Consider the following 72,089-nt stretch of genomic DNA (forward strand, 5'->3'; position numbering starts at 1 on the left):
AAGATGCATGCCTTCATTTAAAATTATAAATTATAAAGCTAAGTGGTATATATGAATACATAACAATGTACAATACCATGACCCATAAAGTTAAGGGCTTACGCATGAAAATAAGTACATTTTTCCAGTACATTACATACTAAGATTTTCACTTGTACAATTTGATGCCTTATAAATCAACTATAACACTCGAAAATACCAAAGTATAACGAGTGTGTTGATAAGCAACATATGTACATAGAAATAAATGTTTAAAGCTGGAAAATAAGTTGTTACTCACCTTACAACCACTAAGAGTTTAAAAGAGGATTGTTCTAAGGTCCATAGAAAAATTACAAGTGCTAATCCCAACGTTAAGGTTCTTCAAGGGAAAATCTCACTGCATAATTATGCCATTAGACTAGGCATAAGCAACGAGACTATCCATTATTCTAAAGAACAGTTGGATAAATTAATTAGATAGTCACTTACTAATGATATTTAAGTCTGATAACTCTTTAATATTCCTATTAACACATGATTAGTTGACTCTAGTTTTAAACGTTTCCTTACCAGAAGTCAACAAATAACTAACGTGAGAGTTAGTGACAAAATTAAATGTTAAGACTATAAGAACCATAATAAGCAGTCTTCTAACAACGCCTTTTGATACTTTCCATATTCTGAAGATTAATCAGAATACAGTATCATTACTTAGGCTATGTTATGAAGATTGTGAGGTTTGCATAGTCAACATAAAGTCACACTTATCTTAAACTCTCATCTTATTTGTTCTAAATATCCGGATAGAAACATTCCTAAAATAAAACTAGATGATACCTTACATTTTCACAACTTTTGTTATCATGCAAATGAGAATTTGACAAAAGGAAAATGAGACTGATAAATTTCATCCATTATAACCAAAATTCATGAGAAATCATGACATGGTTAATGAGGATGATTATTCATCTAATCTCATTCTAAGTGATTTTAAATCATGACGTTACAACCCTAAATATTACTTGACTTAAGGAATAAGTATGGGTCCATCATAAGTCATTCATTGACATTCATGGAACTTATTCCAAATGGAATATTCAGACATAATTCATTTATCATTTAACAGACTATCAACTTGTATCTAAATTTTGTCACATATGGCTCACGGTCTTAGAAGAAATCTATTCATATATATACTTAATAAGATTTCTATTAAATATGTCCCTAAAGTTTCTTATGATATCTGGACATTAAAGAAATCAAATAAAGTCTAACGTATATATATGATAGGTTCCCACGTCACATAACTTATTGAAATTTCTCTTGTAGCATTCTAGAGATATTAAAGATCAGTGGGAGCATTAAGTGTCTTAATAATAACTTGAAATAGTTGCAAGAGGTGGGGGAGTGAAAAATTTTACATTACCTAAATTTACACCTCTTGTATAAGACATCGCTCCATCACGACACTGTTCTATCAAAACTTGTCTCATTAAAATCTAATGCTACTCTTACAAAAGTTTCATTGTTGCTTAATTGTGGGCACACTTAGATTTCTTACCTAAACTAACATAATCCTCAACAAGAGAAATCACAACGACTAACGTCATTAACTTGTTTCTCTATTAGAATTTGTTGGTCGTTAAATATTGACCCTAAGCATGCTGAGTTCCTAAAGATTTCTAAGGTCAGTGGGAGCAGTCAAAGTCCTTATCATGACTTGCAAGGAATACAAGAGGCGGGGGGAAGAGTGTCATTAAATTTCACTCCAAATTTAACTCCAATTACACCTCTTGTACACCATACTGCACCAACTCTTACAAACTTAGAATCCTGAAAGTGATAGCAACCTAACCAAGAGCTAATCCATAAAACTGAAACTTCTAATGAACCCAATAATCAACTCAGGAGGTCATCTAGGTTTAAAAGCCTACTAACTTTGATGATTACATAACCTCCTTAATGAAGTTGAAATGGATTTTGGAAATGTTTAATGATCCCATCTCTTAAAATCAAGCCATTAGCGTAAATCAATCATCTGAATGGAATAAAACAGTTTTCTAGTAAAACTGATTTTATGTGTTCGTATAACGTTTGGGATTTGATTGAATTACCTAAGAGTGTTCATAACTAAACCAAATCCTGATACAAACGTTAAGACACTAAGAAGCATGATTGATTGTCAAAGGTTATACTTAGGAAGAGATAAATTATCAAAGTTTTCTTTGAGGATCATCACTGTTCTAGTAGCTTATAATAGTTTAAAGCTACATTAGATGAACATTAAAAACAATTTTCCTTAACAAATGGCTGACACATTTACATGTTCATAAAACAACCTGAAAGTTCTAAACTAAAGGTTAAAGAACACTTTATTTGTAAGCCAATAATATCCATGTATGGGTTAATGCAAACATCATAATGTGATGAAAAGCTAACGTAATTATTTTCATCAAGAATCAAGTGGATTAATGAACCTACCTCAAAATGAGTGGGAGCAACTAAGATAAACTTGCCTATATAGATGATATTCTTTTGACAAGTATATGTTACATAAGTCAAAGCATTGTTAACACAAACTTTGATATAATAGATCTCAGAGATGTCTCTTATGTAATAGATATCATAATGTACCGAGATAGACCCAATGGAACGTTAGTTTCGTTCTATAAGTTTAACATTAAATGGGTCCTTACATATGTAACAAACAATACTGCTATCCTTCAGAGGATAATATGGTAAATGAGATTATTTATTTATGCTTCATTAATTAGAAGCCTTATGTAAGTTTAAGTCTATACTCGTTTAGATATTACTCACATTGCAACACACTAGATTTGTCTAGATTAATGTGAAGCATCTAATGGAGTATTACAATATCTTTAAAAGAAACGAGAGGCTATAATTTGAAGAAGAAGTGAGAACTCAAACCGGTTTATTACTCTAAACTTTGAAATATTTAAAGATGATAGAATGTAATTTTGGGTATATCCTTATGTCAGCAGACAAACCTATCTCATGGAGGAGTCATAATGCACTGATATTAACAACCTAAGTTATAACGACATAATATAGTCACTAAATGTTGTTGGAAATTTATCAGTGGACTCATAAGTTTATTAACTCCATATAATTAATGTTTTGAAGAATTAGTGTGATAAAGTCAGCTACCATGACTCCTTGAACAGTAACAGTTCAAGAGGTGCTGCATTAAATTTCGATACGCAATTAATTATTCGTTTATGAACGAATTGAGGAAACTAAGTTTTGTATCGAATACATTCATGATATGCTTAAGGATCCTATAACTGAAGGGCTATTACCCATAAGTCTTATTAAGAGAGCTCATAGACGGGTATTAATTAATGGTCGTGCACAACCGCATATCGCACTATGAATGACTAAGTATTAGTTAATTTTCCTCATCAGTTTGATTTTGTATGTCTCTAAGAATATGTCAAGTCGACATAATGGCATATAGACAAATAAAGTTACAAATCAAACAAAGGGCTTATGCGTATTTTGATCATGACGATTAGGTTTTAAATTAAGGCTATAGTATGATTAATGGGGGTCCTGAGTCGCATAATGATTCAACGGTTGTATTTCTCTGCTATAGTACTTGTTTAAGGCTAAAATGAGTGTTAACTCCTGATCAGGCTTATCTAACACTCATAGTAAATGATTACTCGGCTAAGTGGGAGAATGTAAGATTAAATATTTTTATATTATATTTAATCTAGTAGCCATTATAATCATTTACATTATATGGATCAAAATATATAACAATCCTATTAAATAATTAGTTGGTAATTGTTGATGGGCCTAATTACCCTTATTAACTAATTAGGGTTTCCTCCTGAGTGCATATATAAGGAGAATAATGTGGAGGTTAAAGGGTTAGACAATTTCACAAACCCTAATAGCACATAACATCAATCGACCTCCTCTCCTAACCGATACCCTTTTCGGTTTCTTATCATCATCATCATTAGTTTGCACCCTAAGGAGGAACCAGACCAAAATGACAATCATGTCAAAACTTATTGCTGTGTCTCCATCTGGATTCTCTATTGGCCTGTACTGATGCAATCAAAGGTATGTTTTCATGTTTTTCATTATGCCTAAAACAGAACTGGCCAACAGTTGGTTCTTCATTGTAGTAAATCTTGGGGAGACGACCCAGTGTATCCCAGGGTCTTGTGGTTTGCTCGACAAATATACGCCTTATCGGGGGATTAGTTTTTGTATAGAGAATAACCATCATGATCAACAATTAACCAGAAAAGCCAATCATTAGGCCAAAGGAATTCAATACCAAGTCACCAAGATAATAAATAGTTACCATCACTTGATATATATTACTTGTTATCTTTAGTTATTTCCATATTCGGCTATTCAAGCAAATTAAATCAATAAAAACAATTGACCAAATAATGACAAAGATTTAATATTGGAAGCTGCAACATCGTGTTAGTTGACGAAACTTGGTTCTTATCCTCATATATTACCAATACAATTGGTAAATACATGTGTGACATAATTTGGTGATAATCACACCTGACTGTGTGAAATTTGAGTTTTCTAAACCAACCTAAGCACACACCAACTTTCTTTATGATAAATACATACTATTGTTGGTTTCACAACTGTGTGAATCTTGGGTTTTCCAAACCAACCTATGCACACACCAATTTTCTTTATGATAAATTAAATACTATTGTTGGTTCCACAACTTTTTGTTGAAAAAATATCTTAGTTGCCCCAAATCTTTAATCATAGTTTTGGACCCTTAGCATTTTAAGCTTTGTCCAAAACTATATGATCCACATAGCTAATGGAGTCACAATCACATAGATTTAGTAATCATTTTTACTTTGATCAAAGCGACTTTCTAATAAATCAGAAGTTATGTTTTCGTTCTACTTTATAGAGCTTTATTTTCTCCATAAAGGACTTTGAAAACTTACAAATTCTTCTAGCCTAAAGCCGGCAAGACATATACACATATTCTAGTAATTCTTCATATAAAAAGATACTATAATTAAATTGAAATTTGTCCAACCTTCTATGTACTCTAAAACTAATTGAACACAATAGTCACAATCTTAACTAGTGGAGCAACCTTTGTTGAGTAGTGTATGTTGATTTGTTGTCAAGATGGTTTGACACAACCCCCGAACTTTTCGCTCAGTAGTGTTATTTATCGTTTCGTATAGAATTTTTTAGGTATATACGTTTTCGGCCCCCGGTTTTATAAGAAAAAAAATTACTTATATAGAATTTTTAGGTTCGGTGACTTCCGACCCCCTGGGAAAAATTTTCAAGCTTTGCCACTGACAACAATGATGGTAGTTTGCAACACCCCAGTTGGGGTCACACACCTAAAATCGTGAGTGTGTGTCACGGGAGAGTTGTCCCCCATTTGGTTCCTCAAAGGCGACACCCGAGTCTTAAGGCTTGGTTAACAAGTTGATTAGCAGCCGTGGGGAACACACCTTACGTTATGAGTTAAGTTCTGTATTTTTTAAAAGGTTCATGTTCAGCGTTTGTTCCAAACAAGGGGTCTTACAAGTATATTCTCAACTTTAAATTTATGATTTTTTTTATTATGAATTAATGATAATAACAGTGAATTACTAAAAAAAGCTGGATTCATTAAATTATTTGTGTTATAGTACTTAAATTTCCTTGTTTTTTAGTTTACTTACAGATGAATAAATGATAATAACAGTGAATTACTAAAAATAATTGGATTCATTAAATTATTTGTGTTATAGTACTTAAATTTCCTAGTTTTTTTAAGTCTACTTACAGATTTAATTAATGTACGGAATTAGGTACCACTTGGTTAGTTGGTTGTCCTTGGAGAGTAATTACCAAGTAACGGTGCTTCTTTTTTTTCACGTGAAAGGTTTTTTATATATTAGGTGGCATTTTATTAAATTTTAAAAGGTATTAATGCCAAAATAATTCAGTTTAAATTATTACAACTAAATTAGTAGGATTTTCTCATGCTACGTAGCAATTTGGATCAATACTTGGTATTAGGGCTGCAAACGAACCGGACGAATATGAATAAGACCTTCTTTGTGTTCGTTTATTAAGAAAATATATGCGTTCGCGAACCCTTCACGAACACTTATCAAACGAGATTTTATGTTCATGTTCGTTTGTTAAGGAAAGGAACTTGTTCGTGTTCGTGTTCGTTTGTGTTTGTTTGTTAATTTTAGGCAACAAACAAAAACGAACGTTAACGAACACAAGTGGGTACAAACTAATGTTCATGAACACAAATGGAAACAAACGAACACAAACAATTGTTTATGAACTAATATATAATACACTCACACTATTAAACATATAATTTGTCGGAATTTTGAAGTATTTAAATAAATATAAAAACTAAAAACACTAATGAACTATCGAATACAAACGAACACGTTACCGAATGTTCACGAACATAAACGAACGAACACGACCACTGTTCGTGTTTGTTCATTTAACTAAACAAACGAAAATTCTTGTTTGTGTTCGTTTGTTTAATAAATGAACGAACATAAATGAACTTCCCGCCGAACGGTTCACGAACTGTTCACCGAACGTTTGGTTCGTTTACAGCCCTACTTGGTATAGCAGCCGAAAAAAATATGCCCAAGAGGACATAAACACGTGTTTTACATCGATCGAAAACCATGAAAACGAAATTGATTCGTCATGATAGCTACCGTACCTACACTTGTTATAGCCAACGATACCAAAAAAAGTACTCATTTGTGGATACAACTCTATTTTCAACAAATTTTATGTCGTCACATCGAGAAAACCATAAAAACGAATATGGTAACGAGACCGAAGTTATTCGAACGAAACCAGTTTAGTTCATTAAAGTAAAGAACGAAAAATCAACTATACTTCACCGGTTTGAAAAAAAAACGATCGTAGATAAAAATAATCACGTCCCAACGGTATATTCCAAATTTTATAAATGTTATATTATATTTCTAAAATAACGAAAAAAGTAAACGACGTCACTTTAGATAAAGAAAAAACTAAACCACGGACCATCTTTGATTACATGTATGTTTGTGCTTTGATAACTTTTATATAACTAACCACAACTCGGTTCTGGGTAATTTACATCGACACTTAGATAAAAATAGACACGTCACAACGTCATAGTTGAAAATTTATAGATAAATAAAGCATGTTGCAACGATATATCTAGAATTACAATAACGTAAAGGGAAAACGACGTCAATTTATATAAAAAAAACTAAATGTGAGTTTGTTTTGATAATGTACACGTTTGTGTTTCGTTCATTGGTACAATACTACTCACAACTCGGTTTGAAAGTGTATATATGTATATATATCAAGACGTATATAAAAATTAGGTACGTCGCAGTGGCATACTCTCAATTTTATGAGATGTAGCATATTAAAAGTTATACAAGAAAAAAGAATAAAATATGCTTAAAGGTTTTCTTTTTTGTTTTAATTTTGAACGACAAACTAAAAGAATTTAAAAGTTAAAAGTTAATTATAACAATAGTAACTATTCATTTCAATGAGTAATTGTTATATAAGTAATAATAAGTAATTTAAAAGTTAAAAGTTAATTATAACAATAGTAACTATTCATTTCAATGAGTAATTGAAAAGAATTTAAAAGTTAAAAGTTAATTATAACAATAGTAACTATTCATTTCAATGAGTAATTGTTATATAAGTAATAATTTAAAAGTTAAAAGTTATTATAACAATAGTAACTATTCATTTCAATGAGTAATTGTTATATAAGTAATAATGAACTTGTAAATTAAAAGGATAAACTACATCGTCATGTATAATAAAATTTGATGAAAGAATTTATAATAGGAAAAAGTTGGAATCTATCATCGAGAGAGACCATCATCTACTTGTCATCGACTTCAACGTTTGTCATCCCCGCCACCTATCTTTGCTATCAGATCATCCGTAGTGTGACAGTATTTGGACGTTTTTTGCCTCAAAAAACGCCCCACCATGCCCGCACACCACCCCCAGGTGCGTTTTTTTTTTGCCCAAAATGCTTTTGGCGTGTTTATTTCCACGCCCAGCTTCATTCCTTTGGTCCAATCACCTTCATCTTTCTTTTGTAAAACCAATAAGATTTTTTGATGTTTTTTATTTAATTTTATTACAAACATAATGCCTCACAATGCTCACATCTTCACTACACCCATCTTAGAAAACGCTCCATAATGCTTCATTACTGACTAGGCTGCCACATGACGCAAAACGCACAAAGGTATGGGCATTATCACTACACATGGTCTCACCGTGCTTCTTAACCCCACTTACTGAGTATCGTCGTCACTGCCATCATTGAGTCTCTCCCACTAAGACCATGTGTAGTGGTGAACAAAAATAATGCCCCCACCATGGAGCATTATCCGACACGTGTCATCCCAGTCAGCATTATTTCACGGACACGCATGTAGTGATTCTTATTCTATACCTTTTGACATTGTTTTCTAATGTATTAGTAGTTGGACTCATAATTATTCATAGTTTCATACGATTGTGTATATGTATATATATAGAGAGAGAGAGGGAGAAGCACATTGTTTTCTAATGTAAAGGACATTGTTTTCCATCCAAAAACGTTTTTTCGAAGACCGGAGGCAGGGCCGGCCCAACAATATAATTGGGTAAGGTTTGGGCCTAGGGCCTCCAGTTTAAAAAAAATAAATCTATAAAAAATTGCATATTATATATAGTGTGATAATTTCAAAAACCAAACTCGGAGTAGCATTGTGGCTATAAAGATTAAAGAAAGATGCTTTTCGTTGGGTGCTGGGTTCGAATTTTACCAGCAAACTTTTTAATCCAATTTTTTTGTTAATGATATTATAAAAACAAGGCCCTTGTGAATAAATTTTGAAAACAAGTTTCGTAGAGTGCTGAGTTCAAAAGCATAAATGTGCAGTTATGACTTTGTTTTAAACAATAGTTATTTCTTTCGGTTTTTTAGTTCACCCTCCTAAACTAGACATTAACATTTAGTTATATTATTTTAGTTCACCCTCCTAAACTAGACATTAACATTTAGTTATATTAAATAGCCTAATATTTTGTTTATTTAACTTTAAACAAGAATAAACGAAAAGGATTTTGTTAACATTGTCTTGTTAAATAAACATAAGTATGTATTAAATCGAATTCACCAGCATCCTCATACCTTGAGAAATAAACAATAATAAACGAAAAAGATTTTGTTAACATTTTCTTGTTAAATAAATATAAGTATGTATTAAACCGAATTCACCAGCATCCTCATACCTTGAGAAAAAAAAATTAGAAATCGTATCATGTTTTTTTGTTCTTTTGACATATATGGATGGAGTTATGGAGTTTTGATGTATATTTAACCCTTTATTCCATTTTTGTAACCAATTTTGAGTTGATTTGTGTTTAATATAATCAACTTTATTTGATTAATGACTATATAGGTTTTTTCTTATTAATTTTCATGTCAAATAGAAATCCAACTTACGGACGCAAAAAAGATAAAAAGGGCCTCGGATTTTCACTTTGCTTTGGGCCTACAAAATGCTTGGGCCGGCCCTGACCGGAGGCTAACAATCATTAGGGTTCTGTTAGCCGGGGTCGATTGAAAGCCAATATGTAAAAAGATGGGACCGTCGGTGGAAAATTTTTAAGTTGAGACCGTTGTCGGCTAACGGACAATAGTTGAGATTATTAAAATCCATTATTCCTTTAAAAAAAAAACTTACTTACAATAGTAAAAACTTTGAATATCGTTTGACCAACAGATAAAAATGGATAGCAATGTTTTATAAACATAAACAAAGATACATATAATCTTCAAAACAATCATTTTTCTCTTGGTCTTTGTGTTGAATCTTTTGTTTTAATTGACCATAGTATAGAAATAAATCAACAGCTGGCTGAAAAATTGTAAATTTATAATTGATTTGACTACATTCATCCATCGTGGTGTGTATTCTCAGTAAACTGACTTTTTTTAAAGTTTAAAATAGAACCGGGTTCTCGGCACCCCGAATCCCGGGTCTGCCTCATTATGCTTTAACCAACTCAACAAACTGTTTATTTTTATTATTATTATTATTTCTTATGAATATGAATTTTATAATCACAACTCTTTTTGTCATTTTATTCCACGTTTGTATAACTTAGTTCCTTATAAAAGATTTTTATCTGATTTTGTATTCTTTATCTTTAGATTCAACCACTCATGTATTTTCTTTTAAAATATAACTGAGTCAGCAAAAATATTAATAAACTTAGCATAAAAAAATACTAGTTTGTGTTTTTTTTATTTGAGACTTACATTGCAATATATTACGAGTTATGGACAATTCTTGAAGCTATAGCATTTTTTTCACCTTGTGTTTGCATATGATAACATGATCCTTTATTATGAGGGATATTGGATTATTATTATTATTATTTTTTTTTTTTTTGAACTACAACAATCACTTTATATATGTATATATATATAACCTAAACTTTTACTAATTGAATGATATCATTCCTAACTTTCGATTTATACCACACCACTCCCAACTTTCAATTTATTTTTTTTCCTCTGGCACTCTCAAACTAACTTAACCATAACCCAGATAGTTTTTTGCTTATGTGGCACTTTGTTTGGTGACATGGCAGCTGACGTGACATTTTTTGCTGATGTGTCAGTTTTGATGACGTTGTAGCTGATGTGGCAGCTGACATGACATTTTTGATGACGTGACATCTGACACCAGCTAATTGGGTTAGGGTTAAGTTAGTTTGACGGTGTTAGAGAAAAATAAGTTGAAAATTGGGAGTGATATGCTACAAATCGAAAGTTGGGAGTGATATCGACTAATTGATTAAAACTTGAGTTATTTAAATCTAATATCCATTATTTTTGACTTATGTAAGACAAGTCTAAAATGATCACGAATTTCTCATGATTCCAAGTCCAACACATGATCTTAAGGGGATACGGTGTGGCAAATGAAGGTGTCGGTAAACTTGGTTTACCGAAATGGCAAACCATTGCCAACCAAAGTTTACCGATCAGATTTGGTTTCATGCGGTGAAGCTTTACCGATGCGGGAAAGGAGAAAGGAAAGAGAAGGGGGTATGGGGTGGGGTCCATTCCAATCTCAACCAATCACATCTTTTTCCTTTTTTTTAAAAAAAATAGTTTACCACTTCACCAAGTGTTTAAACCATTGCCAACATTTTTCACCAAAGTTTAAACACTTTTGCCTAATTGACATGGCGCACTCTCATTGGTCGATTTTTTGGTTTGCCACTTTAAAGTGTTTAACCACTCCTTATACCCTAAAGTAGCATCTTTCTCTCTCAAGTCCATGTGATGAACACGTGAGAAGACCTTGATTGATTGATCTCATACATTCTCAATGTTTGGAACTTAAATAGGAGGCCCACAAACACAACAAAACTATCCACTAACAATGAAACAAGAATTCTTCTCCACCCAAAAGCTTGATCACTACATGTCGTGTGCAGCATCTCTTCTCTTTAGACATTATAATGAAATCTTTTTTTGACAGCTTAAGTTATACAAAAATATCGTTACGATACCTCCATATCATCCACCATGAAGTATTGAAGTTCCATAATGTTAACCAAAACTTTCTCAGGCGCTGAGATTGAAAGTGAAATCATCCATTCGCTTGGAACTTTTGATTTCGATAACTCCAAATCCAACCATCGAGCTATGTCATTCCCAATGTGAACTGCTATGTGACACTCCCCAGATAGAAGATCACATGTTTCTATATGGTTACCACAAATCGGACATAACAAAGAATGAATGTCAGTACTTTTGGTACTCAAATTCCAAAAGATAGGAAATCGATCACTATATACCCGCCAAACAAAAATATTCACTTTCCTAGGCGCGAACTATTTTCATCTTGTTTGAATTACCACCATCCGGGAGAGTAAGACTATCTATATGACACCTGACACTTTTTACGAGAAAAACATCTTCAACAACCACATTCCAAATCCATTAATCGATGGATCTCGAAAATGACATTTACCCAGTCTTTACCATTCTAGACCAATTCCCATAACGGTGGAACATTTGTTCACTGCTTGCTCGGTGGCTTTGCGGGTGTGGTCGGCTTTCAGCGTTTGGTGTAACATCTCGCCGCTTTTCTTCTTTGAATTCAAAGACATTCTTGACATCCACAAGGTCATTAGGTGTGGTAAGAAGACGGAAAAGATTATTTATGGGATGGTTGTGATTGCTTGCTGGTGCATTTGGAAAAAAAAGGAACGATGCGATTTTCAAACAGAAAAAGTGCAGCCCGCAAGATATCATAGGGGAGATAAAATCAAAAAGTTTCGCTTAGGTTAAAAATAGATTTGCTTGTAAGTATGTTAGATGGGCGGAATGGTGTAAATATCCTTTGTGTATGTTGTAATTTTCTTGTCCTTTGCCCGATGGGTCGGGGGCGTTGTTGTTTGTTTGGCCTTTTGCCCGTTTGGGTCGGAGGTAGGTTTTAATGAAGTTTAATTTTTCAAAAAAATAAAAAAGTTGTACAATCCATTACCCCCATCCTTTGAATGAATGAAGATTATTTAGTTTTATTTGGAGTTATTATTTTGCCCAACTCGAATAGAATAGTCGACCCGAACATAAAACCCGAAACATAGCGATGGAAAAAAAATTTGGCCCCATGACTTTTCGCCTCCGCGGAAGTTTTGGTCAAGCTCCGCCACTGATGACGATGCACTGATAAATGTATACAAATTAATTTTATAGTTTATGTATGAAGTACAAATGTATGAACATACACCTACACATATATTTACATATATAAACAAAATTGCTTGATAGCTAATGTATGAAGTACAAATAAAAAAGATATGAACTACTGACTAAAAAAATTTACAATTAATTTTCTTCTTCGCAATAACTCAGTGTCTTATATAGTTAAAGCTGTTATCCAGAAATTTCTGAAACTAGTTAATATTATTATAATAAGCCATAAACATTGAATCCACATTGTAATTTATAAATGATAACCTTCTGATTGATAGGTGTATCTGCGATGATTATGCACATGGGACGTACTTCATTAAACCAGTTTGTACATGTGTTTCAATCGTGTGTTCGGTTACGAGGAAGCTTCCTTCAGTGTAGATTTTTCCGCCACCGACCACAATCCTTAAAGTTTTGATCTTGTCGCCAGTTTGCTCTCTGGCTCTAACTTCATCCATATTGTATGTTAACTGGAAGGATATTTTGGTAACTTCAAGTATAATGTAAGGGTACTTAGATCTTGTATGTTAACTTGAAATTACAAAAATACCCTTTCAGTTAATATACAATATGGATGGAGTTAGAGCCGGGGAGCAAACTGGTGACAAGATCGAAACATTAAGGAGGAAAATGGATGTTATTAAATGATTGGGGCAAAACCGTTAAAGTAACCAAACCATAAGGAGCAAAACAGAAGTTAACTCTAAAATCTATGTGTTTCTGCATTTAGTTATTATTATTATTATTATTATTATTATTATTATTATTATTATTATTATTATTATTATTATTATTATTATTATTATTATTATTTTGTATTTCAATTTCGCAAAGGAATATTAATTAATGCAAGTAAAGTGGAATGCTCTCTCTATTCCTACGAGGTTGACGTAAGCCTGTCTACATCTTATCCTCCTTAAACCCTACCTTTGGTTTGCTGTTGGTGGGATTTACTGAGTATGATGATGACGTTGATTGCTTATTTTCACTCGGAATTTTGTATTGCATAATTATTATTTACAACACAGAGTGTGCAATATCATGCGATATAGTAGGACGTCTCAATCTTTATGGAAGCTTGAAATCATCATTATCATACTCAGTAAATCCCACTAATAGCAAAACTAAGGTAAGGTCTGAGAAAGTTAAGATGTAGACAACCCTACCTCTACCCCGTAGGAATAGAGAGACTGCTTCTAGTGAGACCCCCGACTCGGTAGTAGTTTTGCATTAAGCTTTGGACACAAGACACATAATACTCAACAATCGGGACAAAGGCCTATTATGTAAGAGTTAGGTTCACTTTTTTATAAAATATAATTACAAAATATATAATAATGAGACTCTCGTTCTTCGTAGGAAATATCATAGTACAATACCGGTTACTATAACTAAATAAAAAGAACATAAAATAAAATTTTATATATCAGTCTTGATTCAAGCCGCATCTCTGGTGAGTCCTTCACGCGCATTGGATAGCATCCTAGACTCGAGTATTCATCATCTTGAGTCTTGAAAAATACTCCTTGACTGCAACAAGAGCAAACTAAAACGTTGACGATTTTGGTTGAGGCACATGTTCAACACGCTTCCCTTAAAACTGTAACACCTCGAAAATTCATGTCCAATAATATATCAACACGTGTTATGGACTTTAAACGTGTAAAGAATTGATTTAGAGGGACTAAAGTTGACAAACAAGGAATCTATGTGAATAAAAGGGTTCAAAGTGTCAACAATGGATAAATATACTTTACAATAGCCCTACATGATGTTTATACCCTTAAACAAATAAATTATGGATCATACGAAGCTAATTGTGAAAGAAAGTGGGAGATTACAAACTACAGGGGTTAAATGTGTCAACATGTTTAAAGTATACCTCGGAGTGACCTTTTAGCAAACCTGAAGCCTTGTAAAGATAAATTATGCTCACTAGAATACGTGATAAAAATTTCACAAAGTTTCATTATCGTATGAGAAAGTTATGATGAAATTCGTATACGAGGGGTTAAAAGCATCAACGTTGAAATTCAAGGCTTTTCGGGTAATCACAAAGTTAACCAAGGACTTAACAAAGTTTGGTTGTGTCTTGAGGTCCTTAGAAATTATTCTTGAAGGTTAAAAGTGCAATATGGAAACTTAAAACCATGTTTGGAAGGACCAGGGGCTGAAATGTAATTAATCGAAACTTGTTTGGCTGGTAACTGAGGTGCTGGCGTAGCGCCACCAACAACCCCCTCTGCCATCGCACTACGCGACGGCCTGAACTGAACAGATTTCATGTACAGGTGCGAGTTCAGCAAGTTAAACCGACTTAGAAACCTTGTATTCGATTCTAGAGGCTTGTTTGATGGTTTTTCAAGCTTAGGGACACTTGTAAATGATCAAGGAACATCCATAGGCTATTGTGGAATGATCTTGTTGCATCTAAAGTCCTATATAAGAACCCATTGTTGCAACACTTTGGCATACACTTTGAAAACCATTCAAACTCAATTTCTGAAGATTTCTGGAGCTCTCTGGTCAACAAGCAAGTTTCCTTAGGATCCATAGTCATACTTAGGACCTTTGTAAGTGTCCTTAACCTTTCTTAATTCAATTTTGCTTAGTTTATTAGCTTAAGGTCAAACGGTCGTAATTAAGGTTTGACTTCGTCATTAATCTTAATTTGTCCAGTCAAATTTCAAATTGAAAGTACATATGAGTTGGTAATTATGTGGGCAATAAATCCTTAAAAGGGCACCCTCTGATTCCCACTCTAACTCGGTCAATTGTCGGGTCAAAGTTAATCTTAAAAAGTCAACAGAAAGCTAATCTTCAAATAAATGCATAATTAGCAATGTAGAAGCTATGCAACCTGTTTTGTCATTAATATAACTTGGTAATTAATGTAAGAACATGTCTAAACATGTTCAACTCGACAATTTCAATTTAAGCTCGGTTCGGAACCGAAGATCGCAAAAGTAGACTTTTGCTTTGACTTTCAGTTCTGACCCATTTGAGCATAGTTTAGGAATGCCTTAGAGCTTTATTAGGACCAAGTTGCCTATAAGTATAACCCTCTGAGATTATACAACTTGGTTCATTAGTTCTCCGATTCATATGCATGCTTCCGTTAAATGCTTAAATGTTGACTATTATGCCCTTTTCACCTTAAAACGTGATTTTTGAAAAAGTAAAAGAATAGAAACCTTCATTACTGATTTATAGACTTGTACCTAAAATTTGACATCAGTTTGAGGTCTAGATTAGGAGTTATGCTCATTAGCGTAAATGAGAAGCTTTTTATTAATTAAACGGCGTAATTGGCATATAGCCTATCTAAACCCAATTTTTAATATCAAACTTTTTACCTACTAATATAAAATAATATTTTGGGATTTTTGGAGATTTTTATTTATTTTTAGGCTGAGCATAACTTAGAGTTCTAAGCTTGATTCGGTAATTGCCGGTTTTGCCCTTTTGGGCTATAAAATGAGTTTTACAAATCCTTTTGACCCCAAACCTTTTGCTACTGATTTTATATGATAAGTAAATTATTTTAATCCTTCTGGAATAATAAAAATATCAACTTTTCTTATAAAACCCGGAAATCGCTTAAAAGCGCCTTTTTACTATAAGGTTTGATGCCTACTGATATTTTCAATAAATTTTTATATTTTAACAGTAAGCAAAAGTTTTAAACTCAGATTTCCAGTTTTGACCTTTTAGGCTTATGTGAAATTACCAAAATGCCCATACGGTGCATAATTTAGTTAAAGATGATATAAAAACTGGTAATCCACTTAAAGGAATCAACCTTGTGGGCATTATACCTGTGGCGTGTCAGTTAATCTTGTCCGGCCCTGATGGACGACAAATAAGTAAAACTATATACAAGATTATTTTTAAATAATTGTCCCAAGTTATAAAAGATATTTTTTGCCTAAGTGCATTCAAATTAATTTTTAAACATTTTCAAAATGAGTCAGTTAAGTTGTATTAACCAGTGTAAACTGACGTATTTTCCCAAAAAAAGCCCAAGTGCAGGTACTAATCGGAATAGGCTGGTCTCTCCTAGCATCAAATAGAAGTCTCGCAAGCTTAGATGTATAAAGTCTGTTGAACAAAGTTTCCTTTTTATTCGATCCACCTGTGGATCTGTTTCAACTATTTTGTGATACTTAATATTACAATTTATTCAGTTGAAATAAATCTATCTTTTGCTTCCTCTGTGCATTTAAATTTGTGTTGTTTGACTATGATGATATCAACTACGTCACGATACTCCCCACCGGGCCCATCGGTAATACGTGGAAATATCGGGGTGTGACAAAAACAGATTTCGCGTCTCTATTAAAGACGACGCGACTGTTTCCCAGGGTACAACAGCCGAAGCAGTATGTACTGTTGAAGATGGCTCACGCGCCCGAGGTTACACCGGGTAATTGTAGTGTTTGAACTTATGGAACAAATAAGGATGTGATGGTGGTGGAAAACAAGTAGAGAGTATTCCTCTCTCTAGTTGGTCTTCAAGTATTCATCCTCCTTCTAGTATTCTAATTTATCAAGCAATACAATATTCTTATATAACAAAAAGAAGCCCATAGCCTACTAATTGTATAAGAGTTAAGGATTAGTGAAATGTTTCACTTAATTAGTCACTTAATTAGAGACTGGAAAACTCTAATAAAACTAATTAAATGTCATCAAGAAGCTCGACTCAAGAGTTTCTCTTTTGTTCACCACGTAAAGGTTCTAATTAATATTTATAATTTTATTAAATTATAAATATATTAAATATTCATTCACCAAATTTCTAACATATTAGTGCATGTACCCTTTTGTCTTTCGGTTTTCAACGTCACCACATGATGTGTGATTAACCTTTCGCCGCTTTTAATGTTATTTTCACAAAATTAGTAAAACAACGTTAAAATTAGTGTAATTTCACTTTTGCCCCATAAGGGCCCACACATGTATACATTATATGTGCACACCGTAAATGAGATGGGCCTAGGGCCTGACTGACAATGTGTATCCTTTTTGTAGGTGTGTCAGGAGCGCAGGTCACGGAACCGTTGGACGCAACCGGAGGTGATGCCACCTCCTACTGGCGTTGTAAGTCTGTCTACCAGCTTTTCATGCGTGTGGGCTGGGCAGCTGCACGTTGTGCGGTCAGCTGACCGCTGCTGTCAGTGCCCGGTCAGACCACTTGCTGGTTTGGTCACTGAAGTCAAAGTGTCAGTTCCACTTGTTTCGACAATAGGATGCGGTTCTAGATCGCATCGCTATGTGCGGTAACGAAAATGATTACCGCATGCCTTGTGTTGATGAAAACAACCATTTTCATACATAAGGTGAGTCTTCTCATCTTTGCCCGTGTGGGAAAGCAAACCGGGTTCGCATGCCCGCACGAACGTAGGCGAATCCTTGTCGGTAGGGGTAATGAGTCGGGTGATAGTCATCACGCCCAAGCCTGGTGCGAGATTTAGGACCATACCCTTTCAAAACTATAATTATCATATGTTAGCATGGTCAAAACTAGGGATGAGCAAATGGTATCGGGTACCGGTTCCGAATTTACCGAATCGAAATATTTTCGGTACCGACTTTTGACGTTTTCAGTATCAGTTTTTACACTAAGTATTTTCGATACCAATAGCGATACACATTTTTAGAGATTTTCATCCCTAGTCAAAACCTCCAAAATTTTAGGACCCGTTTAATATAGGGGTCTAAGCAACAACTTGTGTTTTGTTTATTATTTTATTAGAGTTGTCTCTGTTACATTAATAAAAAAATATTATATAAACTGTTTCATGCATAAGTAACTTACAACTATGACACAAGTCATTAAAACTGTACGTATACAATAATCAAAACAATAAAAGTTGCTTATATTTCTCTTTTTTGAATGTTAAGTTAGAACACCCGTAGTGGTTGTTCTTTTGGGCGTTTTTGGGGCTCAATCACGCCCATATCGCCCACATCCCCACTACGCATGGGCGTGATTGGCGTTTTTGGGGCTCAGGCGTTTTATAAATCACGCTAAGGGGGGAGATCTTGTCCAATCAGATTTGAGCTTGCATTGTTTTGTCCAATAACATTTATTAAATTGTTTTTTTTTATTTTATTACAAACATAATGCCCCACAATCCCCACATCCCCACTACACCCCTTTTGTAAAAACGCCCAATAATACCTCATTGCTGACTGGGCTGCCACATGGCGCAAAACGCCCTAGGGTGGGGCATTATTCACCCCAACGACTACGCATGGTCTTAGGACATCATGTGTAGTGGTACACATGAATAATGCCCCTTATTCATGTGTGTTGTGCGCCATGTGGCAGTTCAGTCAGCAATGTGACATTATGGGGTGTTTTTCTAAAATGGGTATAGTAGAGATATGAGCATTGTGAGACATTATGTTAAAAAAGGGGTGTAAATAAAATTAAATAAAAAAATATCAAAAAACTTTATTGGACAAACCTTTAAACACACAATTGTGATTGGTCAAAAGAAATGAAGAGAGGCATGGACAAAAGAACGCTTTGGGCCAATTTTTTTTTGTAAAAAACGCTCAGAGGCGGTCATGGGGCGTGAGGGTAGGGGCGTTTTTTTGGGGAAAAAATGCACAAAACCCACTTCGGGTGATCTAACTATTAAAATATATTTCAAAACACCACCATCTAAATCTGCTAAGTTCTAACAATGTATATATGACATTCATGTCATTGTTAATAAAAAATGGTTTACTAGATCTTTAATTCTTTATAGATACTATAATATTAATCTGTAATGCTACCAACTTAGCATGAGAGTTTGTGCTTCAAAATATAAAAATTTATAAAAAGAAAACAAAAATAATAATTATCGAATAACGTGTGAAACTCTGTCTTCACCCCATTCCAAGGTACGAATTTCTGTTATTTAATGTATTTCCACCTATTGGTATTAAGTTATATTTTTGGAGGGTTTATATTATATTATTTTATTTTAATAAAATAGTTACATTATATTATATTTTATTTTAATAAAATAGTGTAAGTGGTATGTGGTAATAGATCGAGCACCCGTGAGCCGTGAAGAACCGTACCTGTCATCTCGTACTTGCACATTGGTGGTGTCGAATACAATCAGTTTTAAGTGGCAACTTTCTGTTTATTAATCATAGATTTGTATTATATTATATTTACCGGTTCACAAATGAAAATTTAAACAACTTAACCAAGCACGTAAGTAAACGATTGATAAATGAGATTCGTTCAAATTTTATTTATTTTGCTTTTAATATTTTTTTATGTCTTCATGTATACGACCCGTATAATGTTATACGACCTAATATTTTCTCCATTTATACGAGACGTATACCATTCTACGAGTCGTATAAATTATACGAGCCGTATAACATTATACGACCCACAACCGTCCCCGAGAACTCTCAAAAAACTTTAGGTCTCGGGCGACAAAAAAATTGGTCCCAAAATTGTGGTTAAGGGGGGAATGAACTAAAAAAATAAAACCTTGATGGTTAAGCCAAAACTAGAACTTGAGAACTTTAAATTATCTTGAGATGGTTTTTCCACTCCACTATCAACACTTTTTTTGCATAATAAATGGAGGCATGAGTTAAATTTATAATTTAGTATATATATATAAAGCTTATAAAAACCTTTCGGGCCCTTTGAAAATTTGGGCCTCGGGCGACGGCACGGGTTCGCCGGCCCAAGAGCCGGCCCTGATACGACCCAATATTTGTCATATCAGATTATTCTATACGGGTTGTATAATCATATACGACCTGTATAGAGGGTGTGAAAATAAGATTTTAGGGTGTGTTTTTGTTTTTCTATTCCATATTTTTTAAATGAATTGTTTTCCTATAATATAATATTTGAATTTGAACACAAACAATTAGCAAGTATCTAAGCTTTCTGTGGATTTTAAACAGGTTTTAAAAATGCAGCTCTAAATTGGCAAAAGTGGAAAGTCTTTAATGTGTATTTGTAGCTGTTTGTTTTCTGTTGTTGTCTTTTGCCTGTTTTGTTTTGCTAGTGGCTTGCTAGCTGTTCTTTAATAAAAGCTACTTTTAAAAAAATTGAAAACAATTACCAATAAATTTGAGACATTTTGCATTAAATGCAAAAATGATATAGGTGCAATTAGTTATGCAAATGGAGATTGTGTCAAGAGCATGTTTTCTTGATTCATATTCTTAAAACTATGAGACGAAATTAAACGATTATGTTTAATAAAATCTTGTCACATAAAATTACAACAATTTGTATTTTAGGAAAGAAGTTTGTATTGTTTAAAGTTCAATCTGAAATTGATTGTAAGCAAATCATTATCCATTAAAATAATCCAATATACGAGTATGAGAATTTTTTAAAAACCGTATATGCAAATTAATATGTTTGAGAACGTTTATACCATGTGCTAAAATACATGTGTCACGTCCTTTGTTGGAAATCAGGCCCTTGATCAAACACACAAACACCGGATGAATGAACTGGTTCGACTCTTTGTATTATTTATCAATAAAAGCACCCCCAATACAATAACCCTAACCCTCTATTTATACTAAACTACCTTGATGCCCAAGAAACATACCTAGACTAAAATTAGGAAACCTAAATAATAATAAAATAAAACTACCATAAATAATTAATCTTTCACAAAAAATAAACTAAACTACTTAGCACCCTCCAACTTTTGAGTTATGACAAGATTAGTCTCAACATCCTTTAGGTTGTGCGTCATAGTTGCACACGTGGCCTGCGGAGACGCAAGGATCACCGCACCGGTCCTCTTCCCTTCGCTGTGTATTGGTGAGCACGACACCCGTGTCCTGTGCATCATGCAACCAATTTCTCTCCAGAGCCGGCTCAACCATTTTGGTGGCCTAAAGCAAATTCAGAAACTCGAGGCCTTTTTCGAAAAAAAAAAAAACACTATTTGAGAAAAAACTCTCTTTTACCCGGGCTTGGGACCGACAAAATAAACTAAAAGGTTTATTGTTGGCGAAGTTAACTTAATTATTTTTTGTATTTTTATATATTTTTTGTATGTGTAAAGATAAGTTCAGCTCAACCCAAATATCATAAATATCTTTTTTTAAGTTGGAGGCCCTATTGATTTGGAGGCCCAAGCCTCAAAATACTTGGGCTTGGGTCGGCCCTGTTTCTCTCGCTCTCTCTCAGGATAATTGTATTTAAATCTATCTATACTATATAATAAAAGAAACCTGTTTTGAGACACTTGTCATTTTCTCATTTAATTGATTAAAAATAATAATATTTAATCTAAATTAATACAAATTCTTATTATTAATAATATTTAATCAAATCTAAAATCTAATTTAATACAAATTTTTATTATCAATAATATTTATTCAAATCTAATAAATAATCAGTTTTTGCGTTTATGTTGAGTTCATCATTTACACGGTTCAACTTATAGGATTTTATTGAATTGATCCAAGTAAAAAAAATATATAAAAAGTTAATCTCGAATTGTGCGTTGTCCTAAATTCTGTTGTAACAAAGCAAAACCAATGACCAATCAGAGTACAAGCGTATGATATATTTGTCTTCTAAGACTATGGGGTATGGGGCGAAGTTAAGGCGTGGGTTAAAGAGAAATGCTTAAGTCATTACCCTGGGTGGGCTTGGGTTTGGGCGTGGTCCCATTGGCGTGGGATTTAGACCGGGCGTAGGGCGGGGCTACCACATGACATGGTGAAAACTCATTGGCCAAGAGCACTAGCAACGCCACCCCAACCACGCCCCATCATACCCCTTTGAAATTGGCTTTTCGTCTTGGGTGCCCCATACTCCACGTGTCGCACCATGCCCCCAACCCACGCTCCACCATACCCCACGGTCTAACTATCCGCTTGAGTTGATACCAATGCAAGAAGACTAGAGTTTTAACGTTCTACCCCAAGGCCTCTTTGTTTTAAGCATCACCTCTCTTCCAATTCAAAAACAAGAATCTTTCTATACTAATAAATAAAAATTTCTTTAGACACGTGTCATTTTCTGGTGTTTTTCACCTTATTTTCCTATTTATCTCTCATATTAAATAATAATAATAATTTTAAACAAAATATTTTTTTATAAATAATTTTAAACAAAAATTTAGATTAATTTTAAACAAAATATTTTTCTATAAATAATTTTAAACAAAAATTTAGATAAGGATAAACGTTTGTTTTTATTATGATGATATTAAATAATAATATTAATAATAATAATTTTAAACAAAAAAATAGATAAGAATAAATATTTGTTTTTCTATACATATTTTTAAACAAAAATTTAGATAAGGATAAACGTTTATTTTTATTATGAGTAGATACATATACTTTGGAGTTCGGTGGTTGAAATTATTGTAAATTAGGAATCAAATGTTCCCCTTTTATATATATACTTAAACTTTGTATTATGTTTTTGTTTCACTAGAATTAAATAATTATTCTAGGTCGGGCATGTGCTTCTATCAAATTGTAAGTGTTTTTAGATGCATCACTATAATGGTTTGGACTCACCATTATAATCGCACAAATCTTTCAAATGTCAAATCTAAACAACTTAGTTTCACCTTTGTAATGTTAGGCGTACTGTTACAATTGGTTTAAATTCATCATTTATTGCGCACTGCATTAGCATGTAGAAAGAACACCATTTTTAAATATAAAAATTCTATTCTCCATTCAAAGAGAATTTAATTCTCGATTTTGCAGTATAATTCATAAAAATGATGAAATATATAACCACGTGGGGATCGATCTCCACCTTTTTGTACCGTAAACTCTCTTAAATACAAATTTGAGACGAGTGTTTTATGAATTAAATAAACAAATAAGCATAAAGATGCGTAAAACTAACTAAAATAATTGTATCTTATAATTTGATTGTATCATAAAAAGGAGATTCAGCCCTATGTAATACATGTGTTTTTAACCTAATAATAAATAAAAATATAAAGTAAAATCTTATAATAAGTAAATAGTACATCAAAGTAAATTTTTAAAAGATAAATCTTAACGATTGTATGTGTTAACATATGACATTATATTTTATTCAACATGAGCAATATATGAGTTTTTTTTAAAGATATATCGTTTTTATTATTTATTATATAAAATTACATTTATACAACCCGTGTAATACACGGGGTTCTAACCTAGTTTAAAATATATATTAAAGAAGGTGAAGGACGGAGGATGGATGTGACACTGAAGTGAAGGTAAAAGATGGAAGATGTTATTTTCAATAGCAAAAAGAATTCTCAAAAAGCTAATAGTCTTTTCTAAACTTTGTTTGATTTGAACAACAAACTAACCTACTTCTTATAGTCCTTCAATTTTGCCATAATGAAACTTGAACTATCATCATTTGAAAGGGATTATACATTAACAAACAAAAACATTTTGATACTTGCTATTAGCCATTTGGATCCATACATAATGTCACGACCCTCGACCCACCCTAGCCGGAATCGGGAGCCGTGAGCAGCCAAGTGGTACCGGTGATTATTTTGAAAACAACGGAAATTTCATCAGGACCGTGAGTTAGGAAAAATATCAGAGTTTAGAAACACCGGATTTTATTTAAATAGATGGAATAAATTCCAATTTTACAAAGGTAGCTTTTAATAAAAACAATATTTCTTAATTTGATTTAATTAATAATATAAGCCACTTCTTGAAGTCCTTCAGTGCCGGATCCAATTATTACTCCAATCTACTGTAATTACCTGAAACGCGTTTTAAAAAGGTTTTGTCAGCGGGAAATACTGAGTGAATCATTCATTTTACTTAAAACGACGCATTTGTTATAATTTACAGTATTAAGAGAGATTACAATGTTTCTGATATCAAACCAACTACCCACAGTATTTGTCACTCGACTCGTTTCGGTGACTGTGGTCATATCCCCCATTGGCTGCCCCAGTGGTGACGAATATCACTAATTAGGTTCGCCCACCTAAAGTGATAAAACAGTAGTAATGTGCACAATACCCCACATACCGGCTGTAATTTGGTGATTACATAAACTTAATCACTGTAATTATAACTCTGAAAATAATTTGGAGTATTGTAAACCAGTTGATAAAAAGAGAATGACTCACTTTATAAGCATGCAAGATTGAGTTAACAAGCTTTTTGATTCTACTTCTTCCGATAATTAAGCATGCACTTTATTATTCTGGATCTTCTGATGATTTAATAGTTTGTTTGATTGTAAGTGTATAGTTGGGAGTATTCTTGGTAGTTAAACACATAGTTTAACAGAATGGAATACGTATTTGTGTAAAACCCAAATCAAACCTTAACGGTAGTCACGAGATTCGAACCTTAACGAATTTCACAAAGTATAGTCTTATTCAGACAGTACTTTGGTATCCATTTAATGAACTCACAAAGTATAGTACTTTGGATTCCGTTTAACGAAATTCACAAAGCACAACACTTCGGCATTCGTTAGATGGTTCATGAATCGATCGGACAGGACATCGCTTTGGTGATTTATTGGTTAGAACACCAACGTATAAAGAGAAGAATAGAAGAAATGAACAAAGGAAATGGATTCCTAAGCTTTCTATTTATAGGTAAGAAGTATATAACTTCTAGGAAGTTTCCTATAGCTTTTCTAGGAAGTTACTTATACATCTTCTAGGAAGCTTCCTATCCACAGATATCTATCCTCTTACACCTTCCTAGCACCTTCCTTTGATATTATCTATTTTATATATATATATATATATATATATATATATATATATTTATTTAGGTTTTTAATAAATCTTACTTAGCTGATTAATTAATCTTACTTGGCTTAATTAATCTTGCTTAGTCTTAATTAATCTTGCTTAGCTTAATTAATCTTAATTAATCTTGATTTACTTAATTAATCTTGATTAATTAATCATACTTAACTTAATTAATAGATTAATTAATCTACTCAGCTAACTTAGCTGCTAAGTTTATTTAACTATTAAGTTTACTTAGCTATTAAGTACTCTAGCAGCTCCTTGCTTACGAGTTCTAATTTCTAGATACAATGGAACGCGTATTGGTGTATTAACTCAATTCAACTTTAACGATAATCACGAGATAAAACCCTCACAACGAATGACAAAGTGTAATCACTTAAACATCCATCGGATTCACAACGAATGACAAAGTATTCCCCGAGTTCGGGTGGTACTCAAACATCCTGTCGGAATCACAACAAATGACAAAGGATAGTACTAAAACATCCATTGGATAGTTTCAATCGATCGGACATTGAATCGTGGCAGCGATTGAGTTAATACCCGGTATCGCAGCACCTCGCTATACTAATTAGTGATTCGTGTGTGTTTTTTAGAGTATTTGGACGATATCTCTACGTACGATTTGAATTTTATCGTCGTTCAATCGCCAGAATTCAAGTCCCAATGTCTGCTATTTATACACGAAAATTGACATGCTTACGGACCGTAAGACTCCTCCCTTACGGTCCGTAAGGGTTGCATTTTCACTATAGGGTGGCTACGTGTGGATGTAGGCTTGCTGAGTCGACATTTTCGTAAATTTCAATTTTGACAACGTTTTATAAGGATAATCGTTAAGTAGGGAATACCCCCCTGAGTTTTAGGGGCCCTGATCCTGATTCTGATTGTTCTGAAATTTTTAGGGTTTGTGCAGAATCACTTGGGTGTCTCAATTAGGGTTTCCTATTGGATGAAATAATACAATAAATAATAGTTTTGATGAGGGTTGTTACATTCTCCCCACCTTAATAAAAATCTCGTCCTCGAGATTTGGACTATGATATTTTCTTGGGGTTATGTTACTTCTTTTAATTAAGAGAAACAATGTATCGTGGAATGGAATCAAAAGATATTTTGAGGGGTATGAATTTTGAAAATAAAAAGGATTTATAGAAACAATTGGATTCAATATCCGAGATGAACTTACTTTGATCAATTGAGGGAGATTCTGAATTGATAAATATCTATTTGTGAATGGAAGTATGGAAAATGATTTGTTAATGATTATCCGAAAATCAATATCGTTTACTTAAATGGTACTGGACAATAGAATTTAGTGTATCGTAATCTGAGTACATAATTGTACCAAGAATATGACAAATCAAACGAATGACGTATGAATAGGGTTTATTATTAGCACAGGCTACAAATGTATATGGATACTGCATGGTATTGTTATGATTGAAAGAACTTAATAATAAATTTACCGTTTTCGAAATTAACTGAGAGTTTCAAGGAAGCGAATCTAGATATTTCAAAAGATGAGACATTCCGATGAAATGATATAGTTTCCAAGGTGATTATGTTCAAGCCAAAAGATATATGATCAATAGATTTTTAAAATGAATGTGAAGAACTTTTTGGAATTAATAAAATTCTTTGTCAGAAGAAAACTTATCTTGATTGGTACTTAAGGAAGACTTAAGATTGACAGGTTCAAAATGAAATGAAAACATGAAAATGATTCGTCAAATATTGAATTATGATATGAGAAAATCAATGTGCTGAGATGGGTGATTTGTAAGAATACATGAAAAGACAATAAAGTTAGTGTATTTTTGTCTTAATACATAATTGTATTCAGATTGTTTTAATCAAAATGTTTGATTAAAGATAGGTGATATTTTGATTTATTAAATACCTTTTCCTTTTATGTTATCATAAAGTAGAATAATAAATAAATATAGATAGGTTTAAAATATCAAAACCCGTGGTAATTTTGACAAAATAATGATATATGTTTTATAAATAGGTTTACCCAATATTCTAGAACTCACGATTATCATTTTTAAAATCAAGTATGTTTAACTATAAGATTTCATAATAGGGTATTTTAAATCATAAAAGTAAAATAATAAATGTTTATTTTAATATCAAGCATACTTAAATATTGGCTTGCGTAAATAACATTTGATATTTTAATATATATATATATATATATTATAAAAGAATATTTCTATAAGTATTTAATAGTTGTGAAATATTAATAAAGATGAACATTTATTTATAATATGTATTGTTCATGAATGCTTAGACAATTATTTAGATAATTTTATTCGTCCCTTTAATTGTTTTATGAAAATATGTCTTCTCTTTACAGTACAAAGTATATATATTTCTATATATATAATATAAAAATATTTTTATATATAATTGAAATTTACTAAATAAGTATGATGACTTAATTTATATACATTAAATAGTTATTATCATGGTTGGATATTGGTTAGTGCTGCCTTGTTTAAGCATGGGTGATCAGTTCATGCCTAACTAAGGCTAGGCTATTCAATATCTGTCCCTGATAATAACCCTAGTATTTTAAAATAATACTTACACCATCACTATTAATATTTTATTACTAATAATAAAACTAATATTAATTACCAATAATAAATAACTAAATATAAACTTAAATGAGAGTATACTTTAAACATAATTTGGTACGTAAAAATATAAATTCTTCACATCAATGGTTTTAACAAGAATTTTAAATATAGAAATACTATATTGTAAGTTTTTTATATATAATCAATAAAATTTATATTTTAAATTTATATTTCGATAAATATCACGAAAGGTAAGAATTAAAAATTTGTGTATCATTATGATTTGTGTTAAGATTTGCTTGTAAAGAATAAATTAATAAAGAGGATTCAAATAATTAAATAAATAAATAATTAAATTCGAGATTAGCGCAAGCTTCAGATTTTGTGAAAACGTCACCACAAGGTGATCGTGATCAAAGAAATGATTTGATGAATTCCAAGACTAAACAAGCATGTTATGGTTCAAGAGAATTGAAGTGCTTGTTGGGACTATTTTGAGTATGATGGCTTCAATCCATCATATGGGACTTTGAATTGAATATGTAATGCGAGCAAGTTCAAACAATTGAACTTGATGTAAACAAAACGAGTTCATGTATTAATAAGAAATTTTGGACATGGTCACAACAAAAACCATGTATGCCAAAGGAAATTGAGTTTTTCAAGAAACTTATTGACTCGATATCAAAGAGTCATCGTTTTACAATAAACGTGGTTTATAAATGCAAAGATCAAGTATAGTGACACGATATTTGAACTTTTGATAAAAATAACAAATTGGAATGAAGCCCTCCAGTGGTCTTCATAAATCAAACGAACCACATGCGCAACAAACAGTGCATGTGTAAAGTGTGGATTTACCAAGAGATGAAATAGATCAATATTTGTTAGTATGAAAGAAATCCTCATGGTATGATGACCATTAGGGGAAGTAGAAACGCGAAAGTCAATTCATTATATGCAGAAGTCAAGATTTCCAAGGAAAGAAATATAAGAACTTTACCTGGAATTCCGTGTGATAACCGGTGTTAAGTGATATTACTAGAGAATGTCGAATAAAATAAAATACGGAATTTGCAAAGGTATATGACTCTTTTTGCAGTGATAAGAATTATGACTCTGATTAGACTGTGCACCGATAATTGTGAAATCTTGTTACAACGTACCTCAGCGAGATTTATGTCGGTTGTAGGATCATATGGCAAAGTGCTTCTTTTTGATTAGTAGTTTTTCTACTGACGGAATTAGCATTGGTGTCATCGTGCCTAATTTATATTTTTCAAGGGTCTTGCCTTGGAAATCGTATGTGATACACTTTGACCTTTGTGGACGTATAATTTAAGTTTCATGTGTTTTCTTGTGTATTAGCACAACTTTATATGCTTGTTACTTGCGTTAATAGTTTATGGTAACGTATTGGAAATTCTTATACTTTTGATGGTGTCCTAACTTAATGGGTTTCCAGTATTATTTTGTCGCACGAGTTACGAGACAAATGATCAAACGAAATAATGTTTGATATCGGAAAAGAGATTCCTGATAAAGAAATCTAGACACAGATGCTTGTGCTTTATTCCAAATTGTCAATCCTTGTGGTTTTTTGGATTTCCTTATAGATATACCTATCTATATAATCACATATTTCATATGTTGAAATAAACATACCATTTATCAGGTCAATGTATTTAACAGATTCATTTTTCCAAAAACAAAATCAGATATCAAATCATGATATTATTTAGGGAAATTTTTTCACTTGTTTGACATACTATGTACTCCGTCTTAACCGGTTCGCACCGGAGAAGTAATCTCAGTATATCCGGACAAGCTGGAGAGTCTGCTACTCTATACCCAGATTTGTCGGAGAAAATTTTCTATTTCCCATAAATAGTATCTTTTCAAGATTTTAAAAGTGCCTCTTTTATTAGGGCTTTTATTCAGAATCAAGGAAATTTATATTTCCATACATATCTTTATTCTGGACTAAGTAATATCAATAAACAAGAATAAATAGCAATTAAGTGCTAGTGCCTGCTAATCGTCGTTCTTATGGCATACCAATATCCATTACATTATACTTATATAAGTAATTTATCTTGAAACTTATATGAGGGTCAAAATTTCTTAAGTTCAAGTCTAAATATCATCCTGAGGGTTACCAGACAATATTCAGTTCCTAACTCTCCGTTTAAACTTAGGTATTATTACAACATCTAATTGTTTAAATAAGTGGCTTATCTTATACTAAGGCATCTTTTCTTATGTTCAAGTCTAAAATGCTATCAGATGTGCTACCAGTTAATAGCAATCTCCTAACTCTTTTATTTAAGCTTAAGTGTTATTATCACAACACTTATAGGCTTAAAGTAGTGGCTCTGATACCACCTTCTGTCACGATCCCCGACCCACCCTAGCCGGAATCGGGAGCCGTGAGCAGCTAAGTGGTACCGGTGATTATTTTGAAAAATATTGCAGCGGAAATTTCATCAGGACCGTGAGTTAGGAAAAATATCAGAGTTTAGAAACACCGGATTTTATTTAAATAGATGAAATAAATTCCAATTTTACAAAGGTAGCTTTTAATAAAAACAATATTTCTTAATTTGATTTAATTAATAATATAAGCCACTTCTTGAAGTCCTTCAGTGCCGGATCCAATTCTTACTCCAATCTACTGTAATTACCTGAAACGCGTTTTAAAAAGGTTTTGTCAGCAGGAAATACTGAGTGAATCATTCATTTTACTTAAAACGACGCATTTGTTATAATTTACAGTATTAAGAGAGATTACAATGTTTCTGATATCAAACCAACTACCCACAGTATTTGTCACTCGACTCGTTTCGGTGAGTGTGGTCATATCCCCCATTGGCTGCCCCAGTGGTGACGAATATCACTAATTAGGTTCGCCCACCTAAAGTGATAAAACAGTAGTAATGTGCACAATACCCCACATACCGGCTGTAATTTGGTGATTACATAAACTTAATCACTGTAATTATAACTCTGAAAATAATTTGGAGTATTGTAAAACATTTGATAAAAAGAGAATGACTCACTTTATAAGCATGCAAGATTGACTTAACAAGCTTCTTGATTCTACTTCTTCCGATAATTAAGCATGCACTTTATTATTCTGGATCTTCTGATGATTTAATAGTTTGTTTGATTGTAAGTGTATAGTTGGGAGTATTCTTGGTAGTTAAACATATAGTTTAACAGAATGGAATACGTATTTGTGTAAAACCCAAATCAAACCTTAACGGTAGTCACGAGATTCGAACCTTAACGAATTTCACAAAGTATAGTCTTATTCAGACAGTACTTTGGTATCCATTTAATGAACTCACAAAGTATAGTACTTTGGATTCCGCTTAACGAAATTCACAAAGCACAACACTTCGGCATTCGTTAGATGGTTCCTGAATCGATCGGACAGGACATCGCTTTGGTGATTTATTGGTTAGAACACCAACGTATAGAGAGAAGAATAGAAGAAATGAACAAAGGAAATGGATTCCTAAGCTTTCTATTTATAGGTAAGAAGTATGTAACTTCTAGGAAGTTTCCTATAGCTTTTCTGGGAAGTTACTTATACATCTTCTAGGAAGCTTCCTATCCACAGATATCTATCCTCTTACACCTTCCTAGCACCTTCCTTTGATATTTATCTATTTTATATATATATATATATATTTATTTATTTAGGTTTTTAATAAATCTTACTTAGCTGATTAATTAATCTTACTTGGCTTAATTAATCTTGCTTAGTCTTAATTAATCTTGCTTAGCTTAATTAATCTTAATTAATCTTGATTTACTTAATTAATCTTGATTAATTAATCATACTTAACTTAATTAATAGATTAATTAATCTACTCAGCTAACTTAGCTGCTAAGTTTATTTAACTATTAAGTTTACTTAGCTATTAAGTACTCTAGCAGCTCCTTGCTTACGAGTTCTAATTTCTAGATACAATGGAACGCGTATTGGTGTATTAACTCAATTAAACTTTAACGATAATCACGAGATAAAACCCTCACAACGAATGACAAAGTGTAATCACTTAAACATCCATCGGATTCACAACGAATGACAAAGTATTCCCCGAGTTCGGGTGGTACTCAAACATCCTGTCGGAATCACAACAAATGACAAAGGATAGTACTAAAACATCCATTGGATAGTTTCAATCGATCGGACATTGAATCGTGGCAGGGATTGAGTTAATACCCGGTATCGCAGCACCTCGCTATACTAATTAGTGATTCGTGTGTGTTTTTTTAGAGTATTTGGACGATATCTCTACGTACGATTTGAATTTTATCGTCGTTCAATCACCAGAATTCAAGTCCCAATGTCTGCTATTTATACACGAAAATTGACATGCTTACGAACCGTAAGACTCCTCCCTTACGGTCCGTAAGGGTTGCATTTTCACTATAGGGTGGCTACGTGTGGATGTAGGCTTGCTGAGTCGACATTTTCGTAAATTTCAATTTTGACAACGTTTTATAAGGATAATCGTTAAGTAGGGAATACCCCCCTGAGTTTTAGGGGCCCTGATCCTGATTCTGATTGTTCTGAAATTTTTAGGGTTTGTGCAGAATCACTTGGGTGTCTCAATTAGGGTTTCCTATTGGATGAAATAATACAATAAATAATAGTTTTGATGAGAGTTGTTACACATAACATTTTGCAGCCTTAAGTTTATTAAAGTACATATTTAAGATTAGATATCTAAAAGCAAAAAAATAAAGCCATAAAGGTAGTTTCAATCCTTTGACCACAATTTATAGTGAAACACAAGCAAGAAAATAAAGCATGTTACCCCAATATTTTAGTTTGGGTAACCTAAAATTGTAAAACTCTAATCATTAATTTTTAAAATCGTAAAATAAGTATTTCTCACGCGATGCAATGGAAATTCAGCATATAAAAAAATTATGCTTACAATTTCAGACCTAATCATAAAAAGTTAAAAACACAAAGTTGCGAATTATAAAGCTACGTTGCAAAAACCATCAAAATAAATATCAGTACCGGTATTGATGTTCAGACGGTATCAGTTCGTTCAGTTCACTACAGTACTAACACTCAATATAGTTTATGATACAAAAGAAAAGTCATGTAACCCAAAAAATAGAGTCATCTTTACATTGAATAGATGTTTTAAAACTTAACACCTTTTTTACTTATTTTAAAATATCCTTTTACCCTTTTGTTAAATTATACTTAATTACATATGGTCCTTAAATGCTTTTTATAACTTTTAATCTGAAAAAGAACCTCTGTATGTATAATATCATTTATATGTTGCCTTAGTCTAAATGAAGCCACCCACACCAAGAATCACCACCCCTCTCCATCACCACCATCACAATTTTCTACTTGTTCTATACAACCATGACACCATGTCCATTCAACCGAACCAAGACTTCCCCCTCCAACCACCTTGATTTTACTAGGCGCGTATGAAGCGCGAAGCGCTTAGCAAAACACATCAAGTACTTGAGATGGCACCTCATGTATTTCTGGGTCAAACCATGTCCATTCAATTGGACCAAGACCGCCTCCCTCCAACCACCTTGGTTTTAAAAGGCGCACATGAAGGGTGAGGCATTAGCAAAACACATCAAGGACTTGAGCTCGCACTTCATGTACTCTCGGGTCAAAGTTACGATACATAGAAGGCTAATATGTAAAATATATAAGAGAGACCAAACCAACACCTAGCAACGTGATGCGCACGCTTTGGACCTCAACTTTTGGAACCTAAACGCCTAGGAGCAGCTCATGCGTTCTTAGACCAAGCCAACGACAATTGTTTACATCAGATTACTTAAGGGATCGACCCGAAACCCAAAAAATGTGTGTTTAATATATTCTAATAATTGGTACAATTTAGGTCCAACAGAAAACCAGTCACTTAATGTCAAAATTAAATGTGATAATGGAAGGCGAACACATCTTGCAGAGTTCACAACAGCAAGACCCATGTGGAGGATATCTGCTTAACACACAAAACCGAAACAAGGTACAAGTCATTATGGCAACATGGTCATTTTTATACGAACGTACAAGTCAATAAAGCATCATTTATGCCTATGAAAGGGATGATTCCTCTTTCTTCAAGGTTTTGCAGGTCACAGAATCATGACTCATCATCATCAGTCATCTTACCTTTAGGTTTTCCACTGTTTTACTTCTACTCCAAAACATTAAATACTATCACTTTGCAACTAAGCAAACAACCCCTATAAAACCATGTTCTTGAGCTTCATTTACAAATGAAAAGTTTTCATTTTCAAAATATTTTACCAACACAAATGTTTCATCTTTGTTTTCTATTCCTGTTGTTATCACCGGTTAAAAGTAATGGCGAAACCATTACCACGTTTCCTGCTATTCTCATATTCGGTGATTCAACGGTCGATACGGGTAATAACAACTACATAACGACAGCCGTTAAAGCTAACCATTACCCTTACGGAAAAGACTTCCCAGCCCACTTTCCAACGGGCCGGTTTTCAAACGGAAAGTTAACCGTCGATTTCTTGGCGTCTATGTTAGGGGTAAAAGAGTCGATTCCACCATTCCTATACCCCGGTCTTTCCACCTATGAGCTAGTTACAGGTGTCAGTTTTGCATCAGCTGGAACTGGTTATGATACCCTCACTACTGCTATCACTAGAGTTTTACCGATGTCTAAGCAAGTTGAATATTTCAAGAGTTATAGCGAGAGATTGAAGAAGATTGTTGGGGAAAAAGAAGCGCGGAGGATTATAAATCGTGCGTTGGTTGCTGTTAGCGCGGGTACTAACGACTTTATCTTCAATTTTTATGATGTTCCAACAAGGCAAGCCGAGTTCAACATTTACAACTACCAAGAATTCATCCTAGAAAGACTTCACGACTTTGTTAAGGTGTGTGCGTGTGTGAATTTATGCAGTTAATGCGGTAAAAAATCGGATATCGGTCAAGGACCAAAATATGAGATATCGGTTATCGCGGTGGGATTTATATATATATAGCAATTTAACACCAACAATTCAGTATACTCTCCTACCACTAACAAATTAAGCTTTTGCAACTTGAAAAACACTAACAATTGTAGAAAGTAGGAACTGATTAAGACTTAAAACACTAACATTTCGCACTTACAATTATTAATTACGACTTAAAACACTAGTAGCATCAATAAGAAGAAATCAGGAAATCGGTGATATATCAGTCAAATATTGGTCAATATCGCCAATAATACTGGTACCGATATTCTGACCGACATTTGACTCCGATATTTTACATGGTGACCGATAACCGATATATCGGTGATATATCACCGATATTAACTGTACAGTGTGAATACCGATATATCGGTGACCGATAACCGATATATCGGTGATATATCACTGATATTAACTGTATAGTGTGAATACATATATGTGCATTTACGTGTATAAAAGTTTGTGAAAACTGAAACTTGTATGATGAACTGCAGGAGCTTCATACACTTGGTTGCAGAACAATGCTAATAGCCGGGCTTCCACCTATTGGCTGTCTACCAATACAAATTACAGCTAAGTTTAAAGAACTAGATAGAAAATGCATATCGCAACAAAATGTGGAAGCTCAAGCCTATAACAAAAGGCTTAAAGAACTTACGTTTCAAATACAGATGTCTCTTAAAGGAAGCAGAATCTTCTATGTAGACATATACAAGCCGATAATGGACATGATTAGAAGTCCAGAAATACATGGTGAGTGTGTATATAGTAGAAGTGACAATTTTAACACATTTCGTTATAAAGAGTTAATTTGTATTAATAAAATACAGATTTTTATTGTAAAGATAATGTTTTTTATAATCATGATTCATAATTAACTATTTAACATATAGATTAGGGTAAATTACTTTTTGAGTCCCTGTGTTTTAGTGGTTTTTACTAGTTGAGTCCGAAAGCAAAAAGTTTAACGACCTGAGTCCATATAAGCATTTTCATTAACCATTTGAGTCCTTTTGGGTCCAAATTTTAACCTTTTGAATCCAATTTTTTGGACTCAAATCGTTATAAAATGAACAAAATTGGACTCAAAACGTTATAAAATAAATGGCTAGGGACTCAGGGCGTTAAACTTTTTGATTTTGGACTCAAGTGATTAAAACCACTAAAACACAGGGACTCAAAAAGTAATTTACTCTATAGATTATTTATAGTACTTTAAAAAAATGCATGCTCATGAGTCAACTCGATTAGGCCCTTTTCGGCTGTGCTTAAATAGTTTGTGACCCATGTATATGTTTCAGGTTTTACTGAAACCGTGAAGGGCTGCTGTGGAACAGGGTTGTTGGAAGCGGGACCTATATGCACCCCACTCACTCCATTGTGTCAGAACTCGTCTGAATATTTGTTTTTCGATAGCATTCATCCTAGTGAAAAAGCTTACCGTTATGTTACGGAATGCCTTATGAAAGAAATCATTGATAAGTTGTAGAAAGTACATAAAATTATTCACTAGTTTGTGCATATAAATCAATTCATCTGTTTTACTAAACCTATTTAGCTGGACAACTGCATATGGTCTAATGGTGGTCATACCCGCACCATTTCTTACAGGTTTCAGATACGTCTATCATCAAAATTAACTAGTTTCTCATTGTAACAAAGCTAATATGTCATAAACGAAAGTACAAAACATAAGGTTTTCTGAAGAGCAAGAGAATTAGTTTCCATTACATTTGTATAACTGGGCATCGATGGATCAACATTAACCACATACAAATGGCCAACATTTTACAAATGTTACATGGCATAAAACATAATCCACATAAACTACGCTAGAAAAGTATGCATACATAAGACAGTATGATACAAAACTGAACTTGTATCAATGAAAAGCGAAAGCAAGGGTGGCTTACTTGATGGCGTTTTATTTCCGACCACTTCCGGATACTGCAGTTCCTTGAAACAAACCATCAATTCGGGCCTCGACGTCTTCAACCTCGAATTTAACGTATTTCTCAGCGTATTTAGCAATATCTTGGATATTTTGAAACCTGCCAAGAAAACTTCTATAAGCTGGAAGCAAAGCGGAACCCACCGAATGCTTCAGTTCCTCTTTCAACTGCTCATCAAATATAGCCCATGTGGATTGAGTTCTACAAATCTCCTCGAATTGAGAATTAAATAGCTTAAGCTTTTCTTTCATGGCCTTTGAAGCGACATTAGGAGATAAGTTATTGTTGTCTAATTTCAAAGCATTCAGTATCTTATTCCATGAACTTCTTTGGTAATTCACGTGATACTGTCTAACTTTTGCTGTGTGTTTTCTGACCCAATCATCGCCTAGAAGCGAACCCAATTCATCATCTTTAACCTTTTTAACAATGTACCTTCCATTGTTCATCATGAAAACTGAGGATAAAGCAGGGTCCCTGTAAATCTTGGATTTTGCCTCTAGATTGCTCTCTAAGACTTCCATAATCCAAGCCATTTGTACTGCTAATGGAGATGACGGTGATAAAGATCTATCCACCACCACCGGAGGTACAACATTTTCATCGAAAACTTGTTCTAGGGTTGGTCGAGAACAGGCAGCCCGAAGATAATTCATGACATAACGCGTTATCGGATGCAGACCGCCACCAGGAACCGCAGCTTTAGCCGGATCACGACGGATTAAATTCTCTAATTCCATAAAAATACCTCTAATCGACTCCCCTAGTCTTTTCCAAACACCTATAGCTTCATTTCTTATAAACAAACAATACTGATCAGCAAACAGTACCTCAATTTCCGGCATCAAATCCTTCACCGCTTCATAAACATCAAGAATCTTAAACAACCTATCCGGCGCCCTACTCCCCATCGCAACCCCATTAGCAAAATTAAGCAGCTCCATAACTGAAACCCTACACGCCTCCATAAACGAAAGATCCGCCGCAGCAGCCGTAGCCGACGAATACCCAAACACACGGTCACACAATCGTCTTTCACTCGGATAAAACACTCTAACCGCCATATTAATCGCTTTAATCCACTTATCAATCTCAATCTCATCATCATCATCTCTCACCCCGGCATTCGACTTCTGCAAACCCGAAAACCCTAACCGAGACAAACTCTCTTCCAAAAACTCCCTCCTACACAAACTATACGCCATCGAACACTCCTTCCCATACCCCGCCCCCACCATCCGCTTCGATATCTCGTGCAGATCATTAACCGTCCCCGCAGGCACCGCGTCGATAATAATATTATAATCCGACACCGGATGCGCCACCGGAATCTCCACATCCTCATATCCTTCATTCTCCTCATCTTCATCAGACTCCACATAACCACCACTCCCTCTCCCACCATAATCAACCGAATCTCCACCGCCGCTACGTTCCATCAACAGCTTAAACTCCTCTTCCAGCCGAAACATACACTGTTGAAGCAAATCCTCAGCTCGGTCAAGGCAAGCCGTGACGGCTTTATCAGCGGCTAACGGCGTCCACTCGCGGATCGAAGCAACCAGCTCGTCAACGGCGTCGAGGAACGTACTCGCGTCAGCTGAGTCGGACCAGATCGGATGGTCAACGGTGACGTAACGCGAGATCTGGCGATCGAGTGATTTTAGGGTTTGATCGAGCACGGAAACACCGGTTCTCGAATCGTCGGGATCGGCTAGGGTTTCGGTGAGTTTTTCGCGTAATCTACCGTCGAAGTTTGAGAAGATTTGGAGGATATCGTCGGCCATGGCGTTGTCGGTGTGACCTAGGGTTTTGGCGATGTGACGTGCGACGGCGATTAGCTTTTCTTCACCGTTTTCCGCCATTGTTGAAGGTGAATTTGGTGGATTGAGTGATTGAGTTAGGGTTTTGGTGAAATTAGGGGTTGTAAATTGGGATTGAGGTGGTTTATGTTGGTGAGAATTGAAGAGAGATTGATGAGATCACGGGAAAGTTCATAGAAGACGCGGATTCTGTGAATAACTGATAGAATAGTAATAACAATAAACAAAGAGAGGGGGGGGGGGGGGGGTGATGGGGAAGAAGAAGAGGTGACAGTTGATAATATTATTAGATTGGTTACTTTGAGTATTTAAATTATTAAATTCATTGGTTAACTAACATTTCCTTGGATTCTTTGCCACTATAGTATAGGTTTTGTTTATATTCTAAAAGATCTCTAATTTGTATAGGTTTTGTTTATATTCTTAAAAAAGTTATTTTTAGGATTGTAAATGAATTGAACGAATACGAATAGAGTATGTTTATGTTAGTTTTTTTTCGTTTAATTTTAATTGAACATGAATATAGACGAGGAAATGAACGAATTTTCTTGTTCATGTTCGTTCGTTAAAAAAATAAACATGTTCGTCTTCTTTAATGTTCGGTTTTAACATTCTAATTAACACTTCAATAATTTATATGAACAAACATAAATGAATGCATAAACGAACATATATGAACAAATATATATAAATCTTTATATTAATAATATCAAACATACATACACAATATACATGTGTGTGTTTAACTTTTGTATTAATTTTTAAACAAATATAAATGAACCTTTGTAATAAAAATATGACACATAAACACACACGCGTGTGCGCGCACATATGTGTGTTGAACTTTTGTATTAAAATTTAAACAAATGAACATGAAAAGCGTAAATAAATGAACGAACAGAGACGTTCACAAATGTAAATGAACAAATTGGACATGTGTTTATGTTCGTTGATTTAGTTAAATGACTAAAAATGTTGTTCATGTCCGTTCATTTATTAAATAAACGAACTTTCCATAACACAATTCATGAAAGATTCACTGAACGTTCAGTTCGTTAACAAGTATATAACCGCATCTCATTCTTCAAATTTATATGAAAAAGCAAATAGATAAAAAATACTCTACATTTTAAATATTGAGATGGAGATGGAGATTCCCATGTGAGTGGTCTAAAGTTATAAATAATTAAGTAATCATACAAAATTTTAACATATAATTTCTTCAATTATGTATACTTCATAAAAAATTGGATATGGGCGAGTTGTTAACTAGGCGTGTCATCGTTGGCTAGATTTGAAATTTTCTTACGATATAGAGTTTGGTTTAGTCAATACCGTTATAGTTACTGTTTTTAGTAAATGATTACAACAACAACATTGAATGTTATCAAAAACATGTGAAGACATCGGATGTTAGGACCTTTTCAAATCAATAAAGTTGTGGCCATGACCATCTCAATATTTCTAGAAGAAAAAATGATATCGATTTTTAATATGATGGTGTAAATGAGTTCGTCTTCTCGTGATCTACTTCAGATCAGCATGTTAAAAGCTCAAATTGAGTCTCCTTTCAAAAAATAAAAAAGCATGAATTCAGTCAAAGGCGAGGATCCAGTCTTCTTTCTACACCTTCATCACACTCCTACATATAGTCAGATGGTTTAAACAACATTCTTTTCTGTACCAGAAATCAATGTAACCAATCTGCAGGTAAACTTGATCAAATTCCCCTTTTTTATTTACACCCAACAGATCAATTGTTAATTTGTTGGGGATGCGCACAACGTGTTCGATAGAATGCCTGTTCACTACTCGCTATTGAAGTTGCAGTGTAACATTATATAGATCGTTTATATTTAAGAGAAATTTGGGGTAATAACTCTTCGTTTGTTTGGTTGATTAATTTCTTTGAAATTTGGGGGAAATTTTGGCTGCAATTTGTTGGAGCAAAAGGGAAATATTTTAGGGCTGTTGGGTGATTAATTCTTGTTTAAGTTTAAATTGGGATCTGCCGCAAGTGGCGCACTCATGACTTAGCTCTTTCTTGGTGGAGTGTCTGGGAGAGTGAGCAATTGTAGGTTGCTTCCCTCTCTTTCGTTTCTTGGGTGGGTTGATACCTGGCCTCCTCCTCACCTCGAGACGGAGGACTTGTTATCACTTCTTGGTTTTGATTGTTTCCAATGGGCTCTGCCAAGGGTAGGAGCATGGTATCCAGTGCCTCTAAAGGGGATGTTGGCTCCACCTCGTCCAATGGAGTGTGGTTATGCCCCTTCAGGAACTTCCACGAGTGTAAAGACGGCAAGCCTAGGTCTTCTGGGTATAACAGATTGATCGCGCATTTTCAGCAATTTCATTTTAAAGATGATCGTAAAGAATCCCTTCAAGATGCACTTTCTAAGGATTTAGAATTGTTTTCAAATGTTGGGGAAACCTTGCGAGTTTTTGGATATTGGTTGTGTGGGAGGTGCATGAAGACACACGCACTTAGTAGGGGGTGTCATCATCCTGATGGTGTTTTCACGTTCTCTAGAAAATCCGGGTCTGATGAGGATTTTGTCGTGGGGATCCCAAGGCCCCAAGATCCTGTGATGGTTTTTGAGCTTAGGACCCCGCAGGGAGTGACGAGAGATGTCGCTCTACTTGAACGTGTTTTCTCCCTTCCGGTTCGAACTGTTAAAATCATCCCCCCAACCTGTCGTTTGGCATTTGCACAAGCTTTGACAGGTGACATCCATAAAGTAGTAGCTTCCCCTGGGACTGTTGAAAGTTGGGTCAAACTCTTACTCTTACCCCGTTGTACCCTTAAGGTGGTTAAACCGTCTTCCAAGCAAGGGAGAAGGTCAGGTAATCGAAAGTCCTTGCAATGTGATAGTATTTTGCTTCCCTCCTTGCCGATAGTGGAGAAGAGGTCGTGCATGGGGGGGGGCACAACGGGAGATAACTGAGGAGGTTAGCCCCAACATCAAGCAATGTCTCAGGAAAGTGAGTGATGGTCACTTCACTGCTGCAGTTAAGGTGTTGTGTTCTAATGGGGTTGCTCCCCGGGGGAATCTACCATGCAAGCCCTTATCGACAAACATCCCTTCGCGCCACCCCCGAACCTCCCTTCAACCCCTCTTTCCCAACCTGCGTTATCCGTGAATGAAGACTGCGTCCACAGGTGTGTGAAATCTTTCCCGAAAGGCACATCTTGTGGGCGAGATGGCCTCCGAGCCCAACACCTGTTGGACGCTCTTAGCGGCGAGGGGTCGGCGACTGCCTCGGGACTGCTTACTTCCATCACTGAGTTAGTAAACCTTTCGCTAGAGGGGTTATGTCCTAAGGTGCTCGCGGATTTTGTTGCTTCGGCGCCCCTAACCCATTTGTTGAAGCCTGGTAATGGAATTCGCCCCATTGCTGTGGGGGCAATTTGGAGAAGATTAGTCTCCAAAGTAGCCATGAAGAAAGTTGGGAAATAAGCTGTTAAATACTTGGGGGACTACCAATTTGGGGTGGGGGTCCCCAATGGGGCGGAGGCGGTGCTGCAAAGCGCTAACATGTTCCTTACTTCTTTTCATTCAGATGGCTCACTGGCCATGCTTACGGTTGATTTTTCCAACGCTTTCAACTTAGTTGACCGTTCGGTTTTGCTTCGCGAGGTCCATCGCCACTGCCCCTCCATATTCTCGTGGGTTCAATTTCTGTATGCTCAGCCTGCTCGACTATACGTGGGGAATGACCGCATCGGGGCATTCACGGGGGTGCGGCAAGGGGATCCCTTGGGACCTTTGCTATTTGCCCTAGCCTTACACCCCTTAGTGCTTCAGGTGCAGGAAAACTGTAAACTCCCCTTCCATGCATGGTACTTGGATGACGGGACGATTATCGGGGACGCTGTTAAGGTTGCTAAAGCTCTCGACATCATCGGTTCGGAGGGGTCCAGCCTTGGGGCTATGACTTAATATTAGAAAAACTGAAGTATTTTGGCCGACATGTAACGGGGTGAAGGTCCTGCCCGGGCTTTTCCCTAGTGAAATTGGGAGGCCGGAGAGAGGTGTCAAACTGCTAGGAGGGGCAGTCAGCCGTGATGCCAGTTTTATTAGCGGTCTAGCGGCTAAGAGGGCAACGCGTGCTGTTGACATTATGGGACACCTTCCCTTGTTGTGGGATCCTCAAAGCGAACTTCTTTTACTTAGGTCTTGTATGGGGGTTGCAAAGTTGTTATTTGGTTTGCGAACTTGCCAGCCCCCCTTTGTGGATGATGTTGTTTCATGTTTTGATAAAGGTCTTCGGGAGGCAATAGAAGATATTGTCATATGTGGGGGTCCTTTTTTTGGTGAACTACAGTGGCGGATCGCGACCTTGCCAATGCGGCTTGGTGGGTTGGGCCTTCTCTCGGCCCGGGATGTGGCTGCCTATGCCTTTGTGGCTTACAGGTCTCAATCTTGGGAGTTGCAGGACCACATCTTACGTAACAGCGGGGTTGCTAACATTGATCCGGATTATGCCAGCGTCTTGGAACGCTTGCATGAATCTCTACCTGACTTTGATCTCGGCGGTTTGTCTAACAAGGACACCGCCCCCAAAAAGCCACAGAAAACTTTGGCGAATGCCCTTTGTTGTCGAATCGCACAAAGTTTGGGAGAAGATTTTCATTTGTCCCCCCGCCAGAAAGCCGTCATTGAATGCCTACAGAGGCCTCACGCTCAAGATTTCTTAACTGTTATTCTTATTAAAGGTTTGGGTCAACGTATGTCAGCGGTGGAGTACCGGTCAATCCTTAAGTACCGTTGATGATCCCTATGTTCCCGAATAATGAAACTTGCCCAGTCTGCCGTAAAGCATACCTGGATAAATACGGGGAGCATGCGTTACACTATAGAAAGTTGACGGGGTTTAAGTATCGCCATGACTTTGTTCGAGACGCGTTAATAGATATTCTCAGACGAGCAGGGATCTCGGCAAAGAAAGAGGCACCGGTTAATTTTCTTACAGACCCGTCGGAGGGGAGATCCACCCTACGTCGGGCTGACGTGCTAGTTTTTGGTTGGGAGGGCGGGAAACATGCTTGTGTCGATCTCACAGGTGTATCCCCCCTAGCCGGGTTCCGGGAAAATGGGTTTGTAGCGGGGCAAGCGGTACTGAAAGTAGAGTCGAAGAAGGTGGAAAAGCACACGAAAGCTTGTGAGGATAATCAGCATGCCTTTGTTCCCCTGGCGTTTGACACGTTCGGCTCCTTGGCGCCAGAGGCAGTTCGGTTCTTATCTAGAGTTCAGCGTGTGGTCCACATCAACTTTTCGACCCCTCACGGGCGAGACTTTATTTTAGTAGATTAGGGTTTTCTATTCAGAAAGGGATGGCGGCACAGTTTGTTGCTCGTCTACCTGCTATCCTTATGTAATTTGCCCTGATAATTGGAATGAAAATTTATATAATGATAAAAAAAATTAATGTAACTAAATAATTTAAATTTAAATTAAGTTATATGTAATAAACGAGTTGAGCTCGAGCTTAGGCTAACTCAACTCGATTTGTTTAGGCCTGTATTATCATTTTTATACTCAAAGAAATGTTAATTTTATGCAAAACATTATTTAAAACTTTTTTAAATATTTTTATCCGATGTAAACATTTGTAGAAATAGGGCAAACCATAGATTTAGTTCAAAATATACTTGGGCTCTATGGTAAAGTCAGTAGGAGGATCTAAGAGGCGGACGTTTACCCTTCAGCGGCTCGAGTCCGTTTATCTTCAACTTGTGAACTTAGCCGATACAAAGCTATATGCCAGCACCCATTTTTTTCCCGATTCGGCGGTTCAATCTATGATTTATCATCCATGGACGTTGATAAGATCCACCCATTTAGCAACACCTTAGGATGGCGATGTAATAGAAAAAAATGGTTGATATAAATGACTTGTAATAAGTAATAATTCATAAACTTTGGTACCCTTGACTTTACCACCTTCAGGGGCGGACCTATATTAGGGGAAGGGGTAGCCTCCGTTACCGCTTGGCGCTCCGGAAATAGTGTAAATTTCGAAAAAATTTGACCTTTTTTTAATTTCGTTACCGTTTTTTTATAAAACGTTACCGCTACGAAAATTTTGTAGATCTGCCACTGACCACCTTATAAACTAGTATGGAATTAATTACCAACAATTTAACCAAGTAAATAAGTTATTACGAAGCACGACTTTACTTTGATAACATAGAGGTTCTAAACACAAATTATAACAACCCTCGGTAAAACCGACACCCTCATAATATTTCTGACACCCTAATATATCCTAAAAACATCCCAATATGTCTTTATATGCACCCCGTATGTGAAAACCAAGCCCAAAATACGATATAACATGTTAAATAAATTAAAAACACTAAAAATTAAGCTGAGGCGGGCCGCGTAGGACCTCACCTCAACTTAACGCGGGCCGTATGAAGGTGTAACCGGACTCCGCTGAATTCTTTAGTTGACGCGGGCCGCATAAGAGATTCCATTAAGTTAACGCGGGCCGCGAGTGTCTCAAATGGTGGCGCAGCCCGGTGATGACACGTGTCATCATCGTGGCGGACCTATACGCTGACCCAGCCAAGCTACGCGTTGACGCGGGCCGCGTAAGCTTGGCCTGTTCTTCACGCGGGCCGCGAGAAAGTGCGATTTCAGCCCTATAAATAGAAGGCAACGGCCTTCAGTCCGTCTCGCTCAACTTCTTTCTTTCTTTCTTAATTTTCTGTAGTGGCGTTACTATACCCGGGCATTATACCCCCTAAAATAGCGAGGTTCTGCTACGATGTAAGTATTATAACCCCTGGAGACGTATTAGATACGCTGCTCGATTGATCTAGGGTTCCGTAACGGCTGTCGTGGTTCTGCCCGACGTAGTCGTTGGAATGCCGTCTCGGGGAGGGTATTACTAATGTTAAAATGGGTTATTATACTAACACACGTGCATTTGTGTAAATTATAGATATTCACCAGGAAACCCTAAAGAATAACCTAAAACAGCAATGTGAGTTGATCCACTTTTTGTAAACTGTTTTTACAAAACCTTACAGACTTTTCTATGCGAATAACAGTTATTGAGTATTTGTAAGAATACAATTATCGTGGGTATGTTGGGGTTGTGTATACAAAATTAGTTACAACCTGGTTAAGGAGTAACATTTCCACAAGTCGGGTTTCGACAGTACCAACGGGTGATAATTGATATAACTTGGAAACAAATGTAATGCGGGATCGCCCTCAATACTGTTCACTGTGAATTTTATTTAAACCTGATTAAACTGGGATTCACTCACCAGTATTTCCCACTGACAAAATGTTTTTAAAACGCGTTTCAGGTAACAAAATGTGAAAGCCAAATAGAAGCCAGCTGGACAGCACTGGAGGCTTGGAAAAGTGGCAATAAAGTTACCTAAAAATAAAACGGATGTTTTTATTAAATAAATAGGATTTATTCCTATGAAATGTGTGTATTGAAAAATTGGGTTTTACCCATATGTTTAATGTTATAAAACATGGTGGTTTACTCTGATTAAATATTTCCTAACTACGGTCCTGATGAAAATTTCCGCTGCCAAATTGGATAAATAAATGTGATACCACCGAAACTGGCTCACGACCGCCCGTCCCCGGGAACTAGGGACCGGGGGTTGTGACAGAAGGTGGTATCAGAGCTATGCCACTGATTCAGCCACAGAAGTGTTCTGCTGACATCAAAATTCAAAGTGTTAGGAAATAAATTATGGAAATACGTGTATAATTGTATTTCTTGCTATGTGTTATCTGACTATTTGTTAGTTTTGCAGTATGAGCGATCAAGGACCTTCTGACGCATATCGTCAACTGTCTGGTTCGCCTAGGAGCGAAGGCACCTCCTCTTCTCAGCCTGCCCTCTCGGGGTATTCTGCTGACACAGAAGAAGGAATCTTTGTGTTTAAGGCTCAGTCTGAAGAGCCATTTCCTTATAAAAAGAGGGGATGGTTCAGCAGGGGAGCGCACGAGCGTAGGAAAAGAATGAAAAAGTTGCAGGAACAGCGAGTGTTAGCCGCAGCAAAAAGAGAAACTGATGCTTATAATCAGGACATGCTCAATAGGGGTATCGCTAATATCCATATTTTAGCAACCACTGCTGCTGACCCAAACCTGGAACAAATGCTAGCACCCCAACCACAAAATCCTGACCAACCCATGGAAGTAGAAAACGAGATAGAAATGCCTGATTACAACCCGGAGGAGATACCTAGGGTACCTGCACCAGATCCCCTAGACCCAAACAACTACGACCCCTGGTGGGACGATGTTAGGGACTACGTGCAACAAAACCCAATACAGGAAAATGTGCCAATGCCCAACTTAGGAGCTTACCTAGGGTTAGATCCTCAAGATCCCTACAACATTAGTGATGCATATGTTAGGGAAATTTTAGAGAATCCATACCCGTACCAGGCCCCTATGCCTCAGTATCAGGAACCCGTACCCCAGTTTCCAAACCCAGTCCTAGAACCTGCACCCCCAATGAGTGCAGAAAATGTCCAGGAACTTAGGACTTTTGGGGAGGAAATTTTAGAAAGCAGTGATCGAATGCGACAGGTGGGAGAACGCCTCGTATGGAAATACGACGAGCGTAATATGGATTTTTGGATGAATCCATATCAGTAAAGGTGATGGCAGAAACGGTAGTAGTAATAATAATAATAATAAAATAAAATATATGTGTGTATGTGTTAGAAAAAAAAAACTATGGATGCCTACTATTAGTATTGTAGCTTTACATTTCAGTCAGTATTGTAATTTAAATTTCAGTACTAGTGTGTAATGATGCATACTATATAAATAGAGTAAAAGTCGCAATGCTCGACGCTTTTGGTTAAAAGTGCGTGTTATGTGATTGGCTATATTCAAATATTAATTGTGATATTAATATTTGGTAAATTGTTTAAAATTCAGATGGCCGACGAGGAAAATCAGGATAATCTGAATAACGATAACCAGAGTAACATTAACGTGGTTAATGAGAATCCGGACAACAATAACAATGGAAACCAAATGGATAATAGTGCCGTTCAACATATAGTGGCACAAGGAATTATAGATGCAATGCCATTTATTATTCAAACGGTTCAAGAAGCGAATAATAAAAGTAAGCATAGCAGTAAGCGACCAAGTGAACCGGAACACAGCGTGAACCATGGACCCGTACTTCAAGCGCCCATTCCAAAAAGAAGAAGAACCATGCCATATGGTTGTTCTTACAAAGAATTCTGGTCCTGTAAACCAATAGAATTCTCGGGCAATGAAGGACCCATTGCAGCCTTACGCTGGATAGAGAAAACTGAGGCTGTTCTAAAAATAAGCAAATGTGCTGAAGAAGATAAGATAATGTTTGCTTCAAATCTGTTTAAAAACGCAGCCTTAGAATGGTGGAACACTATCCTCCAGTCAAGGGGAAGTGATAGGATTTATACCATGGAATGGGAGGAATTTAAAAATATGGTAGAAAGGAAATTCTGCCCTCCCAATGAAAGGAACAGATAGCAAATAAGTTTCTGAATCTTAGAATGACCGGGGTAGACAGTAAGGGTTACACTACCACATTCTTTGAATATGCTAGGATAGTACCAACCCTTGCATCACCTGAACCGGTATTAATCTTCCGTTATATCTGGGGATTAATTGGAGAGATTAGACATGTAGTCAAGGCAGCTAGACCCCAAACTATAGAAGAAGCTGTAGAACTAGCCAATACCTTGACAGATGAGTTAATCCGTACTAGAGAAGAAGACCAAAGGAGAAACCTAACCCAAAGGCTTACCCAAGAATTCCGTTCTGGGAATTCCAACTGTAGAAATATAGGTTCTACCTCTGCACCATACTGCAGGAACTGCAAGAAGAAGCATTCTGGAAAATGCTCCACTTACTGCAATTACTGTAAGGCGCCAGGACACAAGGAAGAAAATTGCAGAAGAAAAGCCAGTAATGGAATGTGCTACAACTGTGGAGAAAAAGGTCATATTAAGACCAACTGCCCAAAATTGAATCCAGCTGCAAACAACAAGAATACTAAAAATGCTAGAGCATTCGTTTTAACTGCAGATGAAGCCAGGATGATTCCAGATGTAATTGCTGGTATGTTTTTAGTTAATGATATTTTTGCCAAAGTATTATTTGACTCTGGTGCCAACCAAAGTTTTATTAATACTTCATTTTGCAAACTCCTAAATCAATCATTAACTAAACTACCACAAGAATGTCTAGTAGAAACCGCAAATGGAGAAACCGTTAGAATTTCTGAAGTCTTGCAAGAAGCAAGAATAGAAATTTTTAATCAAAAATTTATTGCAAACCTTTACCCAATGAATCTGGTAGGATTTGATGTCGTATTAGGAATGGATTGGTTAATAGCCAATAAAGCAAATATCTTATGTGATCAAAAGTCAATACAGATAAAATCACCAAGAGGTGAAAAGATCACAATTAAAGGAGATAAGCCATCTAGATCCACTAAATTCATCTCTGTGATGAAAACTGCAAGTTGTATTTGGAAAGGATCTATAGTGTATTTGATTTCTCTAATCACTAACACTAAAGGAAAAGAGTTAAAAGACATTCCAGTAGTGTCCCAATTTTCAGATGTCTTTCCAGAAGAATTGCCAGGACTACCGCCAGACAGGGAAGTTGAATTCAGAATTCACCTGTTACCAGGGACAGCACCGATTGCCAAAGCACCTTATCGTTTGGCACCCGCTGAAATGCAAGAACTGAAGAAACAATTAGACGAATTGTTGGAGAAAGGATTTATACAGCCAAGCTCATCGCCATGGGGAGCACCGATTTTATTTGTCAAAAAGAAGGACAGATCAATGCGTATGTGCATTGACTACCGTGAATTGAACAAAGTCACGATTAAGAATCGGTATCCATTACCAAGAATCGATGATTTGTTTGATCAACTTCAAGGAGCTCGATTTTTCTCTAAAATCGATTTAAGATCAGGATATCATCAACTAAAGGTACAGGAAGAGGACATTCCTAAAACCGCATTCAGAACAAGGTATGGTCATTATGAATTTACTGTCATGCCATTTGGTTTAACCAATGCCCCAGCCGCATTTATGGACATGATGAACCGAATATGTAAGCCATATTTGGATAAATTCATAATTGTTTTCATAGATGATATTCTAATTTACTCTAAAAGTAAAGAAGAGCATGCAAAGCACTTGCACTTACTTTTAAGTTTATTGAGAAAGGAAAAGCTTTATGCTAAATTTTCAAAGTGTGAGTTTTGGTTAGAACAAGTATAATTTCTCGGACATTTAGTTAACCATGAAGGAATTCATGTAGATCCAACGAAAATCGAGGCAATTACCAAATGGAAAACCCCAGAGTCACCAACTGAAGTTAGAAGTTTCTTAGGATTGGCCGGTTATTATAGAAGATTTATCCGAGATTTTTCTAGAATAGCCATTCCTTTAAGTAAGTTAACCTGTAAATCTGCTAAGTTTGAATGGGGACCAAAACAAGAAGAAGCCTTTAGAATTCTTAAGCAAAGATTAACCCATACACCCATACTAGCGTTACCAGAAGGAACTGAAGACTTTGTAGTCTTTTGTGATGCTTCTAAGTTAGGATATGGATGCGTATTAATGCAACGTCAAAAGGTTATAGCTTATGCATCTAGACAGCTTAAGAGTCATGAAGAAAATTATTCAACCCATGATTTGGAATTAGGAGCCATAATTTTTGCCCTTAAGATTTGGAGACATTATCTTTATGGTAGTAAGTTTACCATATTCACAAATCATAAGAATTTAAGATATGTCTTCGGGCAAAAAGAACTGAATATGAGACAGAGACGCTGGATGGAGTTGCTTAGTGATTATGATTGTGATATCCAGTATCATGCAGGAAAAGCCAATGTGGTGGCTGATGCTTTAAGTCGAAAGTATCACGAAAAGCCAAAAAGGGTACGTTCTCTTAAATTAAATCTACAAGTAGATTTAAACAATCAGATTAGAAAAGCACAAGAATCAGTAATCAAGGAGGATACTGAAAAATTAAAGGGAATGATTAAGGAATTAGAACAAGGAACATATGGAATTTGGAGGTTCCATAAAAAGAGAATGTGGATACCCAAATTAGGAAATTTACGTCACCGTATATTAGAAGAAGCTCATAAGTCTAAATATACGATGCATCCAGGAAGTGATAAAATGTACCAGGATTTAAGGAAAAATTTCTGGTGGATAGGAATGAAAAAGGATGTAGCAGCTTATGTTTCTAAATGTTTAACTTGCTCACAAGTTAAAGCTGAACATCAGAAACCCTCAGGATTGTTACAACAATTAGAAATACCAGTTTGGAAATGGGAATTGATAACAATGGATTTTGTTACCAAATTGCCTAAAACAAGGAAAGGTAATGATACAATCTGGGTGATTGTAGATAGGTTAACCAAGTCAGCTCATTTCTTACCAATGAAGGAAACCTTTAGTATAGAACAATTAGCCAAATTGTATGTAAATGAAATCATTTCTTTACATGGCATTCCTTTATCAATTGTTTCCGATAGAGATAGCCGTTTTACTTCTCATTTTTGGTCAAGTTTCCAAAAAGCAATGGGAACCAGGTTAAATCTAAGCACAGCTTATCATCCTCAAACGGACGGACAAAGCGAAAGGACAATTCAGACAATGGAAGACATGCTTAGAGCTTGTGTAATTGATTTTGGAGGTAATTGGGACGAACACTTACCTTTAATAGAATTTTCTTATAATAACAGTTATCACACAAGTATCAATGCTGCACCATTCGAAGCACTTTATGGACGAAAGTGCAGAACCCCAGTCTGTTGGGCAGAAATTGGGGAAAAACAATTATCTGGACCCGAGATAGTACAAGAAACAACTGATAAAATCATTCAAGTCAAGGAACGACTGAAAACAGCACGTGATCGACAAAAGAGTTATGCCGATAACAGACGCAAACCATTAGAATTTCAAGTAGGAGATAAAGTATTATTGAAAGTCTCTCCCTGGAAAGGAGTGGTAAGATTCATCAAAAGAGGAAAGCTAAGTCCCAGGTATATTGGACCTTTCAAAATTCTTGAAAGAGTAGGACCGGTAGCCTATCAGCTACAACTGCCAGAGGAAATGGCAGGAATACATAATGTGTTTCATGTATCTAATCTCAAAAAGTGTTTAGCTGATGAATCACTCGTAGTACCTCTCAAAGATATAGAGGTTAATGAACAACTCAAATTTGTAGAGAGGCCTCTACAGATTGAAGATAGAAAAATTAAAACTCTCAAGCATAAGAGATTAGTTCTGGTAAAAGTAAAGTGGGACTCCAAAAGAGGACCTGAATACACATGGGAACTTGAATCAGAAATGCAAAAGAAATATCCACACTTGTTCCAGTAGATCTCGAGGACGAGCTCTAAAACAAGGTGGGGAGGATATAACAACCCTCGGTAAAACCGACACCCTCATAATATTTCTGACACCCTAATATATCCTAAAAGCATCCCAATATGTCTTTATATGCACCCCGTATGTGAAAACCAAGCCCAAAATACGATATAACATGTTAAATAAATTAAAAACACTAAAAAATTAAGCTGAGGCGGGCCGCGTAGGACCTCACCTCAACTTAACGCGGGCCGTATGAAGGTGTAACCGGACTCCGCTGAATTCTTTAGTTGACGCGGGCCGCATAAGAGATTCCATTAAGTTAACGCGGGCCGCGAGTGTCTCAAATGGTGGCGCAGCCCGGTGATGACACGTGTCATCATCGTGGCGGACCTATACGCTGACCCAGCCAAGCTACGCGTTGACCCAGCGTTGACGCGGGCCGCGTAAGCTTGACCTGTCCTTCACGCGGGCCGCGAGAAAGTGCGATTTCAGCCCTATAAATAGAAGGCAACGGCCTTCAGTCCGTCTCGCTCAACTTCTTTCTTTCTTTCTTAATTTTCTGTAGTGGCGTTACTATACCCGGGCATTATACCCCCTAAAATAGCGAGGTTCTGCTACGATGTAAGTATTATAACCCCTGGAGACGTATTAGATACGCTGCCCGATTGATCTAGGGTTCCGTAACGGCTGTCGTGGTTCTGCCCAACGTAGTCGTTGGAATGCCGTCTCGGGGAGGGTATTACTAATGTTAAAATGGGTTATTATACTAACACACGTGCATTTGTGTAAATTATAGATATTCACCAGGAAACTCTAAAGAATAACCTAAAACAGCAATGTGAGTTGATCCACTTTTTGTAAACTGTTTTTACAAAACCTTACAGACTTTTCTATGCGAATAACAGTTATTGAGTATTTGTAAGAATACAATTATCGTGGGTATGTTGGGGTTTTGTATACAAAATTAGTTACAACCTGGTTAAGGAGTAACATTTCCACAAGTCGGTTTCGACAGTACCAACGGGTGATAATTGATATAACTTGGAAACAAATGTAATTGCGGGATCGCCCTCAATACTGTTCACTGTGAATTTTATTTAAACCTGATTAAACTGGGATTCACTCACCAGTATTTCCCACTGACAAAATGTTTTTAAAACGCGTTTCAGGTAACAAAATGTGAAAGCCAAATAGAAGCCAGCTGGACAGCACTGGAGGCTTGGAAAAGTGGCAATAAAGTTACCTAAAAATAAAACGGATGTTTTTATTAAATAAATAGGATTTATTCCTATGAAATGTGTGTATTGAAAACTTGGGTTTTACCCATATGTTTAATGTTATAAAACATGGTGGTTTACTCTGATTAAATATTTCCTAACTACGGTCCTGATGAAAATTTCCGCTGCCAAATTGGATAAATAAATGTGATACCACCGAAACTGGCTGACGACCGCCCGTCCCCGGGAACTAGGGACCGGGGGTTGTGACACAAATATTACGTTCATGTTTTGTCCTTGAAGCGATAGACAAATGTAAACTAAGTCGTTTGAAATCAAGGAAAACTATGAAAAATGTGATAGTATATGTAGTGTTTATGTATGGCGTCTCTCTTAGAATTCTTGTGGATAAAATATAGGAAAGGTATAATATTAGAGCAGGCGGGGCGGTCCGTGATGGATCCCCCGTCACTCGTTATAGTTCCACGCACACCGCCGCCCGCCCCACCATCAGGCGTTGTAAACTAAACGCGTTGAATGTATAACGCGTTGGAAATTCAAAAAAGAACCGTTGATGGTGACCGTTGGGGGGTAAAAATGAACGTTGGGTTTTTTTTTTGAATGTTTATATAAATCTATTTTAACCCAATACATTTCATATCAAAATTTATCCAACTCACTTCAAAAAATCATACAATTCTCCATTTGATTTCAAAAATATTTTTACAAGAAACATGGAAGGTTCAAGCAAGAGAGGTGGGGGTTCAAAAAAAAAAGAGGTTCGGGTACGAAGAAAAATCCCGTAAGACCCAAGGTTCGAGCGAATCTTGGCGAGCCGACACATTTTAGGTTGCAAGACGAACCCGAGCAAGTCCCACCCTTTCAAACCCAACAATATCTACCCTTTCAAACCCAGCAATATCCACCCTTTCAATCGCAAACGTATCAAAACCAACCGTTCGTTCCATCGTTTCAACCTCACCAATTTCAACCTCAATCGTTTCCAAACTTTCAAACCCAACCCCACCAACTCGACCCACTACTAGAAGACAACACCTTCATCCGTCAATTTGCAAACGCGTATCGTGAACTACAACAAAGTCTTGACGATGATGAAGATGATGATTACGTCCAAGAACAACAACAAGAAGAAGAGGAAGAAGAAGAAAATGATGACGTTCAAGAAATCGTCCCAACCGTCCGACAACAATGGACGAGCGAGGAGGAGGTGTCCTTGGTGCAGGCGTACTTGCACATCTCGGAGAGCAGGAAACATGCCAATGAGCAAAGAAAGGATGCGTTTTGGAGACGGGTCATTAATCATTTTAGGCAACTTCCCGGTGCAAGGATACGAAACATGGACCAAATGACGTCGAAAAGGACGGATTTGAACGGGAAAATTAGCAAGTTCAACGCTTGTTTCATTCAAAAGGTATGTTTTTATTAAAGTTTAAATCTTTTTTCATTGAAAACTGTTTTTTATTAAAAAAAAACAGAAACAATTTTTATTTAAAAAAAAAACAGAACAGTTTTAAGAAAAACAGAACAGTTTAAAAAAAACAGAACGGTTTAAAAAAACAGAAAACAGTTTAAAAAAAACAGAAAACTGTTTAAAAAAAAGAAAATAGTTTTTTAAAAAAACAGAAAACTGTTTATTAAAAAATACAGAAAACTGTTTTTTATAAAAAACAGAAAACTGTTTAAAAAAACAGAAAACATGTTTTTTTAAAACAGAAAACAATTTATTAAAAAATACAGAAAACTGTTTTTTTTATAAAAAACAGAAAACTGTTTATTTTTTTTTAAAAATGGAATTTTTTTTAAAACATAACCTTTTATATTTTTTGTAGAACCAAAACCCACAAAGTGGAGCGAGCGAGTCGACAATCATGCGACAAGCCACCGAAATGTATTGCGATGTCTACAAAAAGAGGAGTTTTCCACACGTGGCGGCATGGGAAGTTGCGAGAAATCACCCGAAGTGGGTCCCCGTTGAGTTGGTTGACATGCGTGGTCCTACGGCTCCAAAAAAACGAGGAGGTTCGAAAAGATCAAAGACATCCGATTCGGGGAACTACACGACTTCCGCGTCGGATAACTTGCCCGAAATGAACTTAAACGACTACCCCCTTGACGAACCCGATCAACCCGTTGACGACCTCGTTGAAGAAGATACACCTACAAGGCCACGCCGCAGGAGAGGTGGTGAATCGTCAAGCAAAGGGAAGGAAGCGGTGGCGGAGTCGATCTTTAGAATCGAAGAGGAGAAAATCACGCGATACCAGAAGGCCGAAGAAAGAAAAGATATAATTATGTTCGCAAAAGTTGAACGCGAGCAGGCGTACAAGGAACACTTGAAAACGGTTGAAAGACAAAATGATTTAAAAATCTTGTGTGAAAAGCACAACCATCTCGACGAACCGTTTAAATCAATTGTCATTCAACAAAAGCGTGAGATTTGCGCAAAGTGGGGTTGGGAGATGCCACCCGTTTAGTTTTTTTTTCCAATGTTTAGTTGTTTTTTTATTTTGCTATGTAATTTATTTTTTAAGTTTAATGAAATTTATATTTTAGTGTTTTATTGTTAATTTTTAATTTTAAAATGAAAATTAAAAAAATTTGGGGGTGATAGAATTCCATCACTAGTGATACCACCCCCACTACAATTCTATCACTAGTGATAGAATATTGGGTGATACATGACATGATTTGATTGGATATTGGGAGTGATAGAAATCTATCACTAGTGACCACCCCTCCTCCCCTTAGAGACAATTTGTTGAATAAGCGTTTATAATAAACTCATATAATTGTAAAGCAAAAGTGAATTGACCTTTATTTGTGTTATTTCTTTTCGGTTCATAAAAATGAGTGTTAGGACCATTTTCTTCTTTTAAAGAAAGCGTCGATGCATGCAGAAAGAAGGTTTGAGTTAAATTGAAATCGGTAGTTTTGTGTTGGGAGGGTTGAACAATTATAGTCACAAAACCCCCAACTATAGTTTTGTTTTTGGATTGAATGGGGCACTTTTATCGTCTAAATCAATTACAATCGGTTAGAAAACAGATGGTGTGGTGGAATTAGGGGTGAACGAAAGAGCCATTCGTGAGCTATTTAAGATTGGCTCGCACAAAAAAAAAAAAAAAAAAAAAAAGCCTTGAGACAAATCGAGATTAAACGAGCATGAGCTCAAGCTTTATCAAGGCTCATTTAATAAACGAGCTTGAGCCTGAGCTTCACAAATCAAGCTTGAGCCAGCTTGCAAGCAGCCTAAAAAGGATTTTTATATTTTTAGAGTAAATTACGTTTTTGGCCCCTGTGGTTATATCACTTTTAATATATTAGCCCAAAATAAGAATTTTTAACATATCTGCTCCTGTGGTCTCTATAACTAACCATTTTGGCCCCTAAGTCTTACCATTTTAGCCCCCATGGTCTCTATAACTAACCATTTTGGCCCCCATGATCTCTAGACTTAGGGGCCAAAATGGTTAATTATAGAGACCATGGGGGCAAATATGTTAAAAATTCTTATTTTTGACTAATATAGTAAAAGTGATATAACCACATGGGCCAAAAACATAATTTACTCTTAATTTTATTTATATAACTTTTATTTGATATTATATATTAGAGTAAGAGTTGGTTACAAATTCTATTTTCCTATAAAGTGTAAAAAGTCATAAAACACACTCAAAACCCACAAATAACAAAGTGGAGATTACTAAATCGTCATATTTGTGGGTTTTGTGTTGTGTTTTGGATCATAAGGCTTTGATTATCGAATGACTAACATTAGTGTGTTTTATGTTGATTATCATGTTATGTTTTATATTCATAATTCTACGATGATGTGTTTGAAGTTTTTATGGACTGTTAGGGTTTGGATATTGTGTTTTAGTGATCTTCACTCTGTTATTTGTGGGTTTTGAGTGTGTTTTATGGCTGAAATTGTGGTGTTTTATGACTTTGTACACTTTGTAGAAAAAATGGACTTTGTAACCGAACCGCACCTATATATATTGTATGTGTGTATGTATAATAACTATTGTTATGTTATACATAAAACATGATGAAATGATTAAATAATACAAGTTAAATAATATCTAAAAACTATATATGAGTAATTATAAAAAGATATAATTAAATAATAAAAAAATAATAAACAAACCAAGCTAAAACTTAAAAAACTACTCACGTTTGATTTTTATACATAAAGCTCTAAATGAGCATAACTTGAACAACACACTCAATTCTACGGCAATTATCAACTAATCACTTAGCCTTCAATCCTATACCATAAAAAATTTACATAACCCCTATAGCCCCAATCCTGGTCCACCTATAGTGGACATATAGTCAAATGTACCATAAAGTCGTCTAATCTTATATGAATCCGACAAAGGCCCACCCATTGTGGATCCCTCCATTGAATGGTCCTTATAGAAGCAAGCTACAAAATCTTGATAGGAGTGTTGGAAGCTTAAGAAGCTTGACACGAGTTTTGGAAGCTCATAATGGAGTGGTCCAAATGTGACAAGTCTACTCATGGAAAATAGATATGATGTACTTTACAAGGAAATTTTTAACCATATCAACCAACAAGAGAATTTAGCTAAGCTTGTAAGAGTGGGTTGATCAATGCATGAAAGGAGTATTGGAAGTATCCCCATAATGTTTACTTTAGCACTTGACTTAATTTGTCCAACATAGCTAATAATGGGTTTTGTTTGGATTTGTAAATAAACGGGTATAATTAACTTTATATGATTTATAAGGGTCAATGAATAGTTGTATTATATGAATGGTGAAGGTGGGTAGTTCTCTATGCGTCAGCGTTAGACGCTTGCTTACTAGTAGGGGTGTTCATCGGTTCGGTTTATGGTTTATTTGGTTTATTCGGTTCGGTTTTCAAAAGTTTATACCCCAAACCAAACCAAACCAAACCAAATTAGGAATATGCAAACCGGACCAAACCAAACCAAATTCAATTTGGTTTGGTTTCGGTTAGAAACCAAATAAACCAAATTTAACCAAATCGTACCTAAGTACTTTTTTCCTAATTTATATTTATGTTTGTGTTTGTGTTCTAACTTCCGAATATCAAATCAACAACGAATTTAAACCTAACAATATATAAATAAAAGAAATAGGAAAATAAAACAAACATATCCATAAAATACTCGGACACACAACCACAAAGTTAAAACATCAAAACATAGATCATAGAAACTATAAATAGTCAACAAGTCTAATGGCATAAAATATAAATAATCTTCAAACGATGGGGATACATATACTTAGATATTAGACTTAGTATTTTGGGCTAATAAATTGTATATAGTTTATTAAACATTATTGTAACGCTCCGATTTTTGTACCTTCTATATTTAGAAAGTTGTATTCGCATTCTATTTTTAGAAACTTGTATTCTTATTTCATTTCAATCATTGTAATCTCGAGACTTTGATTATAATGGAAATCGTATTTTTATATCAAACTTGTTTAATCATACATGCATAATACGTAATTAATTGCGAAATACATGTTTTAATTTAAAACCGAGACATACATCGAGATTATATTTTCTCAGAATCACATTCATACATGTTTCATACTTATAACATGCTTGCATATAACTTTATAGCATAAAATAACCAACAATACAAGTGCAAGGACTAAAAATTAAAATCCACCTTCATAAACTCCCAACCACCTTCTTTAACTCCCAAACCTTAATCCCCACTTATAAATACAAGCCTCCACCACCTCCTAAACACTTACCAAACACCAAATCTTCTCTCAGACTCCCAAATTCTCTCAAGTCTTCCAAGCAAGGCACAAAACACTTAGGTGTTCTAAGTGAGTTTTCACTCATTTTCTTCATTATTCTTCTTCTATTCTTCTCTCAAACTACTTGGGTAACCTCTAAGGAGGTTCCTACAAGTTTTCCATGACAAACTAAGGTGGAACCTCACCATATTTGAGGTCCAAAGTAGTGTTTAAATTCTACTTTGATTTATGTTCTTAATTTTTGTATATTCTGATTAAAACTTAGTGAAATCTTGTGCCTACCATACTCCCAACTAAGCTTATAGTTGTGGGTGGGTGTGGGGGGTTGATTTTCAACAAGAAATAGAGCTCAAAACCTCTTTAAAATGTAATATTGAATTTAATAATCCTAACTATTCGTTGTTTGCCGCCAACAGTCCAACTTTAAACATAACCACTGGTAGTCCCAACTATTGACATATTGGCCACCAATGGACCCTGGCTGACAAAACCCTAAGGTCGTTAGTCTCCGATCACCGAAAAACCGTTTTTGCCTAATCTGTCGTCGAATTTTGAGAAGATTTGGAGGATTTCACCGTCCATGGCGTTGTCGGTGTGCTTAGGGTTTTGGCGATGTGGCAAGCGGCTGCGACTAGCTTTTCTTCACCATTTTTAGCCATGATTGAGTTAAGGTTTTGAAATTGGGTCTTGTGAGCGATGAAGTGGTAGATTGAGATTGAGATTTTTTTTGTTGTTGAGATTTGATGAGATTACGTGAAAGTTCATAGAAGACGTGGATCCTTTGAAACTGATATAATAGTAAGTAGCAATGGGATGATATTTTGAGATGGGGTGATAAAATAGTAAGTAGCAGTGAGATGAGGTTTTGAGATGGGGTGAAGACCTTTATTAGATTGGTTACTTAGACAAAGTATCAATAATTAAATTGTAAATAGTTAAATAATCACACAAATCTTCACAATTAATTTCTTCCATTTATATACTTTATACAAAAACTGATATGGGCGTGTTGTTGACTAGCCGAAGGTCTCATCGTGGGCTGGCTCGGTTTGAAATTTTCTTACGATATGAAGTATGGTCTAATATGATGTCAGGATAATTGTAGTTACTATTTTTAGAAAATGACTACAACAACCGCTTTGACAATTGAATGTTATCAATAACATTTAAAGACATAGGATGTTAAGACTTTTTTCAAATTAATCATGAAGGCCAAATCAAGATGTGGCCATGACCATCACGACATCTACAAGAAAAATGATGTTTGTAATGTCATACAGAACCAGGGTTGTATCGTGTTAGGTTTTCAAATCTTTTTTCACCCGCAATATAAAATTGATTATTTGATTATTCTATTATTATGTAATCTCAAAATTCAAAGAAATGTCATTCATTTTTCTAAAAAGTTATAATCAGTCTATACTTGTGATATAACTTTTATGTGTAGATAATTTTTATCTGATGTATACATATGATAAACCGTGGATTTAATTCAAAATCTACAAGTTTCATCAACTGTGGAAAATTTAAAGGGACGTCGTAGATCAAAATGGTTGATAAAATTGATTTGTAACAAGTAATAGTTCATAAACATGACATGTTTGTTACAATTACAATGAACTCACATTACCACGTAAATAAGTTATTACGAGGCAGAAAGTTAGCAAGAACTTTACTATAATAACACAGTGGGCCTAAATACAAATATTACATTCGCATTTTGATGTTCTTGAAGCGACAGATAAAGGTTAACTTCTTCGTTTTAAATCAAGGTAAACTATGAAGAACCTGTTGAGTGTGAATCCACTTGATCAAGTGGACATCAGAAAATCCTTTCTGATCAAAAGGTTAAGAGGATAAGGGTTATCCAACCTTCTCTATGACCCATTATTCACTGATCTTGTTTTTGACTTTCTTCTTTCATCCAATCTTATATAAGAGATTGTTTTGTATCTGTAATATTTGTACCAAGCTTAATAACAAATACTCCTAGTTACCGAGAGTGGATGTAAGTCAGAACCGGACCGAACCACTATAAATCTTTGTGTTCTTAATTGTGTGTGTGAGTGAGTTCTGTGTGTTGATTGTGTTCGTGTTTGACCCGTTCGATCCCCAACAGAACCAAAGGTTGAGTCTTGAAGTGTTGCTTCTCCCTTAGAACTCTTATGTATTGAATATGAAAAAAGGTATAAATTTGGTTGCTAATTATTGAAAAGGTAATAATAAACTCATTCCATTGTAAAGCAAAAGTGAATTGACCTTGGATATCATCAAAATGAAACCTTTATTTTTGTTATTTCTTTTCTTATCATTAAAATGAATTTTAGGACCATTTTCTTTTTTTAAAGGTGTCCATGCATGTAGAAAAAAGGTTTTGAGTCAAATGGAAAACATTAGCTTTGTGTTAGGAGCGTTTTATAGTCACAAAATTACTAATTGGGGTTTGATAAAAAAAAGTGACGGGTGATGTTTAGATAGAGAGGGACACTTTGTGGTCTGACTTGCTTATAAATTAAGGGGTGTTTAGTTCATAGAATCCTTTTTAAAGGAAATGAATTAGAAAGAGCATTGTGTTATGAATGCATTCATTATTAGTGACTATTCACATTTCTAACTCCCATGTCACATTTATATTTGTATTAATGTTATAGCATATATATAGTGGCTCATGTACTTTGTATGAGATATCAATAAGAAATTCATCTCTCATTCTCTTCCATACATTGCTAATAGGTTCTAGTTATTACACAACACGTTATCAGCACGAAAGTGCTTGAATCATCATTGGTTTTAATCGTTGATTAAAGTCTCGGTTGACCCATGTCGTTGATGATGTTTTGTTGATAAAAGTTTTGGTGGCCCGAGGTGTTTCCAACGAAGATTGGATTTCGTAGACATGGCGATTGAAAAGTGATGGAGATACTATTTCCTTTAGTTATTTCAAGGTAAGTTTTTTTTTTCCACCATACATGTTTATCTACAATACATAAGCTACTACTCTTATACCTATATTGTTTCTTGTTGAATATGCCTTATCTTTTCAACCTGATTTTACCATGATAAGAATAATCGTTAACCAAAATGAGATTTTTGAAAGTCAGTTGAACAGGGCATGTTCAAATCCTACTCATAATTTTCATTTTCATTTTCAATGACCTTTTCTAGAATAAATGATCATCACGGTATTGAAAAAAATAATAGGAAATATAAGTTTAATATATACATGGACACTTGTTACAGAAACCCAATGAGAAAATACTTGTTATTAATTTATTAAGTCTAATCTTATCTATTTGCTAGTTATATTGCAAGCTTATGTGACACCCCAGGAAAACCAGTAAACGATGCAACTTACCTAGCTTCCTCAGTAACCGCATGCTAAATTTCGGGACGAAATTTCTTTCAAGTTGGGGATAATGTGACAACTCGAGTTTCCAAGATTCCATTTTCGCATTTATTGCACGTTCACTGTCTGTTTAGTTGTTTACTTGCACAATTGGTTTGCTTTGTAACTGTATACGTTTTGGTTCAATAAAGTGTATTGTGATTATGCATGGTTATGTGTTATTTTATGAAAGATTTGACAACTACATAAACTTGGTGGTGAAACTGTAAATTATGTTGTGATGGGTGTGCTTTATGTAAAAGGTGATACTTAGGGGTGTGTAGAGTAGTTAGTGAAATTTTAATCACCCTTAACCCTAACCTCCTCCCTAATCATTCACAAATCATCTCACAAACCATCATACGTATCTTCAAGACTTCTCTACAACCCTCTCTTGCAATCATCCTCTTTCTCATTGGCACAAGTTCTCTTGCATCAATCTTGATCTTTCAATCCATCTAGAATCAATCCAAGGTAATTGTTCAATGGTTTCTTGTTGTTAATCTTTGATTATGTTATTCATGCAAAACCCTAGTTCTACATGTAATGGTTCTGTGTTTATTGATTCTGATTATTGTGAAATGGTTATGATTGTTGTGTAATCATTTGCCTGATGATTAAGATGCATGATATGTTAGAACTGTTGATGGTTAATTTGAGTACTGCACTGTGAATACATGAAATTAGGGTTTCTTAATCGTATGCGTAACTGTTACATTGAGTTTGAATGTTTGCACGATTGATGCCCGACCTTTGATTTCACTTTGTCCGAATTTTTATAAGACTTGTATTACAGTCCGAGTATTACACATGCATGATATCCGAGTTTTAGGGTAAAGAGCCTAGTCCGAATTTTATTACAAGAGCCTAGTCCGACTTTTATGAGAGGAGACATGGTCCGACTTTTAAAGATGATAGCATAGTCCGACCCTTAAACAAATCCATGGGGGGTCCGAGTTTCAGTTAATGAGCATTAAGGGTCCGACTTTTGTTTATGGACAAGGGGTCCGACTTTTGTTTTTGGGACTAGGGGTCCGACTTTTGTGTAATACAAGGAGTGTCCGAATTTTATAAGGGGAGGGGGATAAGTCCGAATTTTAAGTGATGTATAACCTTGTCCGAGTTTTTGTTTGTTTAACCTGGTCCGACTTTTGTGTAACACAAGGAGGTCCGAATTTTAGTTGTTATACAAGGTCCGAATTCTGGTTGTTGATTCATGGTCCGAACTTTATAAGCACTGTGTAGTCTGAGCTTTGTTAATGTAATACAGTCCGAGGTTGTTGAATTGTTAACAGAATCAAGTAAATGTTGAATGAAAAACACTTATCCTGCCACCACTGAATGTATGTTATTGCATGTGTATGTTACTGCATGATACTGTTTATTACTGGATACTACATGTATGAACAATCTATGCCATGACCTTCTGTACACAATTATCACACGAATCACATTTGCTTGAATACCAAAGACTTGTAAACCCTAATTGAAAATAGACACTTACATCGAGTTATGTGCAATGTACCTTAGGTCGTGGGTAAAGGACCTAACTATTAATTAACACTAGAAGCAATAACATACCAAGCAAACCAAGGTGAGTTCACACAGCCAAGGCATGGGATTCCCGGGTTGAGAATTGGGTTGGAAGATTTGAATTGGAAAATTTCTCGTACTTACGCTATTGCTAGACTATATACCATCGTCCTCAGGTTAGTCAGGACACTTACGTAAAACCTACGTAAACTAGTATCTACCACTGTCTCCCGGGTCGGGAGGACACTTACGTAAAACCTACGTAAACTCATACCTACTACTGTCTTCCGGGTCGGAAGGACACTTACGTAAAACCTACGTAAACCCCACGCGTACCACTGTCCTCGGGGAAGGGCACTCACGTAAAACCTACGTGACCTTGTACGTATTCATGTTCTCGGGTTAAGAAGAACACTCATGGTTGCAAATAGTCTAGTAAGGATAAACATAGGAAGCCCCCGCTAGTAATAAATATAAACATGGGAAGCCCCCGCTAGTAATAAATATAATCATGGGAAGCCCCCACTAGTAGTATATACATACATGGGAAGCCCCCACTAACGAACATACGAATTTCCATTACGTACTTACTTTCTGTGAACTCGCTCAACTAGTTGTTGACTCTCTGTTACATGCCTTGCAGGACCTTAGGTACTTATGGAGCTTGCACAGGGAGGAGCAGGTCGTTGTGGGATGTGAATCGTGGATGTTATGTTAAACGCTTAAACAATTTGAACTTATGACTTACATTGGGTTTTCATATTATGCTTCCGCTACACAAATTATGTCTTGTTGAACACCAGTTATATTGTGATGGGTTGTATTGATTACTTTTAATATTTAAATGTTATGTTCAATATGATTGGTGGCTTGATCCTGGTCATGTCACGCTTCCAAGTGGTAGTACTCCGCGGGTGGATTTTGGGGGTGTGAGAGCTTATTCCTTGGTTTATAAATTGATATATAGTTTGATAAATACTTTTTATGCATGTTTAATAGATAAACCTTGAAAAGAAAAGTTGTATTATGATATCCATGATCTTGCATTTAGGGGCTGTTTGGTAGCCTCTTAATGACCATTCAGATGCTACATCTTAATGGTTTAAAACCTCTGAATGAATAAGAGGTAAGCTCAAGTCTGAATGGTTAAGAGGTAACCTCTGAATGGTAAATCATCACATGTCACATTCTTCTACCTTCTCATTGGTAAAATTCTTAATGGTTCCATTAAGAGGTAGCCTTTTAATGACCATTCAGAGGCTACCAAACAACCCCTTACTTGTTGATTATATTATTTATATATATTTTAAAGTTATATATATTATTTAGTTTTAGTTAATATAACATAAATTCAATTAAAGTTCTAATATATAACTTATGAGTGTGGATTGAATATTGTTAATTATAAAATTAATTCTGATTTCATCATCATTAATTCATGTTGATGTATATTTACCTATTTTTTTTTTCAATTTACAAAATGAGTAAATAGTAATTAAATAACCTTTTATTGTTGTTCTAATAAATTGTTTTTATTATATTTTATGGTTAGTAAATAGTAATTAAATAGCCTTTTATTGTTGTTCTAAATTTTATACAACAAATTACGTTTCAAAGAGACATTACAAATTCTAAATCATTATGTGCTTTTATTATTATGGTTATGAGTTTTGATATCATTATGTGTTTTTATTATTATGGTTATGAGTTTTGATATCATTATGTGTTTTTATTATTATGGTTATGAGTTTTGATTGGTCCATTAATTAGTTTTTGTTATTAGTATTTATACAATTTATGATGACTACCAAAATACAATTTGTATTAAAAGGTGATGTCTAATAGTTATATTTGAAGATAATCATTAGTGCAATTCTGTTAATGAATTTACAATAATGCACATGTTTATATGATAATATGTTATAATATGACAACTACTTAGTTAATTTTGTTGTATATCATTGTTATTGCAATTGTATAAGCGTTTTAGTTGCTATTTGATATTTAAATATGTGATTTGATTCTATGAAATATTTGTGTGGTTAAAGATATTATTTGCAAATTAACATGACACTAAAATTCTCAAGATGTCTGTTATATTTTCTTGAGCAACAAAATTTATTAGTATAAGAAAGCTCATTTACGAGTAATAAAGATTCATATGTTATTATATGATCGAGAAAGTTGATAGTGACATTTGTTTTAACGCCCGTCTCAATTTATCAAGATTTTAATAATAAAATACATATTTTAATGCTAAAATGTGACTTTACAAAAACTTGTCATACCAACATTCCCATATGTTTACAATATTTAAAAAAAAACATATTTATAAGTGTTTACATAATTCACTTATAGCAAACCTAATCAAGATTTGACGCGGAAGCTTCATTTAACGTGTGTTCGGTTCTTGCTCGTCGCTTGGTCTTCATCCGGTTATCCCTTGACATTCACCTATGACCAAAACTAACATAAAAGTTAGCTTTGGTAATGTTAGAATGGGTATAACAAGCTTCATGAGTGAAAACAACAAAAATTAAACAATTTCAGAATTTGGAGGGGGCGTGGCGCTACACCTAGGGGGGTCGCGCTACACCTAGCCCCCTAAATAATTTCAGAATTTGGAGGAGGGCGTGGCGCTACACCTAGGGGGGTCGCGCTACACCTAGCCCCCTTTTTGACAGCAAGTTGTTTTATTGTTGCTGCACTTTGCCCAGCTACGAAAATTCACCATTATAAACTTAGAATTTGCATAACTTTCACTACACAAGTCCGTCTTACGCGATTCTTTCTCCTACGCGTTCGTAATTTAATCCTCCATCTCATGGAGTAAAAATCCGACATCTGCATTTACAAAATTTTAGATTTCAAGCTCTCGGCTTGAAATCCAATTAAGACACTTTTGACTCGTTCATGCTTTTACCAAACTAACTTGTTATTTTCCTTCAAAATATTACGGTCATCATATTCTATCCGTTTACTAATCATCAAAATTCAACTTTACGGGTTCCTTAAGAAATTTTAACCTGTTTTGCATATATACTCGTTTTGACCCGTTACAAGTATTTTACATCTTTAGACTTAAATCATGCTTCTATTGGTTTACATCCTATCCCCATTTTTATACGAATTCCAAAGACTTAATTTAAACAAGACGTTTATTTCAAAACAACTTTTTAAAAGTTGTTTGCCCTATTTACCCCTCAAGGGCTTTTTGGTCAATTTTAGCCCTTCATTTATGCGACGAAGGACTTCCACTATTATTTGACCAAAATGTCGCTTTTAGCTAGAATTCTAAGCATGCGTACCTGGCTCGGGTCATAAGATTGACCCGTTTGAATACCTTTCGCTATTAATTTCTAGTTAATAGCCATGCGAACCATGTGTTAATTCATGTGATCACAAACTCAACAAGCGATCATCAAATATTATTGACAAATGGTGTTAACAACACCATTTGACCCGTTTAGTCAAAATGACTAATTATCATTTCGAGATGGTATTTAATTACCATTGCATCCCCTTTAACGTACCCCGGTTTACTTTTGAATTCATCTTACTTAAGAATCGTTCCCGTTTTGTTTGACCCGTTATGGCTCATGCCAAATGGTGTCCTTTCAAATCCCTTTATATATTCATTAGTCCATGTCCGGATTACTATTTGACCATTTTTACCCTTTTTACCATAATTCATGGTTTCTTATCTTTCTCACTTTTTCCGACTCGCATTTAAATCGTGCCGGAACATCATGTTTCGTTTACTCAATACAATTCAGATTCAATACTCAAAATCAAGTATTTGGTAATAAAGTAAAAGGCGTAAGCTTCACTTACCTCGCATCTAAACCATGCTTCTCTTTTCCTTCTTAAATTCGTTTGACCCGCTTCCTTCTCCAAGCTTCCACCTAGCTTGTTACGCGTCAAACTATCGTCAACATTTACAAGGCGGTTAAATTAGTCATTAACAATCATGACTATTCCACCTCACTTATTTTCTATGTCGAAACTACTATTCGACTTCATCATTAGTTAACTTAGCTTATTAAAGTTAACTACTTTCAATCACATGGTTTACAACATTAAGTCTAAATCAACATAATATGTAGAACCCTTATCGCTTCATATTACGCGTAATTGCCATATAATTTAAATACGCGTTTTCACTGTAAATTTCAACACTTTAGTTCTCATTCAGGCATTTTAACAAACACCTAATGTGCATAATTTGTATTCTTCTTTTATCTAGTTCATGGTTATTGTTTTAACATCAATTAACATGTTCATATCAATTTTCGTATCTACAACATCCGAATTTACTTACGAAAGTTCGAATTACACTAGAACAACTATCAATTTCTAGTGTTTAACATGTTCATACATGTGACAACCGGCACCCAACCGGTAATTTTCGTACACTTTAATTATTATTTAATGACTGCAATTATATGCTTAAATGTCAACATTGTCTGATTACATACTATACTTGTGAATTCATGCACGTTTTATACTACAAAAATTGCTTTATGCATTAATAATAGCGTTGCGTCAGAAATACTTGTGGTTTAAGTAGTAACCTTTAATTTTGATTTTTATCCCGGTTCGATGATCGTATATTACCCATGTTCATTTTTTTAAGGATTTATGAAAATCTGTGGGTTCACTTATCACTATTGTTACCCAAATTCAAGATGGATTCATGAAACAATGGCGTTCTTGAAAACAGTCTATAAATGGCGTCGACATCGAACAAAGAATTGGTTTTTTTATCAACCTCAAAGAATGGAAACAGTCTAACAAACGGCGGGGCTTATATGGTTCGTAGTTGTTGATGGCGATGACGAACAATCAAATGATGTCACTCAAAAAATCGGCTGCTGTGACATGTCTGTTTGGGCTTGCCTTTAATTTTTCTATAAACTTTTGAAATACATATTGCAGATTTATTGGTAGTTAGTCTCACATTGTTGGCATCATATTATTGTAGGTATTGTAAGTCTCACATTGAAGCTGCCTTTGTCGGTTACTTGCCTTGGTTGGTTCTGAAGGATGCAAATTGAGGCATTAATTTTGACCTCCTCCACGTGATTATCGCCTCACAACTGGTATAATTCCATTTATGTTCTTGCAACAACATCATTTGCTTACTCTTTATTTCTTTCTATTTTAGATTATTAACGAAAGCAAGTATCTCAGTTCTCAGGTATTGGATGCATACTATTAATTAAATCAAGCCCGTCTCTGCACATTTTGGAGTTTTTATTCTTTATTTAACTTTTTCTAGGTTGTGGTTACTTACCTTTTTGGGGGGCTTTGGTTCTTGAGTTGGGCTTCTGTAGGTGTATATGTTTTGTGGGTTGTAAAAGACAATCCTATGACTTTCTACACCATGTATTATCGATTGTTTATTGCTTCTTCTTAAGGGAGTGTAAACAGCCATGTGTGGCATGAAAAGAAAAAGACGCGGATGAAATGAAAAGGATGTGATTCAGATAGATTTGAGGCTACTTTGCTCTGCTATGACCATCTATGAGACAAGTAAAATTGTAAGTGACTTTCAAAATATGAATATCATATTGTTCGATCAGTTAAGTTTTTTAATTTTTTACTCGATTTGATTTTCTAATTCTGAATATACACAGAAATGAATCTCAGCTGCCAGGTAACAATGGGTGTTGGTGGTAACTAACGTCGAACCGCAACTACAATCATTATCCAAGAAGACCAAAGAGGTTTATATTCAGTCTAAGAATGCTATAACTCCACATGTGATAAAAATTAAGGAACTTGTAGACCCTCACTTTCAGGTATTTATTTATATGTTCGCATGACTGTGTAGATATTTTAATGTGTTCTAATTATTAAACTATGCGGTGACAGACTGTCAAGAAGGTCTCCGAGCTGTACATTGACCAGATTGCCATTGCAACAAAGCCTCATCTTGATAAAGCTTGGGAAACAGTGGCACCTTACACAAAGGATGCGGTTGTTGCTTAGGGGAAGTTTCTTGAATCAGCTGCTAAAGATCATCATCAGGTATAGAATACAAGGGTCTGGTATTTGCCGGTTGTTTAGTTTTTTTTTTAATTTTGGCAGTCTTGACCCGTTTATATACAAATGGGTCGGTTTATGTTATGCTCTATCTCATTGGGTCAAATGAGTTGAGCTAAATTATTTATAACTAAAGGAAACGTGCTAAATGGGATGGGTCAAACGGGTGAAAACCCTTTGAAATATAACCAAATGCATAAATCCTTTTGAACCCTTTGAAATATACAGTATTAGCACCTAAAGGTGAATTGTGAATCCTTTTTTAGTTCCATGACTCGAAACTTTATCTATTTGCATGAATAAGAATGAAGAAATTCTCTTATTAATTAATTAGTTTTAATATAATTAAACTCATTTGATTTTTGAGTTAATTTTAATTTTTAATCAAACTTATTTTTTTCAAATTGGATTTGGTGGTTTTCAATCCAAAACTCTTCACAGGTTTTCAATCATATTTAGGATAATCGGCAGCCTTGATTATTTGGCAAGCCTCTAAAAGGTATTCCTATTAGAAAAAAGCAAATCTTGCTAAACATATATGGCTAAGCATATTTTTTTGACATAGATTTAAACATATACATATAGTTTCAACTTAAATGGACGCTTAAAAATAAATACTACAACATTTTTAGGTCATTATGTTATGGTTGAAGGTTTCGTGAAGCTGATTACGGAGAAATAGGAGTGAGGTGACTGAAAAAGAGTACTGTCAGGTAAGGTGAGGAGTGTCGATTGTTATTTTTTGGCAAGTGAGGTTTTGGCTCAGCATGATAGGGAGTATATGCCTGCGGAAGTGGCGAATGCGATTGAGAAGTTTAAAAAGAAGCTTGCTAAAGTAGTTGATGATGAGATCGATGGACATGATGGTGCAGTTTCGGCTTCGTGAGTTTTGATTCGGCATCGGGTATGTGTTACTAACTGATTGCCTGCTTTTATATTTGATGCAATACTGTTGATGAAAGCATATATTTTATAGAGTTATACTAAATTTGAAGTAGATTAAGGAGATTAATTTGTTAGGCTGGAATGAAGAGAGGGTGCGTGGTTACACCGAGGGTTTCTGGATTGCTTATTGTTGTAGATTTTATGGGTTTTATTGCTATAATTGTATTTGGCTAGGCACGGGTATGTTCATGTGGTATTTTAAAATTTTTAGCTTTCATATGTGTAATGGTGAAAACTGAAATTTATCATATGTTTTTTTTGGTGTGATGCTAATGTTATAGGAGCAGCTGCTTTTGTGTTCTTATCTTACCATTTTGGGTGCTAAATAATAAAGAAAGAAACTATGCAATATTTCCACTTAGTTTTTATTCACATTTTAACTACTAAATTGGTATCCTGAAAATGATAAATGATATGGTGCTGCAATTTAGATTCTTTTTTCAAAATTCCGAAGATATAAAGATGGATGTTTGTTGATTTTTGATATATTTAGGAGCATGCTTTATTTTTTCACTCCTTTTCAGGATGCAAGTGATCGTGGGTGGCTTTATTGTTAATAAAGCTTAACTGATTTGGAGATAATGGATAGACGTAAAAACATTAATTGCTTTTCCAAGAGTAAGATCACTTAGAGACGCAGACACTAAATTAGGGATGAGCATGGTACCCGTTCGGTACCGAAAGTATCGGTACCGGTATGGTAGCGGTATTTACCGGTGTTTTGCCCGTAAATACCGGTACCGGTACTGAAAAATGGGAAAAATGGATACCCGTTTGACCCATGTGAGGCAATGGTCTAAGGTTCAAGAAGAGCCACTAAACCAACCTT

The 72,089-nt window shown here is 35.2% G+C and overlaps 2 protein-coding genes and 1 long non-coding RNA gene across 3 annotated transcripts; 1 reads left to right on the forward strand and 2 right to left on the reverse strand.

Moving 5' to 3' along the window:
* Positions 1 to 34,471: 34,471 nt before the first annotated feature.
* Positions 34,472 to 36,696, forward strand: LOC110873214 (GDSL esterase/lipase At2g30310). The gene is made up of 3 exons (XM_022122150.2): positions 34,472 to 35,084; positions 35,660 to 35,918; positions 36,467 to 36,696. Exons 1-3 carry the CDS (start codon positions 34,488 to 34,490, stop codon positions 36,652 to 36,654), a joined length of 1,044 nt encoding a protein of 347 aa, XP_021977842.2. The 5' UTR covers positions 34,472 to 34,487; the 3' UTR covers positions 36,655 to 36,696.
* LOC118481263 lies at positions 35,259 to 36,136 on the reverse strand. Its single transcript, XR_004865133.1, has 2 exons — positions 35,824 to 36,136; positions 35,259 to 35,715 (listed from the first exon to the last, which is right to left on the reverse strand). It is a non-coding gene; the product is annotated as an uncharacterized LOC118481263 (long non-coding RNA).
* Positions 36,697 to 36,816: 120 nt separating the features above from the next.
* LOC110873213 (exocyst complex component EXO70B1) lies at positions 36,817 to 39,198 on the reverse strand. The gene has a single exon (XM_022122149.2). It carries the CDS (start codon positions 38,980 to 38,982, stop codon positions 37,090 to 37,092), a length of 1,893 nt encoding a protein of 630 aa, XP_021977841.1. The 5' UTR covers positions 38,983 to 39,198; the 3' UTR covers positions 36,817 to 37,089.
* Positions 39,199 to 72,089: the final 32,891 nt, after the last annotated feature.

Source organism: Helianthus annuus, chromosome 8, assembly GCF_002127325.2.
Source record: "Helianthus annuus cultivar XRQ/B chromosome 8, HanXRQr2.0-SUNRISE, whole genome shotgun sequence".
Classification (NCBI taxonomy): domain Eukaryota; kingdom Viridiplantae; phylum Streptophyta; class Magnoliopsida; order Asterales; family Asteraceae; genus Helianthus; species Helianthus annuus.

Coding starts and splice junctions, on each gene's coding strand:
- LOC110873214 (XM_022122150.2), top strand. CDS start 34,488: ATGTTTCATCTTTGTTTTCTATTCCTGTTGTTATCACCGGTTAAAAGT. Junction 35,085..35,659: donor GACTTCACGACTTTGTTAAG/GTGTGTGCGTGT, acceptor GATGAACTGCAG/GAGCTTCATACACTTGGTTG. Junction 35,919..36,466: donor TAGAAGTCCAGAAATACATG/GTGAGTGTGTAT, acceptor TATATGTTTCAG/GTTTTACTGAAACCGTGAAG.
- LOC110873213 (XM_022122149.2), bottom strand. CDS start 38,982: ATGGCGGAAAACGGTGAAGAAAAGCTAATCGCCGTCGCACGTCACATC.